The following is a 62,292-nucleotide window of genomic DNA, read 5'->3' on the forward strand; positions in this document are numbered from 1 at the left end:
TTGTGGCATTCTACCGTTTTCCCTGCGGTTCGCGCATTTATCGCGGGATATTTATTCCTTGCCGTTGCCGGTGCGTTCCGCGGGGAGGGGCCTTTAACTCTCTCCTCCGCGCTGGCGCCTGTTATCGCTTCTTGCAGGCTCTGGTATCGCTGCGCTCTCACTAACAATTTTATGTCATCATGTAATCCAATTTGAAAATTATGCAGCGCTTGAATTTTGATATTATCTAGTATGGCCTTTTGCTGTTCTTGCGTATGACCTTTGCCCTCTTCCATTGCTTCGTAAAGCTCGCGGGCTAATTTCTCGACGCGCCTACCGAAGTCTTGCGCGCTCTCGCCTGGCTTTTGCGTTAACGAGTTAAATTCGAGCTGCAGATGCGTCATGCAGCGTTTCCCTAGATATTCTGACTCGAGCTCGCGCTTCAATTGGTCAAAATCGCGTATGTCGCGTGTATCGAAGTCCGTCATTGCCTTCCCTTTAAATTTCGTGCACAGAATAGCTTCGAGTAGCATCGACTCGTCGGTCGGCTGTATATTTTTCATGGCGTACGTGCTAGCGTTTATGAACTCTCGGACGCGTTCTCGCGAATCTCCATTGATCTCGGGTATCATTGCTCGCGCTTCCTTAAGGCTGAGGTACCCGGTAACTAGACCCGGTTGGTTCCGGACGTCGCTACGCGTTCGTCCGTATGTGATATCCAGCGGGCCCTGGCTGTGTACGCGACGGTCTCGCGTGTCGGAATCGTATGTGGCGGATTCCATCCGGCCTACGCGATTCTGCAATTCGCGAAAAGCGCGAAGGAGTTCGGCTGATCGGTCAAATTCCGTAGCCTCGATGCGGTCCATGCGTTCTTGCATGTCGCGCATTAGATTAATTAAATCGGTAATTACAACGTCCTGGGCTCTCAACTCGGATCGCGTCGGCTCTGGGGCCTGAGGTCGCCTGGCGGGCGGCCCATTTTGCGCCATTTCGGTGGCGGCCTGTTCGGACACTCTAGATGGGTCCGGATTTTCCTCGCGGTTCTCTCGGCTTGGAGTCGCGTTTCCTGTCTGACTCATTTTGAGAGCTTTAGGCGTATAGTCCTCCTCGTTAGGATCAAATACGTCGGTGTCGTATGAAGTGAGGGAAAATTCTCCTCGTTGTGGCACGTGGCTTGGCGTGACGTCGGGGACGTCTGTCAGTGAGTCAGTCGGAGTCGGTCGCTCTGTATTATTATCGCGGTGTTCGCGTTCGCCTGTTACGCTTACGTCTACTTCGTCGAACGGAAACTCGCGTTCTATGACAACGTTTGGAGATAGCACGGGCGTCTCTTCCTCGGCAAAACGCGAATCTAAATTTTGTCGAACTTGATCTAATCCGTCTTGCTCAGCGGGCCGGTCTAACCCTTCGCTTTCAGCGGGCCGGTTCACCCCTTCGCTTTCAGCGGGCCGGTTTAACCCTTCGCTTTCGGATCGCGTCGCACTCACCGGGTTAACTAGATTACGCGAAGCGCGGTGCGCGGACTCGCTATGGACGAACGACGTTTGTCGGACGGGCGTCTGTCGGTTCGGGTCGTCCGACATCTACTTAGCGCTCGCGGATATAATAAATTTCGCACTTACAATATCGCCGCGAATCGCATGTTGCTGCCTGTCTGCATCGCCTGGTCGTCGGGCCGCTTCGCTGCTTGGCTGCGTCCCTGTCGTCGCTGCGTCCCTGTTGCGCTGCTATGCTGCTTCGCTGTGTCCCTGCGTCGTCGCTCGGGCCGGTGATGCCGTGCGGTAGGTCGTGGCCGTCTCAGGTGTCACTTCTGCACTCGCGGCTGCTACCGTCTCTTAGCTCGCGTCTTATCTGACTTTTCCTTTCCGGGATGCGTTGCCTCCCTTATTAATTGAACTTGGTCTGTTTCAGACGTGAGATGGCGATGTGGGCTGGTCCTTCCTCGCAAGATGGCTGAAACGTAATCCCACCGCTGCCACCAAATTGTTAGCCGGGTATCGGCTAAGGGGATCGAGTTCCGCTTGCGAGCGAGAAAGGAGTGAATCAACACGTCCGATTTCCAATTTATATCTTTATTGAATAAATGGGCTTGTTCTACACGAGTTGTCTCTTCTTGTTGAGTTCCCGCCTTGCGGTTCGTTTTCAGGAAATCGTAGGTGTTTCGACGCGACTGCTAGCTGTTCTTCGACCGACTGCCTGGCATGCCAATTCGGCGGTCTTTTATAGTCTTGCGACCGAGTCTTGTTGCTAACTCGGGGCTTCCGAGTTAGCGCGGAATTCTCGTTGCCGACGCCTCGCGATGGCCTTCGCGTCAGCGATTTCGGTCGCTCCGGAATCCGCGCTCCGGGTTCCGGTGTCGACTTGCATCGGATGATCGTTCGTCCGATGCAATCGTCAGGAGTTTCGGTGGAAATCATATTCGACTTCTGTCGCTACCTATCGAATTACCTAGTCATTGCGCGCTCGCAACAATTACTTTTAACATTTTTCTGTAAAAACTCATTTTATACATAATAATTGGAATCCCATCAAATTCATAAAAATTGAAGAGATAAAACATGTACGTGTTTTATAATAATTAGTCAGAAATTTTAAAATACTCTTTTTTTATATTTCTTAACAAACATGATTACTAAAAACATAACTATATATAAACTTTTTTCGTATACTGGCTTGTTTTTATGACAAATTAAAAATAATTCTATATGTTTGAAAACGCGATGAGACATTGAGGAGAAAAGGGTGAATGTTGCCATCTATGATATTTCATAAAAAGTACTAGCAATTTTGTAAACTCACTTCAGTTAGCGAATCTAGTTCCCTAGAAAAATTGTATAGCGTAAAGCGCTAGAGGCGCGACGTATCGATATTCAATTCATGTAATTGCCGCGTGAAGAAGAAAGCGCGCGTGCATGCACAAGCTTGCGGCCCGGGCAACCGGCGTTATTCGTTTCTTGTTTATCAATAAGTGAAGACATGTTTCTGACTTTCTGCCGTATAATCTGAATTCGGTATTATATTAATGTGAGTCGTTCTAACGATAAGTTGTGAAACTCTATGAAATCGATTGAGAAGTACGAGAGGATCCGAGGGACTGTAATGAGAAGTACGAGAAGATCCGAGGGATTGTAATTGACGCACGGCAGGACTAGGGCTCGATTTCATTCTCAAACGTGTGAGAGATCGACGCCATTACTCCGTTTCTTGATGATGACGATGACGGCATAAGATTGACGCCATTACTCCGTTTCTTGATGATGACGATATGATATAAATAAATGAAAAGGAAACGACTCTTCTAGAAGTGCTTCCACACACGGTGGACACTAGTAATCAGGTAACTCTTAGATTTCTGATAGAAGCCATCGATCACGACTAAGATAAAGATTGTCGGAAAAGTCTACAATCTACTCGATCTTTGGTTTCAGAAATCTCGAGAGATCTACCGTCCAGTAAAGGACGTTTAAAAGGCTTCCGCGCTCCAGCGAAGCATTTATTGACCGGAACGATAATCGTTCTTTTCACTTGAGTACTCAAGATATTTATTTACGGGTTGCAACCATTTTTTTGACTGTTCATTCGTGCTATTTCATTTTGGCCAAGTAAAGTAAATTATGTAAGCTTACGACACGTTTAATTCTATTTTGTGTGATAGTTAATTTCACATATTTATTTATACATATTTGCGAAGAGATTCATTTGTTTAATCAATACGAATTAATGCGTCAAATGTTTAAGATAAGATGTATATTGCTTCAATTGTTCTGAACAAGATTCGCCATAAAATTCAACGCTCATTTATTCAGAAATTATATTCAACGGTGTAACACACAATACATCGATTCATATGAAATACTTTAAATCTTCGTTGCGTTTTCATGAATCGATGTTGAATTAATGCGTTTAATAAAGATTATTATTTAACGCATTATTCACTTATAAAAATTTATGTGTATGATTATTTTGGTACATTATTAATTATGATATCATTTTCTTGTCATGTCTAATAGTCTTTTCAGTGATTAAATAATTTAAAGATACGTTTAAATATATCATATCATATTAATTCTTTCGTTATAATTACCTTGTAATATATTATTATTTTACATTTCAAGTTTCAAATTAATATCATACAGTCAACTAATGTTTATATTCCTGTCATTGAACGGACTATTACAATGTGAATTATATATTGTTTCTTGATTAATATGATTATTGAATTTTGCCATAATGGTTTATGAATACGATTGAAAATTATCCTGCTATATTCTAAATATATTTTATTTTGTCAACAATTAAAACTCAGTGTTTCCTTCACCGCCATAGCCCACGATCTATACGGGTTGTGTACACTATAAAAAATGAAATATGTAATATAGGTTTTTACACAAAGAATTAAGTGTAAGCATAATACTTAGGTCGGTATTTATAGTTGGTTCTTATATTTAAGAACGTCTTATAAGTACGATCTTATTAAGATGTCATCAACCAATCACAGAGCCGTATTAGCATCTTAAAACATTTATACTTTTGAGACGGTCTTGAAATAAGATTCGTCTATGAATACCGGCCTCCATAAAAAATTACGAAAATTGTTGGTAAATGTGTTTATTTATGTAAATATTTTTTAATAGCATATAACAATACGAATACCGAATCCCAGAAACGATAACTTGTAGATGTAGACGATGAAACAATAGCATATAACAATACGAATACCGAATCCCAGAAACGACAACTTGTAGATGTAGACGATGAAACCGCTAGCGTTGCAAGTGAAAATGAGGGAAAACAGGAGTTAATAAAAGATCATCCTATTCAAAGCCCAAGTAATTTTAGCGACCATGAAGTCCAAAATTATTATTACAACGATGAGCAACTTTTTGGCCCCGATTGGGTAAACGATAAAGTAAGCTTTACTGCATTTTATATAAATATTTTATTGCAGTTTTCTACTATATATTTTATTAATATATAAATTAAAACAACATTCAGACCGAAATTTAAAAAACACAATTTTTTATTTTATTCACAATAAGTTGAAAAAGGTACTCCTTCATAATACGTACGTATATTACTTTTTTATTACATCTAGATGGTTTTATTAGAAAATAATATTTTTTGCAAAAGACGAATGCTAGAAGCTGCTCTTTCAACGGCGAAAAAAGCATCGCATCTCGTTCGGCAATTAATACCTGCTGTTTTTAAACCCGAGGCAATCGTTACATCAACGCTGAAAGGTCAAAGTCCCAGAATGACAAAACAGCAAAATCCGGTACAAGTGGACTGTTTACAAGGTGTTGCAAAAGACGCCATAATTGGTGTGTAAATAATTTCATATCAATACATATTATATTAAATAACAATATAAAAGTGTGACGTATACATTAAAAAGAAGTTTATTATACTTACAAAAAATATAAGTTTTATATGAAAGCTAGGTATCGTTTTATGATTTACAGTTTTTTCGATAATGTATGGCCAAAAGAAAAGTTGGCCTAAACAGAGTGTAAAAGAAATCGAACAAGCGATGACGCAGAAGGTCGGAGAACTAAAAAGACAAGCAGCAAAAAATAAAACTATTTAAAGAAAAATAAGTTTTTACATTTGACTATTCTACATTTTTATTATATATTTTTAATATTTTTCGTACGTATGAATATTTCATGCTAAATATGCCTCATTTTGAATATCTGATTTTGTTCAAATTCTACTACTACTATAATATTATATAGTCTGTACTTTTAATATATTGTATGGGTTCATTTATTTTGATTTCAATTTTCTTTTTTTTTAAGTTTATAAATAATGCTAAATGATTCCTACGTCATATATACATGCATACATATATATATTATATATAAAGGTTACAAAACCGGTGTGTAATATTATAATCGTGATATTAAATATATATGTATAATACACCGTGTAAACATATAGAATATAAGTATATTAATAAATAATATTTGCTACATATATACATATATTATTTCTAATTATTTTATTACAGCCCGCGAAAAAATAAAAGAGATCTGAATAGACTTGAGCAGATCTCATCAGATCCAATCCACTCATTGTCAGATCTGGTTTGATCAAAATATTGGCCCTATCTGATCAGATTCAATCAGACATGAGTAGATCTGATCCGTTTCTAGCAGACAGAGTCAGATATGCTAAAATAGAACAATCTATTTTATATCTGCTCGGATCTACTCATGTCTGATTGGATCTGATCAGATAGGGCCAATATTTTGATCAAACCAGATCTGAGTGGATTGGATCTGGTGAGATCTGCTCAAGTCTGTTCAGATCTCTTCCATTTTTTCCTGGGTTGCAATGCTCGCAATATACAAAGGTAGATTTGATGCTGCAAACCCTTAAGTTTATGAATGTAAGACAGAGGCTAATGTACAATGTGTGTATTTTTATTTTTAAGATAGTAAGAGGCATAATGCCAAAACACTTAAGTAATAGGATAGAAATAGTAAGAGATGTGAGTGGACGGCAAACGAGGCAGGCTGAGAATATTAGAATTTAATATCGCAGGACGAGAAGCGCACAGAAAAGTCTATTTTACGAAGGTTTGAATATGTACAACGCCCTACCGATAAAAATTAAGCAATGCGAGAGAATTGTACCATTTAAACGTAGGTTAAGAGAATATATTACCTCATGTAGAGGAATTAATTTAAGGATATTGTATGTAAAAAATAGGCGAGAAGGCTAATAAACTTCAATCAATCAATCCCTCTCTTCCTCTCTCCCTCTCCCTCTTTCCCTCTCTCCCTCTCTGCCTCTCTGCCTCTCTCCCTCTCCCCCTCTCCCCTTCTCCCCCTCTCAACCTCTCCCCCTCTCCCCCTCTCTCCCTCACTCCCTCTCTTCCTCTCTCCCTCTCCTCTCTCCCTCTCTCCCTCTCCCTCCCTCCTCTCCCTCTCTCTCTCTCTCTCTCTCTCTCTCTCTCTCTCTCTCTCTCTCTCTCTCACTCTCTCTCTCTTTCTCTATGGATAATACATAGGATGAAAGGAAAATTAAATTTTATATCTGTCCCGTTGTAATGCATGTATGGCGTTTATGTAAAAAATATAATAAATTATGTAAAATAAAATTTGTCACAATACAATTCCATAAATTATTGCTATTATTTATTATATTGAACTTCGGGGGGTCGTTGGAGCGGTCGGATGGATTGGAGGTGAGAGGTGAGAAAAAGGAGTATTGCGGAAGAGGCGAGGCAGGAGGATGGGAACAGAGCAGAGGTAAGGACGGAGGAAGAGGGGAGGAGGCCGGGAAAATGGAGGAGGCCCCGAGGGAGAGGTGGATGGAGCACGAAACGGGAATTTCGGAGGGAAGAATTTAGAGGTTAGAGCAGGAAGAAGGAAGGATAAAGGGGTGGGGACGGCAGAAGAGGACAAATGACTCGACGGGAAGGAGGGGGGTGCTTGGCGCGTGCGCTAGCGGCGGGACGGAGCCATGGCGATAGGTTGGGGAGGGGCGCGGCTGGGATCGAAACGGCGTGGGGTGTCGGCCGCTTTGAAGAGAGGGTTGGCACCACTGCGGGGCGTCGAGGGCAGTGCGGGGAAACTTAGAGTCGCAAGTGCGGGCCGTGGCGGGGGATGTAGATGGCGCACGGGAGAGCGAAGGAAGGGCCGGGTCCGCACGATAGCGAGAAATCGATAGCAAGAAATCGATAGGATCGATAGATCGAGAAGGGGTGCAAGCGAGGAAGACGAGCACGCGGTAGCAGCAAGGCATAGTGAGCTTGTTGGTAGTACGGGTAGCGGTAGAAGACGAAAGTTGAGGAAGAATAGTAGAGGGAAGCAAGCGGAGAGCGTAGAAAGACTTGGTGGTGAAAGGGGAGTAAAATTAAGGTAAAAGCGAAAAAGGTAAGCGCGATAGAGCGGAGGGTGTGAAGAGAATATGAGAGGGAACCAGAGGAAGGCAGACGAAAGGAAATAATTCCAAATGGTAAAGTTAACCTGCACGTGTTTTAGATAGCCCGGGATAGCCTGCTGCAATAGATCATGTGTGGCTTTGGGTAGCATCTCATTAATATATATATTCTTATCAGAGTTATTGCCACACACCTCACGCTGCTTAAGCACCCGCTTTGCACGCTTCTTAGAAATTATAGTGTCACGGACAGCACCAGAGGCCAGGGTAACCACAAGCGATCCCGTATCACCAACATTCGAGGAACGGCCAGGTGCTGCTGGCTGCGGTTTCCTTGCCATAGTTCTAACATCAAGAACATGACAAGAGAGACTCCGAATGTCAAGGACACTAAACATATTGCTAACTAGTTTGGATGGAGTGATCGAAAGCGCCGCCGGTACTCCGGAAATAACCAACCTATTCTCGTCTCCAGTTCGCGGGACAGACTGGGTAGTCTTTAACACTTGAATATCGCGCACCAGAGAGGAACTCTCCTGCTCCAGTTTGGCGATACACAGGGTGTTGTTAGCAACCGTTTCCGCAATACAATTCAGCCTGCTCAGTTTTTCATTAATCTCCTTGTTTGTTTTCCGCTGATCTTCCATAAAAGCTGAGAATTTAGCATCTAAATCCCTAATTTGCACATAGACGACGCAACAGCTCATTAGTTGTGATGTCAGTTCGTGATTGAGTGCCAGTGCCCGTGCCCGCAGGAGTTGCCATGTTTGCAAAATCAAATCGCGCGGTATCATCCACCTCTGGAGTAGAAGGTGTTATTAATGAGGTAGATAACGATTTGCAACAAGTATCCGCGTACTTATTGTTAGTAATGGCATATGGCTTGATACAGCCTGGATAGAACACTCTTCTGCACTCGCACTCAACCAATGTATCGCAATCGACTTTTACATCTGGCGCATGCGCGTGATTCCATAAGTTGTCGGTAAATACTAGTCGCTTAATACAGTCAAGAGATGCACTTATTACAAGGTAATGTGGCTAGCAAGCGGTGGTTGATCAAGATCACTGTAGATATCACCATTTGAAAGTCGGTCGTAGTATGTGATTCGATATAGCCTTTACTGTCTCAATTATTTTAGAACATATATCATTGAATCTAACTTGCTGCTTTCTATTACTTAAATACAATATAATTTTTTCCAGTACCACTCTTCTTATTCAATACTGATATACTTTTCCCACTAATCTTACCCTATCTATTGTCTCAAACGCTCTCCTGAGATCCAGGAATAACACCCCCACCATTTTTTTCTCCTTAATTATCAACTTCCATTTCTCGATAAAACTTTGAATTGCTGTCTCACACGACTGCTGTTTCCTAAATCCCGATTGGTATTCGCTTATTACTTCATTGTCTTCTAGAAATTTATCCAACTGTTTTTTTATAACTAACTCTAATACTTTTTTCATATATTGGTAACATATTAATCGGTCTATACGCGCTCGCTTTTTTTGGTTTATTCACCTTTGGTATCGGTATTATCGTGGATGTTTTCCATCCTTCTGGAAATTTACCTGTCCTAAGCGAATCATTTATTACCCCTACAAACTCATATTTTATCACAGGTAACACCATTTTCAGTATATCACTATTTATCCCTTCCTCTGTTCCGTTTTTTCGTGGTAGTTCCCTAACAATTTGTTCCAGGTCTTTTGCGCTAATTGGCTCAAAATTTTCCATAATTCCCTTATTCTCAATTACATAAATAGGTCTCCTACCTGTGCCTTTTATCCCCTTATTACTAATAGATTGCACAATGTTACTAATACTTTTACATAATATGTATTAAATTTATCAGCTACATTGCATTCTTCCATGTCTTCTAATATTTCAAAATCTACATTATCGATGTTCTCTGAATCCCTTTGCTCACCCTTAATGAATTCTTTCAAAGTTTTCCACATTTTTGTATGATCGCTCTTATTGTTATTTATCATATTCTCATAATATTCCTTTTTTTTCCCTGATAAGTTTTACTACTGCATTTCTTTCATTCTTGAAATATTCCCAATCCTGCTCCTTACCTGTGCTTATTGCTCTACTGTGAGCCTCATCCCTTCTATCTGCTGCCATTCTAATTTCATCTGAATAACACATTTTTCCTTCTCATACTTTCGGAATCTTAAACTTTTTCTTAGGTGCTACAGTATCCAATACACTTACTATACTATTAACAAATCTCTCCGCTCTTATACTTATATCTAGCCCCTGACCTTGCTCAGTTCTTTCTTCCATTATTCTAAGAAATTCATCTACATTAAATTTACTATAGTCCCTGCCTCTAAATTCTTTATATTTATTTCTCTTTTTATTCATATTAAATTTTACTTTTAGCCATGCATGATCCGTTATTTTAGGTTTCTCATTCACTTGTACCTTTATTTCCCTATTCGAAAAAATTAAATCTATCATCGTTCGACTATCTTTTGTAACTTTCGTTGGACAATCAACATACTGCCTCATCCCTAGGCTTTGCATTACCGTTAATAATTTCTTTGTGTAAAATGAATCTACCATTATATCTATATTAAAGTCTCTTATCATTATACAGTCATACTTTATTATTAAATCTTCAACCGTATCTTCCAAAAATCTTACGAAATCGCCATTTGACGCACTCGGCGAATGATACACTACTGCTATCATACCTTTATACAAATTCTCTCTCATTTCTACCACCATGCACCAACAATTTGACACTATCTTTTTCTTATCAACTATTCTAAATTTAATATCATCCCTTGGAACCGGGTGATAAATCATCCGTTCCAGCGTCGAGTTCCGCTTGCGCCGCAGACGACATCCGACAGCCAATGAGCGTGCAGAGGGCGACAGTGCCGAGAGCGGGCATGACGGAGGCGACGGCGCCGACGACACAGGCGGCCAATGAGGAGCAGGTGAGTAATCTCGAGGACACCGAGATCGCACAAATCCTCGAACAAATTCCACGAGGGGTAGCGAAAGCTATCATCCTTGCCGAAGAAGCCGAACAGCCCGCTGGACCAGGCGAGGTTGACGACGTGGTGGCCAGCCAATCCCCAGCAGCGGAGGAGGTGGTCGAGTCGACGATACCGGAGGACCAATCGCAGCGCACGGAGGCGTAAGCCCGTGGCTGAGAAACCTTTTCGAATGATATTTCGATATATTTTATTATTACTTATTTTCATTTTGATTTTCGTGTATTTTATTGAAAAGTATATTAACGCATGTTAAAGCGAAACGCGACAGAGCGCGAATCTCCGAGCGAGAGTTATTTCATTTTATTTCTATATTTTTAATTATGACAGGTGCAATTGAGCATGTTAGAGATTTACGAATGTTTTCTTTTATTTTTGAGTGATTTATTCATTTTATATAAGTATTAGAGAAATAGCGCGAGATAAGCGTAAAAGATATATGTAAGCGAGCGATTTATTTTACGAACACATTAAAAACAAGACTGACCTATAAAACACGACTGAAATACATTTAAAACACACATTTACCAATCCCAATCATCCTGAGACAGAAAATCCAATATTAAAGTAAAGTAGTTATTAGAGTCGAGTAAAGAGCCAATCAGAGGCCAGAGTCAAAGTTTAAAAGCGATAGATTCGGACAAGTTCCGTATCTTAGTTTTGTCATTTATTTTTGTTTTATTTGCAATAGCGATCATCTGCATACTGTTATTAGCCTATTCACACCGGGTGAAAGCAGAACCTTATTACTTAACGTAGAACGACCAATCAGAGCGATGCAGTTCAAAGAATACATAGTTGTTACATTAATCATCTTTATTCCCATAATAATCTCATTTCCAGACGTACAGACAGTTACAATGATTTTTACACTATACATATTATTAATAAGTATCGAGATCGATCCGCGATTGATCATCGACGAACAATGAACCGTCGGAGTAGAGTTTTGCATGAGAAAGGGCCAATGGAGTCCGAGATAGACGGTTTCACATTTATTCATTTAATATTAAAAGGTTTGACAGCAAAGCAGTCATGTCGAGTCGAGACGATTAATGGGGAGCGATCCAGTCAATTTTTTTAAGATTAGCATTAGTTTCGGTAGATTTATCAGTATCGCACATTCTTGACACAGCGATGGCCAATAGGAACGATTCCTAACATTTTGACTTAATTTTACATGTTTTCAGAATACTTTATGATTTTGCGAGGCCTTCAGCCAATGAGAGCGCGAGGCGCAACCTTTTGAGATAATCGCGACGAACCGACCAATAGGAAGCGAGCGTAGCTCAGCGAAGCGAGACAATGTCGAAACGCGCGAATTTACATTATATAATTATTATTTTATGTTTTCCTGTCGAGACAATTATGTTTAACCATATTTTATTACATGTTATGTATTACCGTATACTCACCGACGCGACGTTGTAATTACCGGTGAGCCAATCACGTCCATTGATTGGGCGAGACGATCCTACGAAACGCGGGTACCTGAAAGGGAAAAGGGGAATTAATAGAATTTGATTCCGGTAAACGAAATACTTACCTGCACTGTCGAGGAACGTCACAATGACCATACAAGGTCACTCGGAACCGTTCCGAGTGACTAGCCGCGAAGATGCACTTTGTGCGTATTGCGACGGCTGGCATTGGTTGCCGCATCGCCGAGACCGAAGCGAGAGCCCTTGTCCGTCGTCCAATCAAATCGCTGTTTCTCTGATCTACCAGAGCTGAGCCAATCACAGCGGCTCAGCACGTGGGAACGATGCGCCGTTTAGAATGGGATCGTGTCGCTCGTCAGCAAGCGATACGATTGGACGAGAGAGGTAGGCGCGCGAGATAGAGTCTGTTCGCGCCAAAATGCGAGTCACCGCGCCGGCGCCAACATCAAAGTGGGGGGACTCTACCCGTTTCTCCCGGACAGTCTACGGTTGAATCTCGAGGCGACAACACGTTGCGCGATATAACTCGGTTCAGTACGACTTATCCCGTGATCGCCTACGATAAGCGCGAACATCCAGCCGTATATTACAAGTACGAGCACGTTCCATATACGCGAAACGACTTTTAGTCGCAATTAGCTCTGAATCGACGGTACTCAGATTCGAGAAGGCTCGTAGCCGGTGATAGCGCGAGTGAACGAGACCGCGATAACGGAGAGACTGTAAACTGTGAAATATTAAATTGTTATTTGTTATAATAAACAAACGAGTCATTATTGGCGACCCCAGTGATAATCCTGTTCCAATATCCGTGAATTACGCAACGCGCAACCAGGGCGTGGCCGACGGCCTTGAACACGTCCGCGGCGTAAAAGACGGCAGCCATTAAGCTGAGAGGAAGGACGGGGCAACGCATACGATTCGGGTTTCTGTATTTAAGCCTGAAAATACAGTGGCGACCGTAATTTCAGCCCAAGTAGTAAGTGGCTAAAACTTAAATTTTTATTGCATTAATCGTTGTTCCGGTCACACTCTAACATATAACAGTACTCCTTCTGTGTTTCTATTTTCAGCATCATATCTAACTATACTATACCCCGGTACATTGACCTTGCAGCCGCGCGCATCACCGGAGATGACCAGGGGACCGAAAGCAGCAAAGGCGAACAGTACCCGAACAGTTGGGTGTAAGAAAGCGACACGGCGTTCCAAGGATGGGAGACGTATCCGGGCGACCGCCCGTCGTTTTGTTTCCGTTCTCTTTTTTCGTTCACAGCAAACAATGCAGAGATTTGTTGCTGGCTTTAACGGTCCCATCCGACGCGATATTAGGATTAAGATTACAACACCGCGCCAGTATTTTCTTTAGTTGGCGGCTCTAGCACAAGAGCACATAGCACAGAGTTTATTTCGTTTTTTTTGGGTGTCTACGCTTACTTATTTGCACCTGTCGGCGGTATGTCGCGGGGTAAGAAAATGGCGGACCGTCCGCGAACTAGGGAGCGGCGCGATAGACGCGGAAATGCCCGACCCCTGGCCACAGGGGGAGACCCGAGAAACGTACTTCGCCGATAGAAACCCGAGTCCGGCGACGCGTACAAAAAATAACGGACCGTCTGAAAATTTTGCAACCGTGGGACTTGCGTTGATATGACACGTCCCTGACGTAGGCGCGGGGGCCCGAGATGACCCATACGGGGTTAACGACGCGATACGGGAGCGTAGCCGCGAAATGGCGAACCGTCCGCGACTTCGCACCAGGTGCATCGTCCACGGGGATAAAGTACACCTGACCCCGAGGGGCACTCCTCCGAGTGTACATAGTCGAGTCCCGACGAAATCCCTCAACCGGGAAACGAAATAGCGGACCGTCCGGGATCTCGCACCAGGTGCGTCATCCTCAGGGAAACAACACCCCTGAACGGGGACATCCCAAGGAAGATCCGTATCCGGTCGCCGTCGAAATCCGACGACCGGGAGACAAGTTACGGAACCGTCCGCTATCTCGCGACCTAGACCTCGTCTACGGGGAAGGACCGCGGAAACCGCGTTACCAGGTCCCAAATAACGGTCAGGAGGGGTCGACGTCGTCGGCGAGCCTGGTGTTCTGCACCCGGGCGTCTTCCTCGAGGAAGTCGTCCGGAAGGACATTGTACGCGCGAAAATAGCCCGGGCGCACAGGTCGGCGTCAACAGTCGGGCTATATTGTCAGCGGTGGAAAACCACTACCTCGGCATCGGGACGGAGCGACCGCGCGAGCGCAACGCCCATGGAAATTTCCAGGGGAATCCGCGTAAACACCCGCGTGGAAAATTACCGCGGTAATATGCGCAGTTAGGAAGCTTCGAGAAAGAGAAAGTCGAATAGGCGTCGAAGTGAGGGCCGCCGATATCGATGGTGGGGAGCTCAAGCGAGACAAACAACTCGAGGCAGTCTCTCGGGGATCGTTGTACGAGTAACACGTAATAAGCCTCGCTCTTTCGTCGTCGCGCTAAGTCACGCGAGCGTTATACGAGTGCGCTAATAATTTATCGGCAACATCCTTAACAACCGGGAACGCCCGCGGAACGCGTTAATTATCGCTTTTACATTGGCGAACGGCTAATTCGGGCCGAAATAACTTCGTGCGTCGTAGCGAAACGGGGCGTGTGTGCCCACGTATACGAGCGTCCGACATCTTGTGTGACTTGAACTTTTGTGAACAACTATCACTGGAAATCAATAATATTGAATAAATTAAACATCCTTTTCGTAAAAGATTTCGAGAATTATTTAATTGGACTTGCCTTCTACTTACCTGATCCATTGGCGTCGATCACTCGAAGTCCCTTGTTGATCCTGGATGACGGTGGCAGCGGCGATCCTGATCGGCGACGGCGATGATCCAGCGGTGGCAGGAACCTGAAAAGAAGATTAATTAGTCTAATTAATAGTTCGAGATATCGACGATACCTACTGTGGGTGCTATCTCCGTACTTACGATCTCAGCCCACGATTTGTATCGTGATCCAGTGACGTCCGAGGTGAACCTGTGAATTGTTTTTAGATTCTTTTGGGGCCCCGCGAGATGCGGGGCGACGTGCGGAGCACGTGTGCAAGGCGCCCGGAGGGTTATATTCCGGAGGCGCAATGCAAGGAGATTTTCTATTCTCCAAATAGCTCCTTTAGCAGGGAGCGTCTTTGACGGCTGATCCGAGTGTATCTTTTCGGAATCAAGCCCTTGCCCGGAGTCCTGGGCATCCGCTTAGGCGTAGTTGGCGGCGGACTCGGCGGATCGATCACCACCAGCGAGGGCGGCAAAGAGTCAGTTTGTGTCTGTTGACACTTCGGCGAGGCTATCTTCTTTGGCGATGCTGTCTTCTTCGGCAAGGCCAACTCTGCCAAGCGATTCTTCCAAGTGCGGGAGCTCGGTAGGTCCGGTAAGTCGCAAGGAATCAATATCCACGCCCGGAAGGAGTCCACTTTCCCTTGCTGAAGTTGCGTCGGAGAAGCGGTCTTCGGAAAGGACTCGACGGTAGGCCAAACCCTTGGAGCGAGCGGTTGCCCGTGGCGAGGACGATCTCGCGACTTCCTCTTCCGCGGCAGCTTGTCGAGTGATGGTGCGCGTTGGATTTGAAGGCCCGGAGCTCGCTCTGTTACCAGAGGTCCGGGGACAAGTTAGAACCGAAGGCCCGGAGCTCGCTCTGTTACCAGAGGCCCGGAGACCCGCTTCGTTATGCAGAGTTATGCCTAAAAGGCTCTCTCTGTTCAGAGGCCCACCAGGAGGAGGAGCTCGCTCTGTAGTTCCGTAGGAACTGTTTTCCGACCTTTTATCTCGATTGTTAGCCCTTGTGCAAAAAAGCTTCAAGTCGAGAAAAGGCTCTGAAGTCCTCTCAGCGGGTGGTCTTCTTATTACTCCCCCGCGAAATCTGGCTCGCGCGAAACTGCATGAGCGTTGGCCGTCTAGCGGCGGCGCGGCGAACTCGCTAGCGCGTGCGGCGGTTCGACCGTGCGGCGCGCCCGAGCGGCGCGGCTCGCCAGGCGTGTAGCGTTGCGGCGCGGTGCCCCGTGGCGCTGTGAGGATTCAGCCGCCACACTTACCTTCTCGGTGGTTCAAGGTCAAACCGAGTGGCGACCGTTGATTCGTGCCTCCCGTAGTACCGTCCGGTTACAACCTCACTATCCTCAATTTCTATAGTCAATCTAGTCTCGGATAACACTAGAATCGCAGGATTCACCCTCTTCATAATCTGATGTTGAATTTCATCCTTATGCACCAAGAAGCTTTGCGCATTCGTATACCAGAGTAATTCCGCTTCTCCCTGTGGTTGCTATTTTGCATCTTCCCAGCCGGCTCTTTTTTTCTTCTCCTCCAATACTTTCTTAAATGTCGGACATTCCGAATCCTCGTATTCAACATTTATCTTCAAGTTGTACGTCTGATTCTTATAGGTACAGTTTACACACCTCTTCTTTGCCGTCGTACACTTATTCGCTTTATGAGTTTATGCACGTTTATAGCATGTTTCCTGTCTCGTGCAATTTTTGGCAATATGGTAATAGCTTCAGCATTTAAAACATCTTCTAACACTAATATAATTAAATATAGGACACTTTCGCCATCCTAAATTTATTTTTCCTCTGTTTATTAGTGAATTATGAGTGCTTTCATCCACTTCAATTATTACGGATTCTTGCTCAGTATCCTTATTTTTTCCTCTTAATATTTTCTTCACTAGGTGCATACAGGATTCTTCGCCAATTCTATTCTGCTTCTTGATTGTATCTATCAGTTCATTATCCTCCATTTTCATTTCTTCTCCACCAACATTAATTATTTTAATCTTTGGTTTGCTCTTCTGTGGCTCAGAGACCTTGACCTCCTCGCCCATTGCCGCTTGTACCGTCGCCTTTAGCTTATCCTTCTCTTCTTCCGTCTTACATCCTAAGATCATTGTCCCTTTACCTCCCTTTCTTAATTTGGTAATTCCTATTTCCATCTTGGTTATATCAATTTTATCTTTAATTGTTTTCTTTGTAATTTCACTCTCTTGTTGTACTTTTGGTTTTATAATCAAGATATTTTCTTCCTTCCTTTCTTTAATCACATCGCTATATTTTCTTGTCGCTCCACCTGACGGTCCATATGCCCCTTGCGTCAACATTTTTCTCAATTCTTCTATTTCCTGTTTAATGCCTCCCATCTCCTCACGGACTATTTCTTTTATCATTGACTTCATTTCCTTTTTACATGCTGTCTTATCTTTTAATTCTTTTACTGTTTTTACAAGACAATCTATTTTTCTATCAATATCCCCTGTTCCACTCGCGGCTGCTACTTTATTCCCGCTGCTTGTCGCCGGACTTATTTTTGCAGGTCCCGTTGTTCTTCCTGCTGCTGCCACTACTTTATTTATATCAGCTACTTTATCACCATCACTAATAATGAACTTCTCGAATGGGCCAGGACACGACACCAATTCGCGGTTTTTATCATAAATTTTGTGCTTAGATACACATCCTGGATGGAAGAAAAGCTTAGCGCAGGACTTGCATGCGATTACCTCAGTTTTAATCGACTTCTTACATGCCGAGCATCGATACTCGGCGTATTCCTCATTCATTCCGCTAATATCGGCAGAGACAGTTAATTGACTCGTCACCTTCACACGTCACTTTCACACGTCAGCGTTTTGGTTCGTTGCCGATGTCTACCTGTCGTACGAGGCTTTGATGACATCTATACGAAATGCAGTTCTCGTACCTATGTATCAGCATATTTCGGCTAGATAACACTCATGGCTAACCCCGGTCTATGCAGATATTCTTTACACAACTTTTTAACACTCTCCCTCACTTCTAAACTACTCAAAAATAACACTTTTACGGAGCGATGTTTCACACGTCTGCTTCTGCTGAGAGAGAGAAAGAGAGAGAGAGAGAGAATTAGAATCAGAATCGTCATTTATTACAACGTCCCCTAAAGCGTCGAAACTAAATTACAGAAAGAGTAACAAAAGTATAAGACGTTCATGCATTCTTGTATAAAAAGCGGCTACAAAGGAAAAATGTGAAAATAAAGAAAAAAAATATATATATAAAGAAAATACAAATAATATAAATGAGCCGTGTTACTACAGTATCTTAGCGCTTACAACTGAAAAGGAAAAGCCATGACTGAAAGATTATTTACAAAAGCCGTAGGATAAAAGATAGTTTACAAAAGCCGTAGAATAAAGATAGTTTACGCTATAATCCAAAGATACGCTCAGATCAGCTGGCAGAAGTATCTTGCACCTATAAAGATGAAACTTGAGAGAACAGGAATTCGTATAGTTTGGCCTTGAAAGAGCCGATACACGTCGCATGTCAGAAGGGAGAGAGTTCCACAGTTCAGCAGCGGAGAAACAAAAAGATCGCTTATAAAATTTAGTACGGCAGAGCGGAAGGTTTAGGGCATCAGTCGGAGCTCTAGTATGGCGCTGCACGCTTTCATGCCTAAATGAAAAATTGCTGTAGATAACTTGCGGTTTTTTTCTTCTTGAGTACCGAGAATGTCAAGTTTCCCACGAAATACGACCGCCTAAGATCGATCCTGAGCCAGCCCAATCTGACAAGGCACGGGGTGATATGTTCGTCGCGCTTTAAGTTGAAGATGAAGCGGACACTTCTGTTCAGAGCTCTCTGCAGACGCAGGTTATGCTGCCCTGTGATATTGGTGAAAACCGTACAACAGTAGTCAAACTGAGGAAGCATCAAGGCAGAGACAAGCTTCACTCGAAGAGGGACAGGGAGGAGTTGCCTACAGAGTTTAAGCTGATAGAGAGCAGTATTCACTTTGGAGATCGTTTTAGTCACCTGTTTTCCCATGAGAGAGCGCTATTAATTGTGACACCCAAGTACTCCACCAAATCCGAGAAAGGAATCGCGGATTCCCCGACATGAACCTGAGGCGCAGAGTCAAGATCGACGCTTCTAACAAAGCGAAGTGTTCCCAAGATCATTACTTTTGTCTTCCCAGGGTTAATCATAAGCTTGTTGTCGGTTGCCCACTGCACAATCTTCTCAATATCCTCATTAATCCTTCTGATAGCGTCCAAGAGAGACTCAGGGTCCGCATACAGGCTCCGCATGCAGATAGATCATAAGGTCGTCCGCATAAAAATTATACTTGCAGTGCTGTAGCACATTTCCAAAATCCACCAGGTAGAGGAAGAAAAGGATCGGTCCAAGAACAGAACCCTGAGGCACTCCTTTTCGAACAGTTCTCTCAGTCGACGGCTTCCCAGTGGACGGATCACGCAGAGAGAGAGAGAGAGAGAGAGGAGGGAGAGAAAGAAATCGCTATTTATTATACGCTCTGGAACAAAGTCCCCTCAAGCGTAAAAAAATTTATACAAAATAAATTGCCATCAAAATATAACAAATATTGTATAAAAGATAGAAAAATAATTAAGAAAAGTATGTATATATATTACAAGAGTATGGCAGAAGACATAAGACGTTATTACTGAACAGATAGTGGTACAATTTTAGTTTGAATGCGTCAAGAGTAGGTGCGAGACATATGCATGTTGAATACTATTCCAAAATTCGACAGCTGAGCAGATGAAAGAGCGTCTATAGAATTCTGTGCGACATTGCGGCAGGATGAGAGCATCAGCCGATGCCCTGGTATCACGGGAGACTGTATCGCATCTGCGTTGAATCTACAAGAAATAACATCAGAGGTTTCAAGATTTAAGAGTTTGAAGGTCATACACCCGACAAAGTAGTTACGCCTGGATTTAATCTTGAGCCATTAAAGTTTTTCGTACAAAGAAGTTATGTGCTCATCCCGTTTTACCTGGAAGATGAACCGAACACAAGTATTCAGAGACCTTTGTAGACGAAGGTTGTGTTCGGCAGTGATGTCAGTAAGTGCGGTGCAATAAGCCGTGATCTGAGCTTGTTTGCAGAGCTTTAGCTGATGGAGAGTTGCATTGACTTTGGCTGATATTTTTGTTATATGTTTATCCCAAGCAAGTGTGCTCGCAATATGGACACCCAGGTACTGCACTGTGTCACAGTAAGGAATAGCTGCATCGTTAATATAGATTTTAGGTAATTTATCCAAGTTCAATCCGCTGATAAATCTAGGGGTGCCCATGATTATGGCCTTGGTTTTGCTAGGATTAAGAGAAAGCTTATTAGATGTGGCCCAGTGCGTGATGCTAGTAATGTCCTCATTTATTCTAAAAATAGCCTCAGATAGATTTTTGAGCTCAGTGTGAAAATAAATCACCAGATCATCAGCGTAGAAATGATATTTACAGTGTTTGAGAACTCTGCCGAAACCAATTAAGTAGAGGACAAATAATAGAAGTCCCAATACTGAGCCCTGAGGCACACCGGTAAACACTGGACGCTCTGACGACGTCGTCCTCGTTTTAGGATCACGCACAGCTTATTTTCTGTCATCGAGATAGGAGCATAACCATCTTAAGACTGAAGTTGATAGGCCAAGGTCTCTTAATTTGTCAATTAAAATATAATGATTGACATAATCGAATGCTTTGGTAAAATAAAAAAAGACCGCAACTGTCACCATCCTACTATCGGCAGCCTGTTTCACATCATCAAGAACGCGAATTAACGCAGACTGTGTAGAAACTCCCTTCCCGTATGCAGATTGAAATGGATCCAAGGTGCCTGTTTCCTCCATGTAGCTCGAAATTGCTCAGTCGCGATGCGCTCCAATGCCTTAGAGACCGCGCAAAGAATCGAAATAGGCCTATAATCACGCATTTCCGACGGACATTTAACCTTCGGAATCGGGCAGATGATAGCCGTCTTCCAAGTTCAAGGATAAACACCGTATGTCAGGCTGAAGTTGAAAATATGTGCTAAAACCGGAAGGATACAAGGTAGAGCAGTATGTTGTGCCCCTTTTTGGGTACACTATGATTCGATCCTTCCAAGGAGGAGGCGGGATGGGTGACTGATAGAACACTCTTAGATAAACAGCACTTCGAATAAAGAATACTTTAATTGAATCTGTTTTACAGTTATTTCCTCGCTTCCTTTTGTATCCTCGTCCTGTCCTTCGATATAGCTGAGTTGCTCGATCGTATGTGGGCCGATCGCGCAACTCATCTCTTGCTGATCGGCGTTGCGTAATTCTTTCGGGCTTTCGCGGTCGCGTTCCCTATTATTATTCTCTTTGTCTTTCTTAATTTATATTTTATTATTACATTAATTGGGGCCGCAACATCCCTCCCCCTTTGAGAGAAGGAAACTACGGTCTGTAGTTTTCGTTACAATTTTTTCGCTGCTTATTCTGTTTCTATTTCTATTAGGTAGGTTTATTTTCTTTATTATTTTCCTACGGTTACATTTTTCTTATTTTTTAATATAACATCGCTGGATCGCCCTGTATTTGCGATCGGGCGCTTGCTCGTTTCTTATTTCTTTTTATTACATAGATACTTATTCCTATTACGCTTAGTATTATTATTATCGTAAGGGTTGATCCTACGGGATATATGACATAGGAATTTTTTATTAGGGTGTCTTGGGATTTTTCCAACTCTTTATTTATGTCGCTTATTTCTAGACTTAATTCCATTAATTCGTTCGGATTCCTAATTACAGGTTCTAATCTAATTTCTTTTTTCGCTTGTTCGTTAGTATTTTTATTTTTGTTTGTTAGCGTTAGGTTAAAATCTGCTAAGTGCATTTCTATTTGTTTCATAGTCGTTTGTTTTTTTGTTTTTATAATAATGTCGGGTGTGGATAGTTTACAATTTTCAATTATACTTAGTTTCCCTGTTCTTTCTATTTCTATTTTTTGTTCTGCCTGTTCATTACATTGAATCGTTAGCTGTTGTTTTTTCGGCGTTGAGAATAGCCACGTTTGTGGTTCGCTTAATGTTATCCATAAGGTTACGTTTGACATTATTTGACGTTTCTCGCAGGTATTTACATATTTTGGCGTTTTTACGTAAACTTGTACTTCGCATGGTGCGTCGGCTTTTACAAAGTATACCGGGTAGTTTCGGTTACATACATATTTTATTCCGTTTCGTTTACAGTCGTTTAAATCGCGTTCCTCTAGCGTTATGTAATTATGATTCTCTTTATCTATTGCTAATATGTTGTGAGTAATTCTTAAAAATGTAAAAATATTCGCGTGGTTATAGACAGGTAATGGTGTCGTTCTTATTATTTCATACACGGGGTATGCTACCACGGGAAATTTTATTATCGTATAAATGTTCGGTTTATCATAATACGCGTTAATTTCTACATAGCTTTGTATATCGTTCCAATTTTCTAGTCTAGCTTTAAATGGAAAGTGGGATCCACGCGTCAATTGTGACGTTGCCTCTTTTAGTTCGGTTATTATTTTTTCTATGGGTAATAAGCGGGTGAGTATGACTCCTTCTCGCGAATATGAGGTAGTCTATCGTGTCTTTCACGTCTTCTATTAGATCCTCTGTAATTGTGGTTAGTATTAATAACTGTTCGTCTATTTCTTCTCTTCTGGCGTACAGTGCTGTGTCCAGCTGTATCCGTCTCGTGACGTTCGTCATCAGTTGTTCGTTTTGGTATAACGATTTTTCTAAGGGCTCCATGTGGCCTATTGTGGCATTTATCACTTTTAATTGACTTTTTGCGGTGTGCCGTAGAGTCTGTTGCTGATTTTGTATCAGTTCAAGCTGCTCCTGTATGTGTTTTGCGTCGTCGGCATCCATAGTGCCGAACAGCGTTTTGCTGATCGTGCCGATCGCGTCTATTAAACCTCGTTTATTATTATTTGTTTTATATATAGTCTGTAATCGCGTTAATAGTTGCGTTAATTTTTTGTTATCTTTCTCTATCGTATGGAGAATGTTTTTGCACGTCTGGTGCGTGTCCTTTGCGATTATCGTTTCGCATACTTCTTCGGCTTGCTGTAGAAATTTCTGAAGTTGGTGATATCGGTTTCCTAGGGCTGCTACGTCGATTTTAATCGCTAGTTTCCATGTAGCTTCTACCTGTTGCAATTGTCCGGTTCTCTCAATGTATATTCCCGGCTCGCTGCTGAATTGTCGTATCTCGTACGATGGTGCTGTCTCAGGTTTCGCTTTTTTCGCGAAGTGCTGGACGACGATCAGCGTCCTGTAAGATAAAGACTCATGTTACTTTTCTTCGAATTTTTTCTTGGTTTAGTTATGCCTTCTCCTGAATTTTTGTTGCGCGTTTAGTCGCGCTTCTGCCTCTGCTTGGATCGCATCATTCGGATTAATTTGGTTATTGCGACAATGCGATGTATACAGTGCAACTTGTATTTCGCGCCGGTGTCTTGCGACGCCTGTATGCGGTCCTATTGGTTAAGGGCGGCGCGAGCGGGTGCCGTGAGTGCACCTACTGATAGTGCGTGTGCGGGGCCCTCCTTGTCTCGCTCGCCCCCTCCCTCCTACTTGGAGGCGGCTTTAACACCCCCGGGCACATGGGTGCTCATCCATCTCTTGGAGATCACGGTGGATGTGGCCACCGGACGCCGTGTGGTGCGCCGTGTTTGATGTTCGGTAAGTACTTATTATCTTATTTTTCTTAGTTTTTACTATCGCCTACTTTCTATCGCCTACTTTCTATTGCTTACTTTCTATTGCTTGTTTTTGTTTTTTTGCGCTGCCTTTATTGCTCTATGAAGGGCTTTATCCTGTTTACGTGCACTCGCGTCGTTTTCCGTCCCTTTTTGATCGTATAATTTACGCGTCTGAGTGTTTTTCAATTATTTATTCGTACGGCCCTATCCACGGGGATTCTAATTTTTTCGATCTCCCTCTACGCACCGTTTTGTCGTGCAAGAGAACTTTGTCTCCCACTCGGAAATTGATTTCTTTTGTCTTCTTGTCGTACGTCTCCTTGGCCTTAGATTTTTCGTTTCGCAAATGTTCCTTTGCAACTCGTTGTGTCGCTCTTAATTTTTCTTTTAGCTCTTGCGCGTAATCGTCATACGTATACGTTGGTTCGGTGGTTGCGACAGTGCCGTCGGTAGTGTCGCTCGGTGCCCGTATACCAATTCAAAGGGTGTAAACCCGGTCGCAGTGTGTGGCGTCGTGTTATACGCGAACATTGCGTATGGCGTCCATTCGTCCCAGTCTGTCTGGTCCGCGTTAATATAATGTCGCAAGTATTCCGCTAATGTTCTATGCGAGCGTTCCAATGCTCCATTGCTCTCAGGATGGTACGCCGTTGTTTGAATTTTTCGATCTTTAATAATTTACACGTGCTTTTAAATATCTCGCTAAGGAAATTCGTTCCCCTATTCGTCAGTATTTTGTCGGGGATACCGTATTCAAAGATAATCTTTGTGACAAATTCTTTCGCGATTGTATTCGCTTCTTGATTAGGTACGGGTATCGCCTTACTGAATTTTGATAAATTATCCTGAAACGTGAGGATATATTTATTTCCGTTTTCGGTTACCGTCAGTGGTCCTACTATATCGAGGGCACATTTTTCGAACGGTTTGTCCGCGGTGTCTGTGATTACTAAGGGTGCTTTATTTTTTCGCGATAACTTGTTCTTCTGACATAGTTCGCATTTATTAATGTAGTCTTCGACGTCTCGAGTTAATCCTCTCCAATTATGCGTCAACCTTATTCGGTTTATGGTGCGTTCCACACCCTGATGTCCTCCTACAGGTGCATCATGATATTCGTATAATATACGTTGCTTCTCTTCTTCTGTATATTTTTTTTCGCTCTCCCCTTCGTTATTCTCTTCCTTCTCTATCTTGTTGATATCTGTTGGCACATGTCGACTCAGTGCATCCGCGTTTCTATTCTCTTGACCGGCCTTGTGTACGATAGTGTAATCGTATTCCTCTAATTTTAATCTCCATCGGATTAATCGTGATCCGGTGTCCTTTACGCTAAATAGCCAAACCAATGATTTATGGTCTGTTACTATGGTAAATTTTGTTCCATAAACGTATGGTCGGAAGTGTTTTACCGCCCATACTATCGCTAGTAATTTATTCTCGGTAGTATTATAATTTTGCTCGGCTTTAGATAGTACTCTGCTCGCATACGCCACGGGTTGATCTAGACCTATCTTTCCCTGTGACAGTATGGCTCCTATTGCGTAATCTGACGCGTCGGTCGTTACTACAAATTCTTGGGAGAAGTCCGGGTATTTTAATACCGGTGCTGAGGTTAGTTTTTCTTTAAGTATTTTAAATGCGTTTTGTTGTTCTGCGTTCCACTCGAATTTGATATCTTTTCTGGTCATTTTTGTGAGTGGCTTGGCGATTGCTGAAAAATCTTTAATAAATCTTCGATAATATCCGGCTAATCCTACGAAAGCCTGGATGTCCTTTACCTTTGTTGGTCTCGGGAAGCTTTTCACTGCTTCTAATTTTGAAGGGTCTGGCGAGATTCCGTTTTCTGTTATTACATGTCCGAGATACGTCACTTCTTTCCAAAGGAATTCGCATTTATCGGGGTGTAATTTCAAATTATAGTTTCTCAGTCTTTTTAGCACTTTAATTAATCTCTTATTGTGCTCTTGTAAACTTGCTCCGTATACTATTATATCGTCTAGATAGACTAAGCATTGTAATCTTACTAGTCTTGCTAAAACGGCTATTATTGCTCGTTGAAATGTCGCTGGGGCATTTTTCAGTCCAAAAGGCATTCGATTATACTCGTAATGTCCGTATTGTGTCGAGAACGCTGTTTTTTCTTTATCTTCTTCTTCCATTGGGATTTGATGATATCCCGAGGCGAGGTCTAGCGTGGTAAAATATTTTGCTTTTCCCAGTTGGTCTAGGATATCGGTTATGTTTGGCAATGGGAAGGAATCTCCCTCCGTTAGGTCGTTCACAAACCGAAAATCTATTACCACTCTCAGTTTTAATTTTCCTGATGCGTCTCTTTTCTTCGGTACTACTAGCAACGGCGCATTCCACGGGCTCGTGCTAGGTTTAATAATTCCGTTTTTCAACGTCTTTTTCACTTGTCTATTCACTTCTTCCTTGTGCTTTTCTGGCAAACGGTACAGTCGGACGTTGACCGGTACGCTGCCCGCCTTCGTGGTAATCTTATGCGCGACGATATCAGTGCATGTCAGTGGTTCTCCTTCCACATGCAATACATCGCTGTAATCTCTGCAAATTTCCATAATGGTTTTCTTTTCTTCTTCGTTTAAGTGTTGCGTGCGTATCAATTTTTCGACTTTTTCGCTACGCGGCATTGTTTCTTCTGCTTTGTTTACTTGGTTTATTTCTATATCTTTTGCTTCTTTTTGCTCTAACTCCTCTAACGTTACTTGCGGCATTAGCATTTCGACTGTCTTCTCCGTCGTATTTAGTATGCTTGCCGGACATAGAAAGTTTTCTGGCATCACTAGGCAGTTTCCTATGAACACTCCTGGCATTGTCTCTTCTGCTTGTATTATTCCTAGTGAATTTTTATCGGTCGCGACTTGTACTGTTGTCTCGCTTCGCGGTTTCAGAATCATCTTCTTATACGGGTACAATTTTAATGTACTTTTCCCTATTCTTATTGAGTTCGATTCGTAACTATATGATGCTTGATGCTTTTTTATAAAATCAACTCCTAATATCCCGTCGTATTCAATCGGAAAATCATCCTTGACGACATATACCGTGTGCTTGATCTTTCTATCCTTCAAGTCTATAGTCGCTGTAAATTTTCCAATCGTATGGGCTTTATGACCTGTTACTCCTGTAAGGGCCATTTTATCCTCTTCTATCATTGTTTTGCCTTTCAAATGTTTTACCTTTATTATTGATACGGCCGCTCCGGTATCGAACAGTAAATTTATTTTTTCGCGCTTTGCTTCTCGCATGGGCAGAGTGATTAAGTCCAGCCCTGCATGCTTTCGCGGTTTGTTCGTCATGTGTGACACCTGATACTCTAACGCCGGTCGGCGCTGCTTTGTCTCCTCTTTGTCTTCCTCATCGCTATTCGCGGCTGAATTACTGTCCTTTTTCCTCGGGCCATTCGTTTTTGGGTGAAAATTTTTATTTTGTCCTCTTGGATTATTAGGTTTGTTGTGGTTTGTTCTTTCCTTATTTGGTCGACCATTTAACAGCCAACATTCTTCGCGCATGTGTCCTGCATTCTTACAGTAATTGCAGACTTTATCCATCGCGTTTACGCGGGGTGTCCTATCGGGTTTCGGTAAGGGGAAACGGTTCGCGTATTTACTGGTACGACATTCCCTTCCGTGATGCCCGTATTTTCCGCATTTTTGGCATTGTAGTATCGATCGGTTATCGCGGGGTTGCGGCGAGTACGCATAATTATTTTTGGGACGCGGCGCTCGCTCCGGCAATCGCTTCTTGCAATGTTGTGAAATGCTGAGCTCGGACAAGTAACTTGATCTCGTCTCTCAATCCTAATTGGAAATTCTGTAATGCCTGTTGTTGAATCGTTTCTAATATAGTTCGCTTGCTTTCTATGGTGTGATTTCTTCCCTCTATCATAGAGTCGTATAGCTCCATCGCTAGCTTATCGGCTCTTAATCCGAATGCTCTTGCATTTTCTCCGGGTTTTTGCTTGAGTGTATTAAACTCTAGTTGTAAGTGTGTTGTGCTTTTGCGGCTCAAATAGCAAACTTCTAATTCCTTCTTTAGTTGTGCGAAATCTCTTATCTCTCGCGTTTGAAAGTCTATCATCGCTTTTCCTTTTAGCTTTGTGCATAACACTGCTTCTAATAGCGTTCCTTCTTCCATAGGATTTATGTTTTTTATTGCATATGACGCGGCGCTTAAGAATTCTTGTAATTTACTCGAGGCTCCGTCGAACTCGAGTATTATGTCTCGTGCCTCTTTTAAACGTAGATATCCGATTGCGAGCTCTGCTTGGTTCCGAATATCGTATGACGTTCTTCCGTACGTTACTTTGAACGGGAGGTTACTTGGCTCACGTCTCGCGTGAAATTCGCGGCGTTCAGGATTCGCCGTTTTTAGTTGATTTACGCGATCTTGTAAGTTGCGGATTCCGTTTAATATCTCGTCGAGAATGGAATCTCTATCGTCCCGCAGCAGTCCGGCCCGTGCGGGTATCCGGTTACGGTGATTCGCCGGGGTGCCTCTTTGTGATAGCACTTGACTAAGACGGTTTATTTCTTTGTCTATTTCCTCTGGGGTTATTGGCGCGTTGTCATTTACGTTATTCGCGTCGTGGTTGCTATTTGTTGCTTCCGCCATCTCGATTACGTTCACGTGTCTCGGGGCAGAATAATACTCTTGCGGGTCAAATACGCTGCTATCATACGAGGTCAATGAGAACTCTCGTCTGTGTGTTCGCCTACTGGTCGTACTGTCCGCGTCTTTGGATTGTGCGTGCGCGTGTGAGGGGTGGAGTCTATTTTCGTCGGGGCAGTTATTTTGTCCTATTACTCTCGCGTCTAAAATTATAACGGAATCGTCGAATTGGGATTTGCGTTCGATTACGCTGTTCGGGTGTAATTCTGGTTCCGATTCGCTTTTGCTTGAGTAGTACGCGTTTAAATTTCTACGCACGGTTTCGCGATTATCGCTTACGACTTCTTCGGTCGTTTCCACGGGGCTTAACGGTCTATTTCTATGCGCTCGTCGTGTCGTGACGTCTCGCTATGGAGCCACGATTGGTTTAGTTCCGCAGGTGGATTTTTGTTTTCCGACATCTACGGTGATTGCGCTTTACATAATTTGCTTAATCGACTTACATTACGGTCGCTAGTCGCATGTTGCTGGTCGGTGCTCGTGCCGCCTTATCTGTCGGTGAGCCTCCGTTGAGATAGGTCGGTGCCTTCTCGGGTTACGCTGCTCGCTTGCCCCTCGTCGGCCGCTACCGTGTTGTCCGTTGCTTTTGAATCTGGCTGCCGTGTCTTCGTTGAGGATGTTGCACTGCTTCACTGATTCACTTATTTTTCTGTTTCAGCTGCCGTTCCCGTCTTCCTGCCAATGGATCCCTCACGCTGCCACCATTTTGTTGTGCCCCTTTTTGGGTACACTAAGATTCGATCCTTTCAAGGAGGAGGCGGGATGGGTGACTGATAGAACACTCTTAGATAAACGGCACTTCGAATAAAAAATACTTTAATTGAATCTGCTTTACAGTTATTTCCGTACAAGAGAAGCCTGTTACTGATCTGCTCCCTGACTCCGATTGCCCTCTCGTCTCCTGTCCTCGTTTCCTTTTGTATCCTCGTCCTTCGATATAGCTGAGTTGCTCGATCGTATGTGGGCCGTCAATACTGGGTCAATCCTGAAATCAGGAAACCGATCGTGAAAATCAGCGAACGGAAAGTTCGAACGTCAGAACGACGTGTCGATCAACATATTTACAACTCGGGAAAAAATTGAAAAAAAGATTAGGTTCGGACGGGGCGCTGACGACAACGCGATCGTGCCTCTGCGGTTGACCGACTATAAGAGGGATAGACACGTAAATCTCCTGTATCTGCGCGATACGCTAGGCGACGTCAACAGGGGCCATTTCGCCTGGATAAAGAATCTGTCGCGATTGGTGGGTTCGCAATTGACCGTGAGCCAGTGTGCGAAGTACGTTTGCGATCGGTAAGTAAAAAAACCGGAAGAACAAGGAAACGACGCGGTGTTATTTTATATATACGCATAGTAATCGCACGCACGTTATTTCGCAGATGTCTACACTATTTTTATACGCAAGAAAAGTTGGCCGCTCACAGCGTCGACTTCGGTCGAATGAACGACTGCGCCATCGTTCTTCCGAACGAGGACAATAAGTGGCTGTCGTTCGACAATCACGACAAAAAGGAGCAACTCCCCTTCGTGGTGTACGCGGATCTGGAGTGTCTTCTCGAACAACGGGAGAGGGACAATGCCGAAGGGGGCGCAAGAACGGAAAGATACACCTATCAGCGTCACGTACCGTTCAGCCTGGGCTATTATCTGTGCTGCACCTACGACAATACCGTATCCACGTACAGATATTGTCACGGCGAGGACTGCGTTTCGTGGTTCGTGAACAAACTTCGCGTTCTCGCACGTCACGCTAAGATTAAATTCTCCGCCAATATATTGATAGTAGAACTTACGGAGGCCGAGAAACTCGAATTTCAGCGCGCGACGCATTGTCACGTGTGTCGGAAAGCGTTTCAACCGGAGGACAAGCGCGTGCGAGATCACTGTCATCTAAACGGACGCTACAGAGGTCCGGCGCATTCTTGTTGCAATCTGAATTACAGAAACGTGTACGTGATTCCCGTGTTCTTCCACAATCTGTCGGGTTACGATGCGCATTTTATCATCAAGAAAATCGCGAACGATTTTGAGGGTGGGGTCGATCTCCTGCCGCTGACGAAGAAAAATTACATATCTTTTTCGAAGACCGTTAAGGAGACGCAAACGGACGGGATGTGGAACCGATTCGTGAAGCTTCGATTCGTAGACTCGTACAAATTTTTAGCCGCGAGTATCGAAACCCTGGCGTCCTATCTGGACAAGGACAAGCTGAGAATAACGCGCTCGGAGCACGCGGATTTGAGCACGGAGGATCTCGATCTGCTCACTCGCAAAGGAGTATTTCCGTACGAGTACGTTGACAGCGTGGACAAACTGCGGGAGACCGAGCTTCCGCCGCGCGAGGTTTTTTACAGCTCCCTGACCGACGAGACCGCGAGTGAGAGCGACTACGAGCACGCGACGAGGGTCTGGCGACGTTTTCGCGTGCAAGATCTCGGCGAGTACAGCGATCTGTATCTCAAGACCGACGTGCTTCTTCTGGCGGATATTGTTGAAAATTTTCGGGACACGTGTTTAGCGAGTTACGGGCTGGATCCCGCGCATTATTATACGTTGCCGGGGTACACGTGGGACGCCATGCTGAGGTACACCGGCGTGCGTTTCGAGCTGCTCACCGACATTGACATGGCGCTGTTCGTCGAACGCGGAATACGCGGCGACCTCAATCAATGTTCGCTCAGGTACGCGCGAGCCAACAACAGGCACGTACCGACGTACGACTCGTCCCAGCCCACTACGTATCTCATGTATTACGACGTGAACAATCTGTACGGCTGGGCTATGTGTGAATCGCTGCCGTACGAGAATTTCCAGTGGCTCGACGACCCTGAGAATTTCGACGTGACGACCGTGCCGGCGGACAGCGTTACATTCTGGAGATGGATCTCGAGTATCCGCGGGACCTGCACGATGCCCACGCGGACCTGCCGCTGTGCCCGACGCACGATAAACCGCCCGGTAAGCGGCAGGAGAAACTGCTCTCGAACAGTTTCTTACGTGTTATTAATTTTTTTACAATAAAACAATTTTAGAAACCCTATATTATATTGTTTCTTGTTACAGCGGTATTCCGTAATGTCCCCACGGAAGCGTTTTCTCGCTGTCCAACGTCACGTATCGCTTATCGTCATGCGGACTGAGAGCTAGTTTTTGCTCCGACACGGTGTAAACCCCCACGCGGTTCGCCACGTAGGTTTTCCAGCGGGAGGCGTGCCCTCGGATCCAGTGGAGTGTTACTTGCGAGTCAGTCCAAAGAAAAGTGAGTGCTGTGAACAAACGCAATGTGGAACAAGTGTGACATGTGAGAGAAGTGAGCAAGGAGAGAGACAGCAAGTACAGAAATACAAAGTTTTAATGTTCAATATGTATAATTATTTACACTGGTTTCCTTTTCAGGCAAAATGCCGTGAGCGCGCACAGAGTCTAGCACGGCGAAAGCGGCGAAACAGCAATTAAGCAAGCGAGTGCGAAAAGCGGTGATGAGCGGTATAGCAAATCGGTTGTGTCGAAATACTAGCGGTGATCTGCGAGCGAAATCGATTCCGCGGCGCAGCGGCGGTGATTTTATCACCTCCGAGGCGAAACTCCCTCCAGGCCAATTTCTACGAATTTCGGGAGGATGATTGGCCAGCGGCGGCCTACGTCATCGCGCTGACGTCACCGTTTGCACGTGATGATCCGAGGATCGTTACTTATTTGCGCGCGTTTTGTTTATAGCATGGATCTTTCTATTGTGTGCGAGCGGTAGCTTGACTTTGTTTGTGCACTCGGTCAGCTGTGACAATGTTATTGCTAGCAATTAGCGAACTTTCTGGAATACGGTCGATAGAAAGATCCATGCTATACTGACGAATGTAATATTGAAGAGCTATTTGCAATGCGATTACGATGACACGGTGGAGATTTTGTCTTTTCGACCGCCCTCCCTGCATGCATACATGTTGCGCGAGCATTTATCTTATCTCTACTTTCTGACATGACGCGATTTTCCGTGCTACTTGCACGATCTTAAACATCCCACCCGCCTCGTCATGCTTGACGAAACGAGATGGTGCGTTCGATGGTGCGGCTGCAGTCGCGGCAGGAAATATCGATTTGCGATCGATTTGCGATGATCGCAATACCGGCGCGAGTGCTGGCGGCCATGTTGCGGGGCGCGCGGCTGCGCAGTGGCATAATACGCAGAGATCTCGAGCGAGAAACATATATACGTAAATCGCAATACACGTGACGTTTTCTGCGCTCGTGAAAAGTGGCGTAACGTGACGCGAACTTGCGGTGAGTTGAAGCGGAAGGCTGAAGTGCGCGATTGTGTACGGTGAAGCTTGATCGTTGGCAGAAGGCCTGCTTAGTGAAGTGAACTTAAGTGAAGTGAACGTAAATTGGCGGAAAGCCGACAAAAACAATTGATTGACAGAGAGTGTTGATGGGCTCACTGTCCTCAGTCCCGGGGAGAAGCACGAGTTTGCACAGCGGCCGAACCAGCTCTGACGTGGCGGTGCGAATTGTCGCCACTCGAACGATGCCATCGTCTCCATGCAACCGAATGATGCGGGCAAGTAGCCATCGGCTCTGTGGCGAGCTTTCGGCGCGTATCAGGCAAAGAGATCCGCCGGCTGGTGCATCCTTGAGTTTGAGCACTTCGGGCGTGCGGTCATTCTATTTATGTATTCGTGCGACCATCAAGACCAAAAGTGATCGCGCATCCTTTCGAGGTGTTGCCACCGTGAAAGTGAGCTCTCAGTCTCGTCAATCAAAGAGGGCTCGGGAACCGCCAGAAGAGGAGCACCGATCAGGAAGTGCTCTGGTGTGAGAGCGGATACGTCGTCCGGATCGTCGGACAGAGCCCGCAGCGGCCTTGAATTCAGGCATGCTTCGACCTGAGCGAGGAAGGTGCTCATTTCCTCGAACGTGAGCGTGGTCTCTCTGATGACCCGACGGAGGTGAAACTTGGTCGACTTCACGGCGGCCTCCCACAGTCCTCCGAAGTGCGGTGCAGCCGGCGGGTTGAAGTGCCATTTAATGCCATCCGTGGCGGCGGCGTGAGCAAGGCGACGGCCGTCGGCGGATGAAGCTCGGAAGAGCTCTCTCAGGACTCGGTCGGCTCCCACGAAGTTGGTGCCGCAATCCGAGTACAGTTCCTCGCAAAGGCCTCGACGGGAAATGAAGCGACGGAAAGCGGCGAGAAAGGCTTCTGTCGTGTAGTCTGAGACGACATCCAGATGCACAGCCTTGGTGCAGAAGCACATGAATACGGCGATGAAGGCCTTGTGCGCTCGGTGTCCGCGGCCTTTGCTCGTTCGGATGAAAATCGGGCCGGCGTAGTCCAGGCCGGTCCGGAGGAATGGGCGTGCCGGAGTGACTCGTCCTCTCGGAAGATTGCCCATCGGCGGCTGAGGTGTCGTAGCTCGCCAGCGGGTGCATATGACACAGCGATGCAACGCTGCTTGACGACGGAGCGGCCTCGAGGAATCCAGAAGCGGAGACGAAGCAGGCCAAGGGTGAGCTGCACTCCTCCGCGCAGTGTCCGACGGTGGCACGACTCGATGATTAACCGAGTGAGCCACGAGGAAGGCAATGCGATCATCGGGTGTCGCTCATCGGTGGAAAGCAGGGCATGCTTGAGCCGGCCTCCAACTCTCAAAATGCCGTGGTCGTCCAGGAATGGACTCAGGCTCACCAGAGGACTTCGAGGCGATACAGTGCGGTTTGCGGAGATTTAAGTGATCTCGGCGGCGAAGTGCAGGGCTTGCACCACGCGAAGCCAGAGAAGCAGTGCGTCGTCCATCTCTTCCGATAGCAACGTAAGTGCGGTGGTGCGGGAAGCGGTACGTCGCCAGCGAGAGCACCACGCTGTGACTCGTAGAAGTCGGTGCAGCGAGGAAAATCGGAGAAGCATCTCGGGCTCGGCATCGATTTTCTCGGTGGCTGCGTGCGCTACGACTTTTCGTTCTGGCAGCTCGGTGTCGGACATCTCCCGGCTTTCGCTCGGCCACTGGGCTCGGTCTTCGCGGAGCCAAGCGGGTCCAGTCCACCACAGGGGATGGTCCATCAGTTCGCCCAGAGCGATTCCTCTGGAGGCGCAGTCAGCCGGGTTGTCTCGCTCGGGGACATGTCGCCATTGAGCGTCCGGAAGCTTCCGCTGGATGTGGGCCACGCGGTTCGCCACGTAGGTTTTCCAGCGGGAGGCGTGCCCTCGGATCCAGTGGAGTGTTACCTGCGAGTCAGTCCAAAGGAAAGTGAGTGCTGTGAACAAACGCAATGTGGAACAAGTGTGACATGTGAGAGAAGTGAGCAAGTCGGCGGCAGTGAGTTCGAGCCGTGGCAGTGACACCTGCTTGACCGGGGCCACCTTGCTCTTTGCGGCCAACAGATGAATGGCCACGGTGCCGTTCCGGGTGATGCAGAGGTACACGGCCGCGGCGTATCCTCGCTCGGATGTGTCGGCAAAACTGTGTAGCTCCACTTGTGCGTCCTCGTCTCCGCTGCCAAGCCAGCGTTTTACGCATAAGCGGGAGAGGAGAGGCAGTTCCTCGAGGAAGCTTCTCCAGCAGTGCGCGTCGGCGGCGGGAAACTGATCGTCTCACTCAAGTCTCTGGAGCCACGCGGACTGAATGAGGATCTTCGCGCGAATCACGACGGGGGCGAGCCATCCCAACGGATCAAAGAGTCGAGCGGTTTCCGCGAGGACGCGTCGTTTTGTGAACTCTGTGACCGAGCGCGGGTGAATCGCGAACGCGAATGTGTCCTCGCTTGGGTGCCACAAGAGCCCGAGAGTAGAAAAACTTTCATTTTCCCACGAGTGCGGTTCGTGGTGGAGTCGGTGCTCGGGAGGAATTCCCGACAGCACTTCCTCGCAGTTCGCGGCCCACTTTCGCAGCGGAAACCCGTCCGCCGTGCACAGCCCGCGGAGTTCTGCCTGTTTGGCGGTCGCGTCGGACACCGTGTTCGCCCCCGAGACGACGTCATCTACGTACGTGTCTTCCCGCAAAGCTCTTGCTCCCCGGGGATATCGCGATTGTTCGTCGTGGGCCAACTATTGCAACGTCTGTATGGCTAAGAAGGGCGCGCACGCAAGACCGTACGTTACCGTGAGGAGCCGGTACACGCACACGCGGGCGAGGAGGGTGCAACGCCAGAGGATGCACTGGTACGTCCTGTCGTCCGGGTGGATGAGGATCTGCCGGTACATCTTCTCGATGTCCGTAACGAAGGCGTAGCGGTGCCAGCGCCAGCGCATCAATACGTCGGCCAAAGCGGGCAGCAAATTGGCGCCTACGAGGAGGTAATGGTTCAGCGACTCGCTGGACGTCGTCTGTTGCAACCCGTTGAATACCACCCTGAGTTTGGTGGAAGTGCTTGATTCTCGGAGGACTCCATGATGAGGTAAGAAGCATCCATAGTCATCTTCATTGAATGGCGAGACCGTAGCTAACTCCATGTGTTTCAGATCTTCGAATTCTTGCTTAAACTGGCGGTAGAGCTCGCCGAACCGGGAGTCTCTTTGGAAGTCTCTTACGCTCCATTGCGGTCAACAGGCGTTCGGCCGGTCGGCGAGTTTCGGACAACATCGTTGGCACCTTGGAAAACGGTAGTCGGACCACGTACCGTCCCATCTCCGTGCGGGAGTGCGTTTGCACGTAGAAGTCCTCGCACTTCTGTTCGTCTGGCGTGAGGGCGGCGGGAGCGGAAGGCTCTGCTTCTTGCTCCCAGAAGCAGCGCACGAAATCGTTCAGCTCGTGGCCGGCCGTCGCTTGAAAGCTGCCGCGCGTGTGGAGGGCTGAAGCATTGCAGCCACCGGATAGGAGGATCCACCCGAAGGCTGTCTTCTGCGCGATCGGGGCGTGCGGCCCGCCCTTTCTAATGCCCTCTTCGAGGATGGTGGAGCACACTTCTGTATGCCTATTCTCTAACTTTTTAACGACGATGTCGCTATCGTTATGTAGCGACGATTGTCGCTTGCGCGAACGACACTGTAACGATAAAACTATTCTGTAACTTAGGCTAACGATACCGTATCAATACAAAATGCGGTACCGACGTCGTTACCGAAACAAGTATACTCGGATTCATATATGTAACTCTATCGTTGTAATATCCAGCCAATAAAATCTCGTCTTTGAAACATCCTTTCTGATGAGTTTAAGAACGTTAAAATAAGTCGAGGGGGTCGATTGTGTATCTTATCCCGGGAAAAAATGTTTATATACAATTTTATCTAATTATATATAACTTTGTAGATATAATTATATATGGATTTTGACCTGATCTAATTATATATAAATAGATAAAATTGTATATGATTATATGTAATTAGATCGAACTACGCATACTTCATATATATATATATAAATAAATTTATATATATAAAATAGAATGTATGTATGTATGTATGTATGTTCTTTATACACTCTTAAACTATTCGACCGAATTTTTACCAAATGTATATAAAATAGAGGTAGAATTTTTCGGGGAGTGTTACAGAGTGCATAGTTTTTCGTTACCGATCTTTTTGAGAACCGGTATCCGAAATTTTTCCAATTTTTTGAGAGTATAGTTCATTGTTACCGATCTTTTTGGGAACCGGTATCTGAAATTTTTTTAATTTTTCGGGAAATAACTGACCGAATTTTAAAGAATTGTATATAAAACGTTGTTTTCCGCAAATACCACATACTTACAATATTTTTTGTAATGCTTGTTGTGAAAGTGAATACCGTTACGAATTGACGTTTTGTCTCGCATGAATTTCGTTTAAGTTTGTTACAAAGCTGAAACTTCAAGTCAAACAAACATAACGCGAGCATTCAAGTCAAACAAACATAACGCAAGCAGTATTGAAATTGCAAATATAATCAGTTTTAAAATGTGAGTCAGTGATATTAATTGCAAATATTAATTGTAATAGATAGTTCTAAATTGTGAACCTGTGTGTGTTAATAATTTTTGTAAGTACGGAAGAGTCGGGAAGAGCGGAGATTGGGAACGTGAGGGAAAGCACGTGAGCGAGCAACGCACGCAATATTTTGAAATAGATAAGTAAAACGTCGTTTTCCGTAAATAACATATACTTACAATATTACATACTTACAATATTTTTTGTAATGCCTGTTGCGAAAGTTCGGTTGAACGTGAAGGAAAGCACGCGAGCGAGCAACGTAATATTTTGAAATAAGTAATTTACAATTTTTTAGGGACCGATTTTTTTTCTAAATTTGAATTATCAACTTTATTTTTCTTAAAGGATCTATATTATAGAATAAAATCTTAAAAAAATAATTTTAGAATGCCTCCGAAAAAGAGAAAATCTATTGGACAAATCAGTTTAAAATCTAAGAAAATTAAATTATTAAGAGAAGCAGAGACGATTCAACAGCGTGAAGTCCGACTTGAGGAAAATCGAAAAAGAAATGCCGAGTCGAGGGCAGCAGAGACGACTCAACAGCTTGAAGCCCGACTTGAGGAAAATCGAAAAAGAAATGCCGACTCGAGGGCAGCGGAGACGACTCAACAGCTTGAAGCCCGACTTGAGGAAAATCGAAAAAAAAATGCCGAGTCGAGGGCAGCGGAGACGACTCAACAGCTTGAAGCCCGACTTGAGGAAAATCGAAAAAGAAATGCCGAGTCGAGGGCAGCGGAGACGACTCAACAGTTTGAAGCCCGACTTGAGAAAAATCGAAAAAGAAATGCCGAGTTGAGGGCAACGGAGACGACTCAACAGCTTGAAACCCGACTTGAAGAAAATTGAAAAAGAAATGGCGAGTCGAGGGCAGAGGAGACGACTCAACAGCGTGAAATTCGAGTGGAAAGAGATCGGTTACGACATGTTCGATCAAGGAAAACATTTATGCAGTCCGATTTGAAATTAGAAGCATTTAGTTATGATCCAAATTACGAATATCAATTTCATCCAAGAATAATAATTGGAAAAATGGATGTAATATGTGATTATTGTCAAGCAAAAAAGTTTAAAACTGAAGCATCTGGAATGTGTTGTTCAAACGGAAAAGTTAAGTTACCGCTTTTAAATCAGCCACCCGACACACTTTTTATGTTTATGTCAGGAATTACGTCAGAATCAAAACATTTTCTACAAAACATAAGGAGATATAATTCATGCTTTCAGATGACATCTTTCGGAGCAAGTGTAACAGTTGGAAAAACTGGCTTTATGCCTACATTTAAAGTGCAAGGCCAAATTTATCACAGAGCAGGATCAATACTTCCTTATCCTAATGAGAATCCGAAGTTTTTACAAATTTATTTTATGGGTGATGAACAAGTAGAAGTCGATCAACGATGTGAAAACATTACAAGAATAAGGCGAAACATTGTTTTAATAATGCAAAGATTATTGCATCAAAATAATAATTTAATAAAGATATTTAAAACGGCATTGGATAGAATGCCTACGGATGAATATAAAGTTATAATACGAGCAGACAAGAGACCAGTTGGCGAACATGAACGTCGTTTCAATGCTCCAACTATTAATGAAGTGGCAGTTGTAATAGTTGGAAATGAATATGATAGGCGAGATATAATTATTCATAGAAGGAGCGAAATTTTACAACGTATTTCAGAAACACATAGATCATATGATGCTCTTCAGTATCCATTAATATTTTGGCAAGGTGAGGATGGATATCATTTAAGTATAATGCAAATTGACCCTAGCACTGGTAGAACTACGAATAAAAAAGTAAGTGCTAAGGATTTTTATACATATCGAATAATGATAAGAACTGGTTTAGCAAACCATATTTTAGAATGTCGCCAGCTTTTTCATCAATTTATTGTTGATATGTACGCCAAAATTGAGAGTGAACGTCTTCTTTATATTCGGTTAAACCAAAAGAAACTTCGAGTGGATAATTATATTAATTTACGTGATGCTGTGGTAAATGATGGAAATGTTGGCAGACATTGGACAAATTGTTATATTACCGGCTACATTTACAGGAAGTCCAAGACATATGCATGAATATGCTCAAGATGCAATGACATATGTTTGAACATATGGGCGTCCTGATCTCTTTATTACATTTACATGTAATCCAGCTTAGTCTGAAATTAAAAAAGAGCTTTTGAATGGTCAGGCATCAACTGATCGGCATAATTTAACAGCAAGAGTTTTTGAGCAAAAATTAACAAAACTAATGTATTTAATAACTAAAAGTGAAATTTATGGGGAAATTCGCTGTTGGATGTACTCAATCGAGTGGCAAAAAAGAGGCCTTCCACATGCTCATATCTTAATATGGCTTAAGGACAAAATTCGTTCAAATCAAATTGATAGCGTTATTTCGGCGGAGCTTCCAAATCCAGAAGAAGATTCTATACTTTTTGAAATTATTACTAAGAATATGATTCATGGACCGTGTGGACCACTGAATCGTAATTCTCCTTGCATGAAGGAAGGACAATGTACAAAAAAGTACCCTCGCGAACTGAAACAGGAAACTCAAACTGGAAATGATGGCTACCCTCTTTATAGAAGACAAAAACCAGGAGAAGGAGGATACTCTGCGATTATCAAATTTAAGAGAAACAACCAGTATAGACAAATTGAGGTAGATAACAGATGGGTTGTACCTTATACTCCTCTGCTTTCAAAAATATTTCAAGCCCATATCAACGTTGAATACTGTAATTCAGTAAAGTCTATTAAATACAAGTCTATTAAATATGTTAATAAGGGCAGTGATATGGCAGTTTTTGGATTTGCGAAAGATAAAACGACAATAGATGAAATTACACAATATCAGATGGGAAGGTATATCAGCAGTAATGAAGCAGTTTGGCGTATTCTGAATTTCTCAATTCACGATCATTATCCAACTGTTGTCCATTTAAGTGTTCATCTAGAAAATGGACAACGAGTTTATTTTACGGAAAATAATGCCAGAGAAAGATCAATGCAACCACCAAATACAACATTGACAGCTTCTTTCTTTTGTGTCAACAAGATTCTTTTGCGAGAACATTGTTGTATTCAGAAGTACCAAAATATTATACTTGGAATACATGTAAAAAAATATTCTGCAAGAGGAAACAAGGTGCGCGCGAGTACCAGGATATAATGTGTATGCAACAGAAGCCTTAGGACGTGTGTATACGATTCACCCAAATAATGCGGAATGCTATTATCTGAGATTGTTGCTTTACATAATCAGAGGACCGACTTCTTTTATATCATTGAAAACTGTCAACGGAGAAGTATTTTAACATATAGAGAAGCGTGTCAAAAGCATGGTTTACTTGAGAATGATAAACATTGGGAAACAACATCGTTTGAAGCTTCTCTCACATGCTTTCCAGGTCAACTACGAAATCTTTTTGCAATTATAATAACAACTTGCGGGCCCTCAAATCTAAATAATCTATGGGAGACATATAAAGAAAGCATGAGTGAAGATATTCTAAGAGAAGCGCGCAGAGTTAATTCCATCATAAATTTGAATTTTACATCTGAAATATTTAATTAAGCTCTCATATTAATTGAAGATAAATGTATATCAATAAACGGAAAAAATTTACATCAATTAGGAGTAGAAGCACCTATGCGAAATGGATATAAGGGACTTAATAAGGACATTTTGCGAAAAAAAATTACAATATTGATGAGTTGGAAAAATTTGTGGAAAATAATAAACCACTGTTGGTTGAGGATCAAAGATTGGCATATAATGCAATTCTAGATAAAATTACAAATGAAAAAAGTGGAATTTTTTCATTGATGCACCAGGAGGGACAGAAAAAACATTTATGATTAATTTGCTGCTTGCTGAAATACGAAAGCAAAATGAAATTGGTCTTGCAATAGCATTATCTGGAATTGCATCAACATTATTGGACGGAGGTAGAACAGCACATTCAGCATTAAAATTACCTTTGAATCTTGCAAACTCAGAAACTCCAATTTGTAATATTAGTAAGAGTTTTGGACAAGCGCAGGTATTAAAAATGTGCAAAGTAATTGTGTGGGATGAGTGTACTATGGCACATAAGAGAGCTATTGAAGCACTTGATTGAACTCTGCAAGATATAAGAGGAAATAAGCGGTTAATGGGAGGAGCTATTGTAGTTTTGGCGGGAGATTTTCGCCAAACATTGCCAGTTATTCCGCGATCGACACCAGCGGACGAATTGAATGCATACCTTAAAGAATCGTATCTTTGGAAACACATACAGAAAATGAAATTGACGACAAATATGCGAGTTTATATACAGGGAAATGTAAGTGCACATAACTTTGCGCATGAATTGTTGCATCTTGGTGATGGAAAATTCTTTACTGATTTAAAAACAAATTTAATTTCATTTCCAAAAGATTTTTGCACATTGGTGTCCTCGGTTCAAAAAATTGTGAACAAAGTTTTTCCAAATATATGCAATAATTTTAAAAATCATAAATGGCTTTGCGAAAGATCAATTTTGGCACCTAAAAATGATAACGTTAATGATATTAATATACAGATACAGGATCAACTTCCTGGATCTGCGACAACATACAAATCTATCGATTCTGTCATAGAAAGTGAGCAGGCTGTATTTTATCCTATTGAATTCTTAAATTCTTTGACGCCAGCAGGAATGCCACCACATAGATTAATTTCGAAAATTGGATCACCAATAATATTATTGCGAAATTTGGATCCACCTAAAATGTGTAATGGAACTAGGTTAAGTGTGAAGAAACTTATGCCAAACGTAATAGAGGCGACAATATTAACTGGCAGTGCTAAAGGAGAAGATGTGTTCATTCCACGCATTCCTATAATACCTACTGACATGCCTTTCGAATTTAAGCGATTGCAATAAGTGTGATATAAAGACCCTCGAGATAAAAATATAAGTAGAAAGGGCTGTAAGGGTCACAACGCGGATCACGGTGCGTTCAGATATAAATGTGATTTATTCCTCGAATTACAAAATTCCAAACGTTTCGGCTCCTGTCCGAGCCATCCTCAGTGGTATAATATTAATATCAAAAATATATATTCTCCCTTAACATGGTGAGTTTACTGTTTCAATTTGACAGAAACTTAGTGAGACTAAAAGGTCCAAATCTGCAACGTAATTAAGTTACATCCTTGTCTTAAATTAATATTCTAGAAAAACTCACCAGTTAGTCTGGAGAAAAAATACATCGCAGTCAAACCGAATAATAAGAAAATAAGGCAAAGAGAATGATCTGTGCAGAGCGATCTATAAGACGAGATTCCATCATCATCCCATACATGAATAAAATCTTTACTTTATAAACGTACATGTATACAGAATGAACCTCCACCTACTAACGAAGAAAGCCGTGGCCATTGATTCACTGTACCTTATGTTCCATATATATCGGAGAAATTTAAAAGCGTGGTTACGGTTCTGAAGGTCACTCGGGGTCATGACCTTGACAACATATATCAAGGTCATTGAAATCGGTGAGGTCGCCAAACTTTTTTTTGTTTATAACTTTTTAATAAGCAGCGACCGCCGACTAAGTTATAAGGAAAAGTTACTCAGTATTATGTCCTTGACAACATATGTCAAGGTCAAAGTAATCCGAGCTGTGTAAGTTATTGTAAACTTTTACCAAATTAAATAATTATATCAAAGTCCAGAAGGATATTCTTCCTACTCTATCACACAAAAACGTCGTGTACAGAATTTCATGTAAAAATTGTGACGCGACTTACGTGGGCCAGACTTTGAGGCAACTTAAAACGAGAACTACTGAACACCGTAATCATATCCGTAGAAACACGACAAATCTTTCCATCATTACCGAACATAGATTAGATTTCAATCACGACTTTGACTGGGATAACGTCGAAATTCTGGATAAGGAAAGGTTTTTATCGAAGCGATTGGTATCAGAGATGCTGTATATTAAATTGCAAAAGAACGGTTTGAACTCTCAGGCCGATACAGAGTTTTTGCACCATGCATATGTTTCTATCTTGGATAAACTGTAGACCATGTCCATGACGCTTTGCTTTTCCACAAGTTCTCAATCTTTTTTACAATTTTATGTATTTATTACCGCTGATTTATATTTTTTGAATTTTTATTTTTATTTGTTGACCGACGTTTTATATTTATTTGTAATGTAAACCATGTCCATGACGCTTTGCTTTTCCACAAGTTCTCAATCTTTTTTACAATTTTATGTATTTATTACCGCTGATTTATATTTTTTGAATTTTTATTTTTATCTGTTGACCGACGTTTTATATTTATTTGTACAAATTTGATTTTATACATCCCTGACTATATACCTTTGTATTTATCAGTAGGTAAGCGACGGGCATTCCCGGCCATCTGTAGGAATCTGAGGGGGGGTGAGGGGCGGGGGGGACCGCGGGGAGGGGGAGGGGAAAACCGCGGGCGCCGCGGAGAAGGGAGAGGGGGGAACCGCGTGTTTCGGGCGCCGCGCGGGAGGGAAAGGGGGGAACCGCGTTTTTCAGGCGTCGCGAGGGAGGGGGAGGGGGGAACCGCGTTTTTCAGGCGTCGCGAGGGAAGGGGAGGGAGGAACCGCGTTTTCCGGCGCCACGGGGCGACCGCGTTTTCGCCGCGCCGCGGAGCGTTCGCGTTTTCGGGCGTCGCGGGGCGAGGAGACCCGCGTTCGCGTTTCGCCGCGCCGCGGAGTCCGCGTGACGTCACACGGCACGCTCGCGTTATCTCCCCCTCGTAGATGTTTCTCCTCCGTCCCCCATTCGTCTTCTCGTTCGCGCGGTCTCTTTCTCTCGCGCGCGGTCCCTCTCGCTTCCGGCCCCCGTTCGCGTTCTCGCTCGTGGCCCCGTTCGCGGTCTCTTTTCTTCGCGCGTTCTCGCTCGCGATCGCGTATTTTTTCTTCGCCAGCGATATTTAATTGTTCAGATCTTCGCGATATTTAATTTTTAATATTACATTTAAGTAAACAATAAACGAAGACAGCTTTATGACAGGAAATGGGATAAACGGTAAATGACGAGGAAAAACTTTTTAACCATATTATATGCATTTATTTATCATGTAGCGCATTATACACAATAGTATCCAAAGCGTAGACTAATAATTCGCAATCAATAATCGAATTTTTATCATAAACGTCACGCAAGATTGTAACTGCGTTACATTTATCAGTGATACAATTTTGACGTAAAATTGTTACAAACTTTTTGAATTTTTTACTTACGCCGTGAACATTTTGACATAGTTGAAAATACACATTCTTGACGCAATGTTCTAGTTCGAACAGGAAGAGTACAGTTGACGGTTTCATGTACAAGCTGGTGCCGCACGACGTCAATTTTACAATATCTGCGTCACGTATTTTAACAAGCTCCAGATCTCGAAAAGTTAGCGATGATGGTGCCGATGACTGCACGAGTCGCTGTATATCTGCACGTTTTTCGATGAGTGTCACCCACGTTGCATGTAGCAGAATTATCCGATTGCCTCGGTTATCGCCAATAAGTATATCCACAGAGGACATAGGTCCCGCGTTGATTCCAACATCCAAAAATATATACGCTGTTGATGTCAAGGCAAATCTCCTTCCCAAAATACGTGGCGTGTAGCGGGGTTTATCAAAACTAAAAAAATACAATTATATGTTTATAAAAGTTTTTTTTTGCACAAGTATATATAAAATTAGCGGTACTTACTCATTGTGCTGTTTCTCGCACGTTTCGTCCTGAATCGGAACGTAGTAGTTCGCACCATGAGTGTTCATCGTATCTGGAGGCTGTTTGCGACGTACTCGAACCGTATCGAACTCTTGACTGTGCTCTAGAATCCTCATAGACCATTTATACATACCCAAAACTGCAAATCTTGCAAAAATAGCGCCAATGCACGGCTGCTGCATGGTGACCGCCACCACAATCCACATATACGTTAAATGTGATATCTTTGTCAAGAACATTCGTGATGAGATCACCTCATCGGGCATCAAATATGATTTCTTTTCAAGAGCATACGTGTCTCGCGATGATTTCATCGAACACGTGCAAAACTGCAAATTTTGCAATTTCGAATAAGTCAATGGAGCGTTATTGTTTTCAAGAACATGTCGCGACATGTCTCGCGATGATTTCATCGAACACATGCAAAACTGCAAATAGCGCCGATGTACGGCCGCTGCATTGATACAGATCAAATCACCAAAAGTCAATGGCGCGTTTTCGTGAACGTACGTGTCTCGCAATGATTTCATCGAACACGTGCAAAACTGCAAATTTTGCAAATAGCGCCGATGTACGGCTGCTGAGATGAAATTAGATATGATAAGCAAACGATGCATCATTAGTAGAATATAAAATGACGAATCTAGGGGATACGCTCAATAGTCGAGAACTGGAAGTCGTGAGTGCAACAAATGGCGTTAGCAAGAGGATCGTGCAATAACATGGAGCAAGAGTTGTTGGAGCAATCCACCCTGTTAAATTCGAGGGAAGACTTTGCCGCGTGGGAGCAACGATGCGACGAGTTTATCGAATCGTTGGAAGAACAAAGCCGAATTAAACGGCCACGATTATCAATCGATCAGTCATCGATCGGTCTCAAACAGTTATTGGTCGCTTGTATCGCAAGACTCGAAGGTTTGAAAGACTTGGTACGTCAACGTTTCGTACATGTGGGTGCGGGATACAGTGCGAGTGAGACAGGACTCAGATGGTGCGAGATAGATCCGGCTTTTGAAAGCCGTATATTGACTGGTGCGGTGATAAATTCCAAACACATCGACCCTCGTCAATTTCTCAAAAATGCGAGAGAAATTGTACTCGATCGTGTGCGGAACGTCATGCAACGACATGACAATGTAAAAATTAACACAGTGTTTAATGGTGAATTTGTTGCGGGTGACAAACGCGCGAATAAAAGTATCGCAACGAGAAACTATGAAGTCTTTCGTGAGTCTAATCTGCACGAGTGGTACAAGAGACACGTCATCGAGCCTACCTTAGCAAAGCTGGAGGAATTCCAGGAACGTGATAGCGGATGGGCGTTGTCGCGTATACTCAATTTAATGGTAAATGTGAACAAATACAATCCGTTGCACGCGGGGTGTATTGTGGAAATACCGCAAGAAATTAAAAAGAAGAACGCGGTGATAAACGTGCGATCAATAGACAATGCATGTTTCGCATGGTCAGTGGTGGCTGCTCTGTATCCAGTTGAGGAACACACATATCGGAAATCGTCGTATCCTCATTACACGTCGGTGCTAGATCTTACGGACATTGAGTTTCCAATGACGTTGGATCAAATTAAAAATTTGAAAATCACAACAACATCTCCATCAACGTGTACAGCATCGAGAAAAAAAACAAGAAACTTACTATCTTGCCAATACGGGTTACTGACCGAAAGATGGACAGACATGTAAATCTGCTGTACGTGCATAACGACAACGTGGGACATTTTGCGTGGATCAAGAACCTATCCCGCCTCGTGAGCTCGCAAATCAACCGACACCATGGTCGGAAATACTTTTGCGATCGGTAAGTACCTATAGTTCTTTTAATAATATATAGAATATTTTGTGTATAAAAAATTTATAATATTTGCGTTTATTTTTTTTTGCAGATGTTTGCACTACTTCAGCTCCAACGAGAAATTGACTGCCCACACCGTCGACTGTCAGGAGATGAATGACTGCGCGATCAAGTTACCGAGCGATAACGACAAGTGGTTGGCTTTTAAAAATCACAACAGGAAGGAACGAGTTCCGTTTGTCGTATACGCCGACCTGGAGTGTACCCTGGAGAATATGGAAGCGGATCCGGCAACGTCCAGGTACACATATCAACATCATCGCGTGTTTAGCATAGGGTACTACGTGCGTTGCTCGTACGACGAGTCGTTATCTATGTATCGGTTTCGTCGCGATAAGGATTGCGTCGCGTGGTTCGCCGAGGAGCTAAGACGTTTAGCTCACGACGTAAAAACTATATTGTCCACTAATATACCCATGGCAGATTTCACGCGAGACGAGTGGGAAAAGTTTAACAGCGCAACGCACTGTCACGTGTGCGAAGAACCGTTCGAGCCAGACGACGTGCGAGTACGCGACCATTGTCACCTGACCGGTCGATACAGAGGTCCCGCGCATTCAAATTGTAACTTAAATTATAAAGATTCGCATTGCATTCCCATAGTGTTTCATAATTTATCGTGATACAATGCAAATTTTATTATAACTGAAATAGCAACAGCATACGAAGGACATGTAGATTTACTCCCGATCACAAAAGAAAAATATATTTCGTTTACAAAAACGTTCAAAGCACCGAAGATAAAGATAAGAAAACGTGCGTCAAATTGCGATTTATCGATTCGTACAAGTTTCTCACCGCTAGTCTCGACAAATTGGCATCTTATCTCAGCAAGGATAAACTGCGAATATTGCAACGCGAATTTTGTGAATTATCCGCAGAAAATTTTAATTTGCTGACACGAAAAGGCGTATTTCCATATGAATACATTGACTGCGTCGAAAAATTGGAGGACTTGTGTTTACCACCGCGCGACTCGTTTTACAGTTCATTGACAGGTGACACCGTATCCGAGAGCGATTACGCGCACGCCGTCGACGTCTGGCAGCGGTTCTCCATTCGAACGCTCGGTGATTACAGCGATTTATATCTCAAGACCGATGTCTTGCTGTTGGCCGATATCTTTGAAAATTTTCGCGATACTTGCGTCGCGAGTTATGGACTCGATCCGGCGTATTATTATACTCTACCGGGTTTTACGTGGGATGCTATGTTGAAGCATACACACATCAATTTCGAATTGCTCACCGACATTGACATGGTCATGTTTATCGAACGCGGTATACGCGGCGGTTTGAGTCAATGTTCAAACAGATACGCGCTGGCCAACAACAAGTACATGCAGTCGTACGATCCATCGAAACCGTCGTCGTACCTCATGTATTTTGATGTAAATAATTTATACGGCTGGGCAATGAGTCAACCATTGCCATACGCAGATTTTAAATGGGTCGACGACGTAACCGATTTTAATGTTATGGATGTCGCGTTGGATTCCCCGATAGGCTACATTCTCGAAGTCGACTTGGAGTATCCGCAACATCTTCACGACGCGCACACTGACCTACCGTTCTGTCCGACGCGCGATAAACCACCCGGCAAGCGGCAGGACAAGCTCCTCGCAACATTATACAATAAGAAACGTTATGTAATACATTATCGCAACCTGCAGCAGTGTACTCGTCACGGTCTCCGTATATCAAAAATTCACCGTATACTGAAATTCGCGCAATCTCCATGGCTTCGCGATTATATAGACCTCAATACGAAATTTAGAACGTTGGCCAACAATGATTTCGAGAAAAATTTATACAAATTGATGAACAATGCCGTGTTTGGCAAAACCATGGAGAATGTGCGCAATCACGTTGACGTGCGACTCGTGACTCATTGGGAGGGTAGATACGGCGCGGAGGCTATGATTGCGAAACCAAATTTTCATAGCCGAAGCGTCTTTTCGGAGAATTTAGTAGCAATAGAAATGCGAAAACTCGAGGTGAAGTTCGACAAACCAATCTATGTGGGTATGTGCATCCTCGATATATCCAAGACATGTTTGTACGAATTTCATCACGAGTACATGTTACCGTTGTATCGCGACAAGTGTAAAGTCACGTACACCGATACTGACAGTCTCATTTATCACATCGAGTGCGACGATGTGTATGATATCATGAAGCGTCACATTCATAGATTTGACACTAGCGATTATGTGATTGATAATACGTATGGTATCCCACTCGTCAATAAAAAAGTTCCGGGCTTAATGAAAGACGAAAATAACGGTGCGATAATGACCGAATTCGTCGGGCTTAGAGCAAAGATGTACGCCTTGCGAGTGGACGGTAAGAAAGATACAAAAAAGGCTAAAGGTGTTAAGAGTAACGTCGTAGCCATATAACGCTCTTTGCATGGTCGCCACCGACTTTGATCGCGCACGTAATTTCTGATTAATCCTCTCCATTGATAGTACGGTTCCGCACCGCCTCTTCCGAGCGATATACCAAACTTGTTGATCGGCATTTCGATGTTGATTGAATGACTCGCTGTCGCGCCACTTAATTTATAATAAGTCCAGCCTTGCGAAGTTCCTCGATAATCGACAGGATTTCGTTATCGCGACCGGTGTGACCCGCTAAGCGAAATAAATGTTTTATTTCCTTTTCCTACATACTTTGTAGTATAATATAGATGTTTTAGCTGTTCAAGAGCTGTTTTTTAGTTGTTTGATGGCTGGTTTTAGCTGTTTTTAGTTGTTTAAAAGAAGTTTGATAGCGATTCAATAGCGGTTCAATATCAGTTAAACAGATCGCAGTTATACAGATAACTGTTTTAATTGTTTCATAGCTGTTCAAGAGCTGTTTGATAGCTGTTTTTAGCTGTTTCATAACGGTTCAATAGCTGTTTGATAGCTGTTTTTAGCTGTTTCATAGCGGTTCAAGAGCTGTTTTAGTTGTTTGATAGCTGTTCAAGAGCTGTTTGATAGCTGTTTTTAGCTGTTTCATAGCGGTTCAATAGCTGTTTGATAGCTGTTTTTAGCTGTTTTTAGCTGTTTCATAGCGGTTCAATAGCTGTTCAATAGCTGTTTCATAGCTGTTTTTAGCTGTTTTTAGCTGTTTCATAGCGGTTCAATAGCTGTTTTTAGCTGTTTTTAGCTGTTTCATAGCGGTTCAATAGCTGTTTGATAGCTGTTTTTAGCTGTTTTTAGCTGTTTCATAGCGGTTCAATAGCTGTTTGATAGCTGTTTTTAGCTGTTTTTAGCTGTTTCATAGCGGTTCAATAGCTGTTTTACAGATCAAATCACCGAAAGTCAATGGCGCGATATCGTTTTCGAGAACATACGTGTCTCGCGGTGACTTCATCGCACACGTGCAAAACTGCACATCGCAGATTTTTCGGCAGGCGCATCCGTACGGCTACTGAGATAAAATTAGATATGATAAACAAACGATGTGACAATAGTGTGATGTAGTAGGAGTGCAGAAAACTAATCCTGTGACGTTTCTGTTGGAAGATTCCTGTGGAAAACCCGTCGCCGGCGGCTTCTACGAATACGAGTTACATCGCGTTGCTAATCCCGATGTGTATCTCGTTGAAAAAGTTTTACGCAAAAGAGGGGATGAGGTTTATGTAAAGTGGTTAGGATTTGATAATTCATACAATTCGTGGATACACAAGATTAATGTATTGTAAAAATTTATTACAGTATAAAAACATACATATATACATATGAGTCATTTATTTTTCTAAATATCTAAATGTAATTACAATATATTTACAGCGGTATTTACAATATATTTTCAATATATTTACAATGGTATTTACAATATATTTACAATGGTATTTTATAATGTCCCCATGGCAGCGTTTCGGTAGAACCGGGTATAATGTATCGCTTATCATCGTACGGACTTAGAGCTATTTTCGTTTCGGACACGGTGTATACCTCGTGTTTTTTGGATCTTATGCAGGTTTGCTGTCGCGTCATTTCAATTTCGTCGCGCAGACACCGCGTGTAATCGTCGAACGTTATCGACCTGGCTACGACGTTACTCTTAACACCTTTAGCCTTTTTTGTATCTTTCTTACCGTCCACTCGCAAGGCGTACATCTTTGCTCTAAGCCCGACGAATTCGGTCATTATCGCACCGTTATTTTCGTCTTTCATTAAGCCCGGAACTTTTTTATTGACGAGTGGGATACCATACGTATTATCGATCACATAATCGCTAGTGTCAAATCTATGAATGTGACGCTTCATGATATCATACACATCGTCGCACTCGATGTGATAAATGAGACTGTCAGTATCGGTGTACGTGACTTTACACTTGTCGCGATACAACGGTAACATGTACTCGTGATGAAATTCGTACAAACATGTCTTGGATATATCGAGGATGCACATACCCACATAGATTGGTTTGTCGAACTTCACCTCGAGTTTTCGCATTTCTATTGCTACTAAATTCTCCGAAAAGACGCTTCGGCTATGAAAATTTGGTTTCGCAATCATAGCCTCCGCGCCGTATCTACCCTCCCAATGAGTCACGAGTCGCACGTCAACGTGATTGCGCACATTCTCCATGGTTTTGCCAAACACGGCATTGTTCATCAATTTGTATAAATTTTTCTCGAAATCATTGTTGGCCAACGTTCTAAATTTCGTATTGAGGTCTATATAATCGCGAAGCCATGGAGATTGCGCGAATTTCAGTATACGGTGAATTTTTGATATACGGAGACCGTGACGAGTACACTGCTGCAGGTTGCGATAATGTATTACATAACGTTTCTTATTGTATAATGTTGCGAGGAGCTTGTCCTGCCGCTTGCCAGGTGGTTTATCGCGCGTCGGACAGAACGGTAGGTCAGTGTGCGCGTCGTGAAGATGTTGCGGATACTCCAAGTCGACTTCGAGAATGTAGCCTATCGGGGAATCCAACGCGACATCCATAACATTAAAATCGGTTACGTCGTCGACCCATTTAAAATCTGCGTATGGCAATGGTTGACTCATTGCCCAGCCGTATAAATTATTTACATCAAAATACATGAGGTACGACGACGGTTTCGATGGATCGTACGACTGCATGTACTTGTTGTTGGCCAGCGCGTATCTGTTTGAACATTGACTCAAACCGCCGCGTATACCGCGTTCGATAAACATGACCATGTCAATGTCGGTGAGCAATTCGAAATTGATGTATGTATGCTTCAACATAGCATCCCACGTAAAACCCGGTAGAGTATAATAATACGCCGGATCGAGTCCATAACTCGCGACGCAAGTATCGCGAAAATTTTCAAAGATATCGGCCAACAGCAAGACATCGGTCTTGAGATATAAATCGCTGTAATCACCGAGCGTTCGAATGGAGAACCGCTGCCAGACGTCGACGGCGTGCGCGTAATCGCTCTCGGATACGGTGTCACCTGTCAATGAACTGTAAAACGAGTCGCGCGGTGGTAAACACAAGTCCTCCAATTTTTCGACGCAGTCAATGTATTCATATGGAAATACGCCTTTTCGTGTCAGCAAATTAAAATTTTCTGCGGATAATTCACAAAATTCGCGTTGCAATATTCGCAGTTTATCCTTGCTGAGATAAGATGCCAATTTGTCGAGACTAGCGGTGAGAAACTTGTACGAATCGATAAATCGCAATTTGACGCACGTTTTCTTATCTTTATCTTCGGTGCTTTGAACGTTTTTTGTAAACGAAATATATTTTTCTTTTGTGATCGGGAGTAAATCTACATGTCCTTCGTATGCTGTTGCTATTTCAGTTATAATAAAATGTGCATCGTATCCCGATAAATTATGAAACACTATGGGAATGCAATGCGAATCTTTATAATTTAAGTTACAATTTGAATGCGCGGGACCTCTGTATCGACCGGTCAGGTGACAATGGTCGCGTACTCGCACGTCGTCTGGCTCGAACGGTTTTTCGCACACGTGACAGTGCGTTGCGCTGTTAAACTTTTCCCACTCGTCTCGCGTGAAATCTGCCATGGGTATATTAGTGGACAATATAGTTTTTACGTCGTGAGCTAAACGTCTTAGCTCCTCGGCGAACCACGCGACGCAATCCTTATCGCGACGAAACCGATACATAGATAACGACTCGTCGTACGAGCAACGCACGTAGTACCCTATGCTAAACACGCGATGATGTTGATATGTGTACCTGGACGTTGCCGGATCCGCTTCCATATTCTCCAGGGTACACTCCAGGTCGGCGTATACGACAAACGGAACTCGTTCCTTCCTGTTGTGATTTTTAAAAGCCAACCACTTGTCGTTATCGCTCGGTAACTTGATCGCGCAGTCATTCATCTCCTGACAGTCGACGGTGTGGGCAGTCAATTTCTCGTTGGAGCTGAAGTAGTGCAAACATCTGCAAAAAAAAATAAACGCAAATATTATAATTTTTTTATACACAAAATATTCTATATATTATTAAAAGAACTATAGGTACTTACCGATCGCAAAAGTATTTCCGACCATGGTGTCGGTTGATTTGCGAGCTCACGAGGCGGGATAGGTTCTTGATCCACGCAAAATGTCCCACGTTGTCGTTATGCACGTACAGCAGATTTACATGTCTGTCCATCTTTCGGTCAGTAACCCGTATTGGCAAGATAGTAAGTTTCTTGTTTTTTTTCTCGATGCTGTACACGTTGATGGAGATGTTGTTGTGATTTTCAAATTTTTTAATTTGATCCAACGTCATTGGAAACTCAATGTCCGTAAGATCTAGCACCGACGTGTAATGAGGATACGACGATTTCCGATATGTGTGTTCCTCAACTGGATACAGAGCAGCCACCACTGACCATGCGAAACATGCATTGTCTATTGATCGCACGTTTATCACCGCGTTCTTCTTTTTAATTTCTTGCGGTATTTCCACAATACACCCCGCGTGCAACGGATTGTATTTGTTCACATTTACCATTAAATTGAGTATACGCGACAACGCCCATCCGCTATCACGTTCCTGGAATTCCTCCAGCTTTGCTAAGGTAGGCTCGATGACGTGTCTCTTGTACCACTCGTGCAGATTAGACTCACGAAAGACTTCATAGTTTCTCGTTGCGATACTTTTATTCGCGCGTTTGTCACCCGCAACAAATTCACCATTAAACACTGTGTTAATTTTTACATTGTCATGTCGTTGCATGACGTTCCGCACACGATCGAGTACAATTTCTCTCGCATTTTTGAGAAATTGACGAGGGTCGATGTGTTTGGAATTTATCACCGCACCAGTCAATATACGGCTTTCAAAAGCCGGATCTATCTCGCACCATCTGAGTCCTGTCTCACTCGCACTGTATCCCGCACCCACATGTACGAAACGTTGACGTACCAAGTCTTTCAAACCTTCGAGTCTTGCGATACAAGCGACCAATGACTGTTTGAGACCGATCGATGACTGATCGATTGATAATCGTGGCCGTTTAATTCGGCTTTGTTCTTCCAACGATTCGATAAACTCGTCGCATCGTTGCTCCCACGCGGCAAAGTCTTCCCTCGAATTTAACAGGGTGGATTGCTCCAACAACTCTTGCTCCATGTTATTGCACGATCCTCTTGCTAACGCCATTTGTTGCACTCACGACTTCCAGTTCTCGACTATTGAGCGTATCCCCTAGATTCGTCATTTTATATTCTACTAATGATGCATCGTTTGCTTATCATATCTAATTTCATCTCAGCAGCCGTACATCGGCGCTATTTGCAAAATTTGCAGTTTTGCACGTGTTCGATGAAATCATTGCGAGACACGTACGTTCACGAAAACGCGCCATTGACTTTTGGTGATTTGATCTGTATCAATGCAGCGGCCGTACATCGGCGCTATTTGCAGTTTTGCATGTGTTCGATGAAATCATCGCGAGACATGTCGCGACATGTTCTTGAAAACAATAACGCTCCATTGACTTATTCGAAATTGCAAAATTTGCAGTTTTGCACGTGTTCGATGAAATCATCGCGAGACACGTATGCTCTTGAAAAGAAATCATATTTGATGCCCGATGAGGTGATCTCATCACGAATGTTCTTGACAAAGATATCACATTTAACGTATATGTGGATTGTGGTGGCGGTCACCATGCAGCAGCCGTGCATTGGCGCTATTTTTGCAAGATTTGCAGTTTTGGGTATGTATAAATGGTCTATGAGGATTCTAGAGCACAGTCAAGAGTTCGATACGGTTCGAGTACGTCGCAAACAGCCTCCAGATACGATGAACACTCATGGTGCGAACTACTACGTTCCGATTCAGGACGAAACGTGCGAGAAACAGCACAATGAGTAAGTACCGCTAATTTTTATATATACTTGTGCAAAAAAAAACTTTTATAAACATATAATTGTATTTTTTTAGTTTTGATAAACCCCGCTACACGCCACGTATTTTGGGAAGGAGATTTGCCTTGACATCAACAGCGTATATATTTTTGGATGTTGGAATCAACGCGGGACCTATGTCCTCTGTGGATATACTTATTGGCGATAACCGAGGCAATCGGATAATTCTGCTACATGCAACGTGGGTGACACTCATCGAAAAACGTGCAGATATACAGCGACTCGTGCAGTCATCGGCACCATCATCGCTAACTTTTCGAGATCTGGAGCTTGTTAAAATACGTGACGCAGATATTGTAAAATTGACGTCGTGCGGCACCAGCTTGTACATGAAACCGTCAACTGTACTCTTCCTGTTCGAACTAGAACATTGCGTCGAGAATGTGTATTTTCAACTATGTCAAAATGTTCACGGCGTAAGTAAAAAATTCAAAAAGTTTGTAACAATTTTACGTCAAAATTGTATCACTGATAAATGTAACGCAGTTACAATCTTGCGTGACGTTTATGATAAAAATTCGATTATTGATTGCGAATTATTAGTCTACGCTTTGGATACTATTGTGTATAATGCGCTACATGATAAATAAATGCATATAATATGGTTAAAAAGTTTTTCCTCGTCATTTACCGTTTATCCCATTTCCTGTCATAAAGCTGTCTTCGTTTATTGTTTACTTAAATGTAATATTAAAAATTAAATATCGCGAAGATCTGAACGATTAAATATCGCTGGCGAAGAAAAAATACGCGATCGCGAGCGAGAACGCGCGAGGAAAAGAGACCGCGAACGGGGCCACGAGCGAGAACGCGAACGGGGGCCGGAAGCGAGAGGGACCGCGCGCGAGAGAAAGAGACCGCGCGAACGAGAAGACGAATGGGGGACGGAGGAGAAACATCTACGAGGGGGAGATAACGCGAGCGTGCCGTGTGACGTCACGCGGACTCCGCGGCGCGGCGAAACGCGAACGCGGGTCTCCTCGCCCCGCGACGCCCGAAAACGCGAACGCTCCGCGGCGCGGCGAAAACGCGGTCGCCCCGCGGCGCCGGAAAACGCGGTTCCCCCCTCCCCTTCTCTCGCGACGCCTGAAAAACGCGGTTCCCCCCTCCCCCTCCCTCGCGACGCCTGAAAAACGCGGTTCCCCCCTTTCCCTCCCCCGCGGCGCCCGAAACACGCGGTTCCCCCCTCCCCCTCCTCCGCGGCGCCCGCGGTTTCCCCCTCCCCCTCCCCCGCGGTCCCCCCCGCCCCTCACCCCCCTTCAGATCCCTACAGATGGCCGGGAATGCCCGTAGCTTACCTACTTTTATCGTCGACCACCGTATATTATTTATTACTTTATGACCTACACGTTGTCAAGTTTGTTACAAGACGTTTATCTGCGTGCGTTTACCGAATCAGTCTTTCGTTGTGCGTCGTGCCGATGGGATCTCGTCTTATAGATCGCTCTGCACAGATCATTCTCTTTGCCTTATTTTCTTATTATTCGGTTTGACTGCGATGTATTTTTTCTCCAGACTAACTGGTGAGTTTTTCTAGAATTTTAATTTAAGACAAGGATGTAACTCTTAATTACGTTACAGATTTGGACCTTTTACTCTCACTAAGTTTCTGTCAAATTGAAACAGTAAACTCACCATGTTAAGGGAGAATATATATTTTTGATATTAATATTATACCACTGAGGATGGCTCGAACAGGAGCCGAAACGTTTGGAATTTTGTAATTCGAGGAATAAATCACATTTATATCTGAACGCACCGTGATCCGCGTTGTGACCCTTACAGCCCTTTCTACTTATATTTTTAAGCGATTGCAATATCCAGTACGACTTGCATTTGCAATGACTATAAATAAAGCACAAGGACAATCACTAAAGGTGGCAGGTATTAATTTAGAAAGTCCATGTTTTTCCCATGGACAACTATATGTTGCCTGCTCAAGAGTAGGCACGCCAAAAGATTTATACATTTATGCACCGGAAGAAAAAACAAAAAATATTGTTTATCAGAAAGCATTAGAATAATAAATCAATCATAATTAACACGAAGGTGGGGGATGGGGGAGGTTTTTAGCCGGTGCAAGTCCGGCATAACCTTAGGGACCGGCCCTAGGGTATGCATTAGGCATTTTCCTCCTGCAACAAAAAAAAAAAAACCGAATATCTTAAAATTGGCGTAAATACAATGTTGGAAACTGGTTTTAAAATTAAATAAATGTTTCGAGAAATATTAAGTATAAATGAACAATATTTTTTTAATAATAATACTCATCTTTTAATAATTTTCTGAATAAATAAAGTAGTTTAAAGAAAAACGACTCCCGGGCGAACCCCGGGTAACCAGATTAGATATAATTATATATTTTTGGGTACAATTAGATCAAATCTTTAATGGATCCATTTTTGTGGTAAATATGTAGAATCAAAAGTGAAATGATTTATTCCATATATTATAACTTGGCACTGCTTGAGACAGTGCCGTGTCTCTTGATACCGTTTTTATACTACTGTTCGTCAAATTTTAAATAAGAGAAACGAATCCTATCAAATGCCATATTGGATAATCCAAATTTAAAGTTTATATATGATTATATATAATAATGTATAATCTTTTTTTATATTTGTAACACACCAAATTTAATAAATTCTATTATGTGAACAATAAAATATATGTGTACGCATACATATAAAAATAAAATTACATTATTGGTATTTTTAGGCGAGTTTATTATTTATTATTTCAATCAAACATTAAAAAAATATATATATTTATATCTAATTTGGCGCAATTATATATAATTTTGTATATAATTTGATGTATCTCAACTCGAAAAAAATTCTAATATAACTTTGCATAATTTGATAAGAAGTTATAAATATTTTGATATAATTGCATATAAATGAATACATAAACAGATCTTATTATATATGATTATATATAATATGATGTAATTAGATAAAATTGTATATAAACATTTTTTCCCGGTTTGAGAAACGAGGTGAAAATTACAAAAGTAAACAGATTTTACTAGATTTCGTCACTTTTGTAATTTTCACCTCATTTCAAGATACACAATCAACCCCGAGGTTAAATAACAAAGGTGCTCGATTCGCCACAGTCCATCATCCACGCTCCACCGTCGAGTCGCGTTCACGAGGGAGGAGACACTACGTGTTTATGTTCTTTCGTAATTCTTTGCCCGCCGACAAGGCGCCCAATCCTTTGGACGTTTCTCGAGTTTCGTTTTGTTTTGCGGAAGCGAGGGGGTTTTTTCGGATTGTGTCAGTAAAACACCGTCTCGCGCCGCGAGATCATTCGGATCTATCTCGTCGAAGGTGCGTCGAATCTGGTGAGAGAAGACCTGCGAGGGGAAGGGTCCGCGACGAGAGTGATCGATTGAAACGAGGAGAGATAGTCCTTCAGAAAATTTTATAAAACAAAGAAATCCTCGAATTTACAATGGTTGCTACAAAAGGTTCGTCACAAAGTTGTGTGCAAGGGCACATGATATTGAAGCAATTTTGATTTAATTTCTCGCGGATTATAAGAAATGCATCAAATTGAAATTTTGATGCATTTCTTATAATCTGCTAAAAAAAACAATTTTATTTTAAAAAATTATTAGTAAGAAAGACGCACGTTTTGTGGTAACCTAATTTATATTATTATATTATGTTATAAATTTTTTTTCTTAATTTTTTAAACGTAAGAAAATATGTACAATTTTTTAGCCGTCACAAGTAAAGATGAAAGCGAACAATACAATGAAAATACAATACAGAACGGGACAAGCAGAAAACGTAAATATGTTACATCACTATAATTAAAGAAAAAATAATAAATTGTGTATGTTTTCTATTTAAGTTTAAATTGTTATATATATATATATTTATTTATTTACAGGTAGGAATAAAAGAGAATATAATAAAGATTATAATGTTACCGAACAAAATGTAATAGATAATCCATGTATGTAAAATTATTTTTTATTTGATTAATTTTAGATATTAAGACATTTTTAATACATATTATTTTCATACTTAATTTTGCTGTAATATTATTTCTTGCGAGCTTTCCTTAATGATATATTTTTATTATATAAAAAATACACTGTATTTACTCGCACACTTTCTATACACTTTACTCGGAGCTTCGGAGCCACTCAAAGTTATTGGTCGCTATGTCTAGTTATGTTGTCGCTATTGCTTAGCGAGGGGTACGAGACCCCTCGATAATCTAACGACAAAGTTCGATATTTTATCGACAACTTTAACGACATTTATCGTTACACTGAATTACAGAATACCACTTTTCGTTATAGTGTCGTTAAGTCTGCATAACGATATCCCTAGCTAGTAAAATTGTCGTTAAAAAATTAGAGAAATAGGCATACTGCTCCGAGAAGTAGCTCGACCAGGTCCCCAGCCAAAAACCGCGCTTCGGCCAGAGACAACCCTTTTAGATGGGGCCACGTAGCGGGGCTCTTCGTCGTCGAGCCTTGGTAAAGAGAGAGGCGAGGCAGCACGAACGCGACGACGGTAATCGTGGCTCCGGTCGTCTCGGACGTAAGGCTCACCGTCACCTTCCCGCGGGTTGACCCGGATTTCGACCCCCCGATTTCGAAAATCGACACGGCGGAACGAGATCGTTGCAGGTGCAAGCGCTGCACGAGAGATTCGGCGACAATGGAGACCTCAGATCCTTGGTCGATGAGGACTCGCACCGGATAAGGGTTTTTATGGCGGTCGGCGATGGTCACTCGCGCGGTTGCGAGGAGGATCGCCTTGCGGTCGTCAGCGGAACGCACGGCGGACAGCGCGCTGACCTCGGCGGACGTCGGCGCGGGAACGTAGGCTTTATGAAGCATCGTGTGATGCCGAGCCTTACACGTAAAGCAGTTCTTCGAAGATTGGCACTTCGGTCTTCGCGGACCGAGTGGAATCGGGGGCTTTCGCGGCGGCTTTCGGTTTCGCGGCGTTTAGCGTGAGGATACGCTTTGAAATGAAGTCCGTGAGCTTCTCGTGCTCCGGCGGATCGACGGAGTCGGAGACGAATGATTTCCACTCGAGTACGCTGGTCGAAGAGCTCGACAACCAGGTGGTTAAAGAGGTCCATTCCATGGGACTCGATGGGCCTCCCGATGCTCTCCTGAGCATTGACTGCGGTTGTGACGGCGTTATGGATGCGGCTCAGCTCGTCAGCGGTTTCTCCCTTCATCTTCGCCACGGCGGTAAACGTGGCGAAGTTGGAGCGTATCAACTCCCTTTTATTCTCGAAATGTTTGCTTAGAATGGCCCACGCGCGGTCGTAATTGTCTCCGGTCAACATTAATAAACTCACTAATTTTTCAGCGGGCCCTCGCAGGCAAGATCGGAGGTAATGGAGCCGCTCAATGTTAGAAATCGACGAATTATCACCGATGATTGACTGGAAGAGATCTCGAAACGACGACCATTCCTCATACGCGCCCGAAAAGTTCCGTAGCTGAATACGCGGTAGTGAAGTCTTGGGAGCGTGTTCGCTAGCGTGCTCCGGCCCGACTGGCACTCTAGGCGACGCGGGTTTCAGTTTGCTTTCGAGACCGAGAAGCAAACTGCATTGATGCGCGTAAGAATTCTCAACGGTGTCGACAAAATCAGTTTTGGCGTACTCACTCTCGCTGTAGAGTTGCCCGTAGCATGCCCGAATGAAGGCGTGGTTTGACTCAAATTTGGCCCACAGGTCGTCGAGAATGCGGATGCGAATGCTCACCGTGCCGAGGGTAATCTTGTCTGCACCCAGCTTCCGGAGGTTGTCCATGGCGCGGGAGATGCGGCCGTAGATGTCGTACTGACTGTTCAGCAAGGCGCTCTGATCCATGCTCATGGTGGCGGTCGTTCGTTGAGGAGGCACTCCCGAATTCGCGGTTGCCGGTATAATCCGGCTCGAAGGACCAGAAATGTTCGAGAGCACGCGGTTGCGCGAGGTAACAGGACGACCACAAAAGCAAGGAGAGAGACAGCAAGTACAGAAATACAAAGTTTTAATGTTCAATATGTACAATTATTTACACTGGTTTCCTTTTCAGGCAAAATGCCGTGAGCGCGCACAGAGTCTAGCACGACGAAAGCGGCGAAATAGCAATTAAGCAAGCGAGTGCGAAAAGCGGTGATGAGAGGTATAGCAAAGCGGTTGTGTCGAAATACTAGCGGTGATCTGCGAGCGAAATCGATTCCGCGGCGCAGCGGCGGTGGTTTTATCACCTCCGAGGCAAAACTCCCTCCAGGCCAATTTCTACGAATTTCGGGAAGGTGATTGGCCAGCGGCGGCCTACGTCATCGCGCTGACGTCACCGTTTGCACGTGAGGATCCGAGGATCGTTACTTATTTGCGCGCGTTTTTTTTATAGCATGGATTCTTCTATTGTGTGCGAGCGGTAGCTTGACTTTGTTTGTGCACTCGGTCAGCTGTAGCAATGTTATTGCTGGCAATTAGCGAACTTTCTGGAATACGGTCGATAGAAAGATCCATGCTATACTGACGAATGTAATATTGAAGAGGCTATTTGCAATGCAATTACAATGACACGGTGGAGATTTTGTCTTTTCGACCGCCCTCCCTGCATGCTTACATGTTGCGCGAGCATTTATCTTATCTCTACTTTCTGACATGACGCGATTTTCTGTGCTACTTGCACGATCTCAAACAGAAATAAACCAATGAATGTGTAAACTGTTATTAATAATAAAGTACATCACGTTGCGCGTGTCCACGAATGTCTAATTATTTTCTGTTACAACACAGACG

General features: G+C 43.4%; 5 protein-coding genes and 1 long non-coding RNA gene across 7 annotated transcripts in view; 1 reads left to right on the forward strand and 5 right to left on the reverse strand.

Annotated features, from left to right (window-relative positions):
* The window catches only part of LOC139823859 (uncharacterized), a 315,960-nt gene extending 309,101 nt beyond the window's left edge, over nucleotides 1-6,859 (forward strand). The window contains exons 2-6 of one of the 2 annotated variants that reach the window (XR_011734917.1): nucleotides 1,891-3,316; nucleotides 3,408-4,380; nucleotides 4,614-4,888; nucleotides 5,075-5,300; nucleotides 5,442-6,859. This is a non-coding gene — a long non-coding RNA (uncharacterized lncRNA). The remainder of the gene's footprint in view (nucleotides 1-1,890; nucleotides 3,317-3,407; nucleotides 4,381-4,613; nucleotides 4,889-5,074; nucleotides 5,301-5,441) is intronic. The other variant, XR_011734918.1, reaches the window with a different exon arrangement.
* A 14,463-nt stretch (nucleotides 6,860-21,322) lies between these two features.
* Nucleotides 21,323-39,967, reverse strand: LOC139823856 (uncharacterized). The gene is made up of 3 exons (XM_071796329.1): nucleotides 33,018-39,967; nucleotides 29,022-29,563; nucleotides 21,323-23,453 (listed from the first exon to the last, which is right to left on the reverse strand). Exons 2-3 carry the CDS (start codon nucleotides 29,039-29,041, stop codon nucleotides 22,637-22,639), a joined length of 837 nt encoding a protein of 278 aa, XP_071652430.1. The 5' UTR covers nucleotides 29,042-29,563; nucleotides 33,018-39,967; the 3' UTR covers nucleotides 21,323-22,636.
* Nucleotides 33,264-33,968, reverse strand: LOC139823885 (uncharacterized). The gene has a single exon (XM_071796362.1). It carries the CDS (start codon nucleotides 33,966-33,968, stop codon nucleotides 33,264-33,266), a length of 705 nt encoding a protein of 234 aa, XP_071652463.1.
* LOC139823886 (uncharacterized) lies at nucleotides 34,301-43,328 on the reverse strand. The gene is made up of 4 exons (XM_071796363.1): nucleotides 43,275-43,328; nucleotides 36,190-36,554; nucleotides 35,736-36,083; nucleotides 34,301-35,066 (listed from the first exon to the last, which is right to left on the reverse strand). Exons 1-4 carry the CDS (start codon nucleotides 43,326-43,328, stop codon nucleotides 34,301-34,303), a joined length of 1,533 nt encoding a protein of 510 aa, XP_071652464.1.
* A 1,124-nt stretch (nucleotides 43,329-44,452) lies between these two features.
* LOC139823867 (uncharacterized) lies at nucleotides 44,453-46,810 on the reverse strand. Its single transcript, XM_071796352.1, has 2 exons — nucleotides 45,228-46,810; nucleotides 44,453-45,155 (listed from the first exon to the last, which is right to left on the reverse strand). The coding sequence occupies exons 1-2, from the start codon at nucleotides 45,866-45,868 to the stop codon at nucleotides 44,582-44,584; spliced, it is 1,215 nt and encodes a 404-aa protein (XP_071652453.1). The 5' UTR covers nucleotides 45,869-46,810; the 3' UTR covers nucleotides 44,453-44,581.
* A 6,786-nt stretch (nucleotides 46,811-53,596) lies between these two features.
* Nucleotides 53,597-55,590, reverse strand: LOC139823873 (uncharacterized). Its single transcript, XM_071796354.1, has one exon. The coding sequence runs from the start codon at nucleotides 54,734-54,736 to the stop codon at nucleotides 53,606-53,608; it is 1,131 nt and encodes a 376-aa protein (XP_071652455.1). The 5' UTR covers nucleotides 54,737-55,590; the 3' UTR covers nucleotides 53,597-53,605.
* Nucleotides 55,591-62,292: the final 6,702 nt, after the last annotated feature.

Source organism: Temnothorax longispinosus, unplaced genomic scaffold (assembly GCF_030848805.1).
Source record: "Temnothorax longispinosus isolate EJ_2023e unplaced genomic scaffold, Tlon_JGU_v1 HiC_scaffold_20, whole genome shotgun sequence".
NCBI lineage: Eukaryota > Metazoa > Arthropoda > Insecta > Hymenoptera > Formicidae > Temnothorax > Temnothorax longispinosus.

Bases quoted from the DNA above. Each gene is read 5' to 3' on its own strand.
- LOC139823856 (XM_071796329.1), bottom strand. From the start codon at position 29,041: ATGCGACTAGCGACCGTAAT. The intron at 23,454-29,021 runs GTAAGTCGATTA...TTTATCTTACAG, and splicing joins ATGCGACTAGCGACCGTAAT to GACGCTGATCGTCGTCCAGC.
- LOC139823885 (XM_071796362.1), bottom strand. From the start codon at position 33,968: ATGGGCAATCTTCCGAGAGGACGAGTCACTCCGGCACGCCCATTCCTC.
- LOC139823886 (XM_071796363.1), bottom strand. From the start codon at position 43,328: ATGATTACGGTGTTCAGTAGTTCTCGTTTTAAGTTGCCTCAAAGTCTG. The intron at 36,555-43,274 runs GTAAGTCGCGTC...TTATCGTTACAG, and splicing joins TGCCTCAAAGTCTGGCCCAC to TGTCGTTCGCGCAAGCGACA. The intron at 36,084-36,189 runs GTACGTGGTCCG...AGACTTCCAAAG, and splicing joins TCCCGCACGGAGATGGGACG to AGACTCCCGGTTCGGCGAGC.
- LOC139823867 (XM_071796352.1), bottom strand. From the start codon at position 45,868: ATGATGCATCGTTTGCTTATCATATCTAATTTCATCTCAGCAGCCGTA. The intron at 45,156-45,227 runs GTAAGTACCGCT...GTATTTTTTTAG, and splicing joins TGCGAGAAACAGCACAATGA to TTTTGATAAACCCCGCTACA.
- LOC139823873 (XM_071796354.1), bottom strand. From the start codon at position 54,736: ATGGCGTTAGCAAGAGGATCGTGCAATAACATGGAGCAAGAGTTGTTG.